Source organism: Passer domesticus, unplaced genomic scaffold (genome assembly GCF_036417665.1).
Source record: "Passer domesticus isolate bPasDom1 unplaced genomic scaffold, bPasDom1.hap1 HAP1_SCAFFOLD_54, whole genome shotgun sequence".
Classification (NCBI taxonomy): Eukaryota; Metazoa; Chordata; class Aves; order Passeriformes; family Passeridae; genus Passer; species Passer domesticus.
The window spans coordinates 700,296-771,270 of NW_026990162.1; the positions used below are offsets into that span (position 1 = coordinate 700,296).

The window sequence follows — 70,975 nt, forward strand, 5'->3', positions numbered from 1 at the left end:
ATTCCTCACCCAGAAGGTAGCTGAAAGAAGGAAACAAGGGCGTGGAGATAAACATGCATGGCTACGTTGATATTTTCTTTCCAGGTTTCTTGTTTCCAAGTGCCTTTGTGACCAGGACAGAATCAAAGGAATAGACATTCCCTCTAGGCTGTGCATTGTTTGCAGTCTCTGCAGTCTCAAGGAGCAAGGCACAGCTGTGAAAAAGGAGATGGCTTAGATGGCCTGCAAGCAAAAAGTGCACTTTAGTAACAGCCCAGATAAAAAACCTGTCAGGCATGGTGCTTCTGGAAATAAGCACCTAGTCTTCCTGGCATACATAGCAATGGCAAAGAGGGGAAAGGATCTAAGGGAAATCCACTTTAGGATGGATCAGCATTGAAGAAACTTTAAAAAATCAATCCTGAAAAACTGTGGAGGTAGTGAACTTCAAGGGTATTGACTTAGTAAGATACAGCCGATCCAGCTGATCCAGATTTTGAATAATTTTTAAACTATGTGTGCCTAGGAAGACTCATGCAAACATGATGCCATCTCTTCTCATCCATTGGAGATGAGTAGAGAAATATTCATAAATAATAATTAACAGCTCTACTTTCTGACACTGACCAAAGTGAGTTTTTAACCTCTCATGTTTGCCGTGTGTAAATGCACATTCGTGGAATAAGACCATGACCTGTCACATGTCTAAAGAATTCACAACACCATCCTCACCCTTTCTATCATTTCATCATTTCAGGGTACATGGGATAGAAGAGGAAAAGAAATGAAATGTGACCATGGCAGTGAGTTAATGGGGGGAGTTCTGGGGCACTGATGTGCAAGGAACTCCAGATGAAATCAGCACCTTGGCCAAGAGTCCTCCTCAAGCATGAAATGCATCTCCTGGACTATCTGTGGCCTTAGTTTCCCCAGGAAAAGGACAATATCTTGGTACTCTGAAATTCCAGCTGCTGCCTGTATATATTTAGACTGGTACAAGTCCAATTCCAAATAAAATTGAATATAACTGCACAGTTTAAGAGGCACTTCCTCAAGCAAGGAAAAACATCCCTCCCAATAAAAAGAAAAATTCCTGATGAACAAACATCCATCTTTTTCCATGTGGACTGTAAAGCACCAAAGCATGTCAGTGGACACCCTCCATGTGCACAGGTTTGAAGAGAGATCTCTGCCCCCTGAGGCAGACCCACGTGGTGGTTGCACGCAGCATCCTTGCCTCACACCAGCCAAGCCTCAAACCAGGAGAAAATAGTTCCAAGTGAAGAAAGAACTGCTTGGGCTGATGACTCTCAGGGATGACAACAGCCAGAGGCAAGAGGGGATGATGGCACAGCATGGCTCACGTGGTGATGGGTCCTGGGCTCTCCAGAGTCATGACAGGGTTCCTCTGGCCCTCGTACCCCACTCTGCAGGGACAGCAACTCCAGCTCCTTCCTGAGATCACTGCCACCAGGGGCCAAAGCCACCCCCAGCTGTGCCGGTGTCCCCAGAGCAGGACCAGCCCCAGGAGGAGGCAGGTCCCTCTGTCCAGGGCACCAGCCCCAGACCCTCTGCTCCCACCCACGGCGGGCGCTGCTCACCTGGGCGGCCCCGGCGGTCCCTAAAGAGAAAGGCCCCAGACCCTGAGGAGTCTCCCCAACCCTGCCAGAGGCCCCCCTGCCAGTAGCACCAGCAAGGCTCCTTCAGCCCCTTATTTTAGAGCAAAGAAAGAAATTGTTGTTGTTTCCCCCACAGAGTCTCTGGGCTCTGCTTCCTCAGCCTTCCCCTTGTGCCCCACCACGGGTGGCACCCATGTCCTGTGGGGCACAGCCTTAGGCCCAGGGCCATGGGGGCAGCACCTTTTCCCACAGGAAATCCAAGGCTCCAGTCTCTCTGCATCTCTCTGCATCGCATCTTGTTGTTGTGGTGTGTTTTCATTTTCTTTATTTGCTATATTTTATTGCTTGATTTGTGGTTTTTTAATCCCTCTGTGTTTTTCTCCCCGCCTTTGGAGTAGCACAGGTTCCCCATTTTGTATCTTATGTTGCTAAATTTAGACTCGCTCCCTCATTGTTATTCAGCTTGGTTAACTGTCTTCTTGTTTGTTGCCTGGCCACTCCCTGCCAAATCCTCAATCCCTCTTGTCCCTACTCTTTTTCCCCCAACACCTTCCCTGCTCCTTCCCTCCTCAGATGTCAATCCTTCCCCTAAGCCTGCCTTTTTCTCCAGAACCTTCCTTGTCAGTTCTCTATCCTTTGAAACCCCATTGGTTTACTTAAGCCTTTCCCCTCCCTTCAGATCCTCTATTGGTTTACAGATTGTATTTCCCCACCTTGTGTTCCACCCTCAGTCCTCTCGATTGGTTAACAATTGTATTCTCCCCCAAGACCATCCCTGTTTATGTTATTGCCTGCCCTTGGGTCAGGGTCTTGGGACCTTGGACTTGGGGAGTTTACCATCAAATAAAGCTACGCCTGTTCCGACTCCAGGACTCGTGCTGCTTTGTTCATCTGTGCCAAACCTCTGCTGGCAGCTGGAATTCTGCGGGGTCTGCCAGGGGGATCTGTCACACCCCTGTTTTCTCTGTCACTGGGCTGGGGACACATAGCCTCTACACCGCAACATCTTGTCCCTCAAGAGAGTCAACAGCCCCTCCCAGTTTGAGATCAGCAGCAGCCTTGAATTGGGGCATCCAAATCTTTGAAAAATCCCAACCTTTTCCTCCAGCCGAGCTTCCAGCTGTCCCTCACTTGGTCAGTTCCCATGAGGTGTCCCACAACAACACAGGGAGGCCCACAAGACCCTGCTGGCAGCCTGGCTACCCTGATTCAGACACATTTTCCTTTCTTACCACAGTTCGGCAGCTTGAACAATGGGAAGGGGCCCTTGTTTGGTCAGCAGTGAAGTGTCAGACTGCACCTTGCTGGCACAGTGCCCTTCCCAGGCTTCAGAATTCAGGTGGGGAGGACAACTCAGCACAGGCAGGAGGAGAAAAGTTGAGCTGCACCCCTGGGGCACCCTTTGTGTATTTGCAGATTCCCTTTGTTCAGGGGCCTACATGCTGTCCTTGTCACCTCAGGGGTGACAGCTGCCAGCATGGAGGCCTGGCCTTGTCATTGTGCAGATGAAAGAACTGCTGCCAAAACTAAAGGCAGAGAGAATTCCTTCCTGGGTTTGGAGCCCCCTGGACAGGACCCATTCTACTGAGCAAGCAAGGCTGAACAGCCTCACAGCCCTAAACACAGCTGCAAAGTGTCCTTGTGCCCATCACCCTCGATCCAGCAGGGCTGCAGAGAGGACAAACTCTGACCTTTAAACCAAAAGGGACAAAACCTTTTACAGGGCCTGGCCTGGAAGGCCTGGATGTGATGGCCTCTCCCAGGGAGAGAGACCAGAGGCCCTGTCAGTAGAGACCAGGACTGTTCCCAGGAAGCCATGGCAAGGTGTCAGGAGCAGGCATTAGAGACAGGGCCAGGGAGATGTGATGCAGGTGGCTGAGGAAGAGCATCATGGAAATGTAGAAATTGACACTAGGAAACAGGATTTCCTTTGTTCTCTGACAACATGGGCCTGCACGGATGGAAGGCCTGCTGTGTCATCACAGTGTTAGAAATGAACTTTTAGATACACTTAAATGGAGAGACAAAGAAGTGGAGGCAAAAGAAATCAGTTTATTAGTAACAATTCACCTGAGTTGCAGGTATGCCTTCTTTCCCTCAAGAGCCAAACACACACACCCTCCAAAAAAGGACTACATTTTATCCCCTTTCTTGGCCAGGGGCAATCCCTGTCCCCTTTCCCATTGCCTGGGTACTTGGGAATTTCTATTCTCTCCTCACCACCTACTTTTCTGTCCGCATTCCTCTGATCCTACTTCCTTTTTGGTCAGGTCTTTAACCTGGCTGCTTTCCCAGCTCACACCAACACCCAACAAATTAACTGGAGCAAATCCAACCCAGAAGTAACAACACACAGAACCAACAACTTTCATTGTTTTACCTAATAACCTTTTGGGTTCAGCAAAATATTACCTCATCGCTGACAACAGGGTAGAGGACTCTGATGTCACCAAGCTGTGGATGGTGACATCAGGCATTGCTGGATTGTGACCTCACCTTCTCTCCCTGCTTATCTTGGGGTTCCAAGGAGTTTCAATGCCTTTTGTGCTGTCACAGGGGTTGGAGGCTGGTGTCAGAGAGCAGTGGGCTGTGACATCACAGGGGGATGCATTGTGACATTGTGCCCCTCAATTCCAAGGAATACTTTTGAAAACTACCTCCCAAAGTGAATCTTTCTCCAAGCAGATGGACTGGCAAAACCCCTCATGTGATAAGACAGATTTGTACTCTCACAAATTTGTTTTTCCTCCTAAGACCTCTGAAAACCTCTATTTTTTCGGATTTTCTTTCTTCTTTAGAATCTGTGAGCAGAAGACAGGAATATTTTTGCCGGTTGGAAAAATGCCATAGTAATGTGCTGTTGATTAGGCATGCTCTTGTCCTTACCACAAAAAAAAGACACTGAACAAACTGAAGCACCAGGGATTTTGTGAGAGCAGATGGGAGAGACAAAATCTGTTTCATTCTTTAAGTTGTCTGGAATAATTCTGCAAGTTTGCAAAGTGCACAGAGATGCAGTCACTACAATGAGGCCATTACTCTCATCTGGCATCCCTAAGCCTTTGCCTCAGTTTTCAGACAGTTCCTAAGTGAGGGATACATGCAAGATTTGTCTAATTAGTAAAGGCAAAGAGTCACTTAGAGTTTGATGTGTGGGGATCTCTGCCATCCCAGAAGGCATGCTGAGACCAATTTCTTTGGTTTCATTCCCTCACAGAAAAAAATAAAAAAATAAAAAAAAAAAAAGATGAGGCTCTTTCTGTGCCACGCTGTGGCAGCTCTGCCCTCTCAGCCTTTGCCTTGAGCCCTTTGGTTCTTTTCCCTGAGCCTTGATCCCCATCCTCAGCCAAGGGCCCCTGGAGCCCTTTCCAGGGCTGCAGGAAAAGCTCCCTCAGCCATGACCACGGAAGAGCTTCTGGAAGAGTTTATCGTCTCTTGCTGTCTCTTAGTCAGAACTGGTATGGATCAACTTGAAGTTGTAGAGGAACAAATTTTCAGGGACTATTCCTCTTCAAATTTGTTTTGTTCTAACCCAGAAGGAAGACAAAGAGGAGGTTCTCTGCTGGTGCTAAGTTATGCTTGCAATTAGTGTAATAGTAGTCATTAAGTTGGGGGAAGCAACAAGAGCAGTGCAGCGAGCATTTAACAAAATACAAGTTAGGACCGAGCCCAAAAGATCCCGGAGTTGATGCAGTTTCACAGGTTGGTTTTGCCCAGGAAGTTTGTCTTGTTTGCTGTTTCTAGGAACACCTCTACTTCCCTGCTGAAGATCAGCAGAACCAGTCTGGGAGCAGCACAGCTGCCAGCAGTTTTAAATTGAGATGTGATGATCGTTTTTCACTTAGGCTCTGTCACCTTTGGCTTAGATACAAGAGGCTTTCCTTCCTTTTCATAATGGGTATGTAGTGGGCCAAATTTTCTCTTTCCTTTTTATGGAAATCCTCCTAGAGTTGAGATGGAGCTGGGCGAGAGCCAATGAAATTTTGAATTGCCACCATAGTTGCTTCTATTGACAATTTACTAATGGTGGTGCCTTGTCTGCATTCTCATCACAAGTGACATGTTGAGAGACCAAATATGAGTTAAAGAACTATATTTTATTTTTTTAATGCAAAAAAAAACCCAAACAAGTGGTGTAGGAAAACTCCTATGGATGTCTAATTTTTCTCAACATAAACTTCTACGTATTTGAAATCATGTTAACCTTCCCAGCTTTGCCTTGGGAAGTTTTAGAAGTATTATGATCTGGCTACATTTTTCAGATTTCATAATAAGGAACTAAAGAATCCTAAGAGAAAACAAAAAATGTCCCATGAGGAATGGTTCCCTTCACCTTCCCCAACTCCTTTTTGCCTGCAATGCTGTCACCTCAGCAGCAGTGCCATCGCGGCAGTGAGTCTGAGAGGTGGCAGCTCTCTGGCCCACACGGCGCTGCTGGCAGAGCCGGCTGCTGCCTACTCAAGGCTCAGGCGGGCCCCTGAGCTGCTGAGCTGCACGGCCAGAGCCATCTCGATGCTGCAGTGCAGGCCAGAGGCGCCGCTCAGCCGGAAGCTGCAGGACTTGCCGGAGGGCAGCGCCGTGAGCTGGCAGTGCCGCGACTGCGGCAGAAGCGGCCAGGCCGCCAGCACCAACATCTGCATCCAGCGGGTGACTTTCTGCAGGTCCAAGTAGGAGCCCGTGCAGAGGGTGTCCAGCAGGTACCACTCCTGATCAGTGGGCAGCTGGCCACCAGCGGCGTGCAGGAAGCACGTGTGCCCCAGCAGCTGCTCCCCGGAGCACAGGCACTCCAGTGCCACACGGATGCACCTGGCTGGCGGCCACTTGGTGCTCTCCGGGCTGAAGGAGTGGCCGGGGGGTGGCCGCAGGATGACCAGCGTGCGGTAGGTGCTGCTGCTCTCCTGGATGCTGCAGGCTGCAGGGCTGGTGTCCGTCCCGGCAGCTGGGTGCAGCTCCGGCATGAAGCTCCTCTTGGAGAGCACTCGGCACACACCGAGGAGCTCGTCCACCAGCTCCTGCAACCCCTTTGTGCTGGGCAGGCCCTGCTGCAGAATCACAGAACAGCTGGGCTTGGCAGTGACCTTTAGGGACTGCCCAGTGTGATCCCACAGCAATGAGCAGGGCCATTCCAATGAGATCGGGTTGCTCACAGCCCCCTCCAGCCTTATCCCAGATGTGCCCATTGGTGATGGGCTGGGCACAGCCAAAATGCTGCCACCCCTGTCTGCACCCTTGTCCTTCTCACGCTCACTCACCTTCTCCTTGCTGCTGAACTTCACCCTGACAATCTTCGTCTTGCTGCTGGATTCCTCCTGTGTGCTGTGTCTGGCAGAGCCACACTTCCATCTCATGACCAGCCAGAAGGCCAGAGAGAGCAGAGGCAGCCACAGCAGATGCCATAGAGAATGGAACGGATTTTCCACGATGGAATTGTTGCCATCAATTTCCTGCAGGAGCCGAGTAATTTCCTGCAGCAGATACTCCTCGCGCTCCTGCATGCATTTAGCTTCATTTTTTTCAATTGCTGGATTCCCCTTCTGCCCAGCTATGGTCAGCCAAGGCAGCCACAGCAGCTGCCGTACAGAAAGGAGCAGGCTTTCCATGATGGAATTGTCATCCACCTCCTGCAGGAGCCGAGTCATCTCCCGATGCAGAAATTCCTCGCGCTCCCGGATCCGCCTGATTGCATCCTTATCGATTTTCATGTCCGCTTTCAACCCACTGGGGGTGAATAACAGGGCCAGGATGAAGGCCAGTGTTGGAGACATGGCCTGGTGGGAGAAAGGGGGCTCAGCATGTCTGGCTGGGAGGGACCAGGGGGCTGGTGACACCTGCAATGTCCCCAGAGCCTCTCTGGGCACCTGCCACATTGAGAGCCACAAGCCCCACTTCCCTCAGCTCTGGGGTCAAGTGCCCCCTGCCCTGAGGGTCCCAGCTCTCACTCTGGCTTTAAATCCCCAGGTCACCTTTCCCAGCCCCCATCCAGCCCAGCATTTTCCCTGCATGTGCACTCACTGGCTGCCAGAATCCAACTGCCCAGAGCTGCTCCTGACACAGAGGTCAGCGTGACCTCTCCTCTGTGATGTCACAGCCAGCAGAACCATGTCACTCGGCTGCCAAGCTGGCCTTGCCCCTGCTCACAGCTCCCACTGTGACCCAAGCCCTGGCATGTCCCAGCCCCCAGAGCCACACCTGCCAGGCCACGAGCCCCAGCCTTGGTCCCCACTGCCGGCCTCAGTGGCTCCTGGCCATCCTCACCCTGAGTGCAAAGCCAGCCCCAGGAGCCCCCCAGGGCACTCTGGATCCAGGCTGAGACACCCTCAAGCCATCACTGAAAGGGACATGGATGGGGACTGCAGCTGGATCTTCCGGTGCTCACCACCCCTGACTGTGCTCCAGGTGAACCCAAACCTCACCTGCAGCATCTTCAGAAGTGTATAAGACTTTTTCTTCTATATGTGTGAATTTCATGCAAAGATATATACCAATGTGCAACTGCGCAAACACACGCGAGTCATCTGATAAAATAAAGATTTTTTTTTCAAAGAAGGCATAGCTTCTTTTATAGCTATTTCTTGTGAGCTTTTAAGAATGCTTTCTGTTTTCAAAATTCTGTTATATTCTAACAGCACAACTGTGTCTCCTTTTTATAAGGGTAGTTTGAAGACCCCAATAAATTTGTCTTAAGAATAACTAGTCTTTAAAACCATTGGAAAGCAGAGAGGTAAAACCCTCTAACAGCCTTACTAAAAGGATGTGTAACTAAATACAGTTTTGTCTCTCTGTGTACTCTGGACGTAACAAATCTGTGAATTGAAATTTTCAAATACTCAGTGCTTACTAACTCTTTCAGCCTACCACAATTTAATTTTTTCTTGCCAATGTATTCTATTTACAGGTTGTTCTCTGAGAAATTACCTCTGAGGGAGCCCTGCTCACCCATGAAGCCTCTTGGAAACCTTACTCCCCACCAGCAAATAAATGGTGCCATGGTCAAAACACCCTGTGACTTGGGGAAGCCTGCTCTGCTAGCACCTAGCATTACTGTAATTCGTGATGAAAAAAATTAAGCACAACAGATTTGTCCATCAGTTTAAATCTGGCTGCAGAAACAATATTGATTTTTGAGGCAGAGAAAAGAAAATAGAAGCCTCAATATTGGTCCCTGGGGTTAATGCTGCAAAAACTTAAAACAAATGCTAAGAGAATTGAAAGTGCTCGCTCAGTAAGCAAACCAGTGCTCCCTCCTAAGCACCGAGTGAGCTGCTACCAAATGCTAATAACACCAAGCATGTAACACTCTAAAACCAGCAGCAACACACTTTTCACTGCTCGCCCATGGACACAGCTGCCACAACTTTGAAAGGATGTACTGCTTCAAATTTCTTCACACCCAACATCCATCCACATAAACATCCAGAACTGAGGGAGCAAGTAAAGGACTTAAAAGTTGAGAAGAACCCAGATGCCATCAATGAACTTTTCAGACAATGGGGGTTGACAGGATAGGTTTCATCGTTTGTTAGAGGAATTTTTTGGGTTGCAATCATTGTTTTTACTCATGTTTTCCTGTTTAGTTAAGTGTCTGCAGAGATCCACTGGGGAAGTCTTCATAGTAAGAAAAAACAGGGGAGTTGTGGAATCCTCTGACTCCTCCCCCTCAAGGAAGATTAGATCACAGAGTTTTCCCCACCTAGGCTGATAGAGAAGACTTAACCCCTGATGCTCTGCAGCACTTCTGCCAATCCACATCAGATTGCCTCCCCCACTGGCCAGCTGACACCGCCCACCCCAATTATTCATCCCTCATCCCCCCTACAGGTTGCTGCCCTTGGCCCTGCCCTGTGCCCGCCCCTGTGCCCTCAGGTCATCGGTCACTGACCCCACACTGAAGTCCTGCAGACCACATGGTTTGGTCTTTTGTCTCTGGTCCCTCTGGCGTGCTGGATGCAGTAAAACCCTTGCTGGACTATGTCATGCAAAGACCCTTCCTGACTTTCCTGTGCTGAGCTGTCTGTGGCGTGTGCGTGTGCATGGACTGGAAATGGCTGTTCTCGTGGCCTTCCGCTGAGTGGCTTCTGAAGGAGACGCCTCCAAGAAGATTGCAGCACTGCAACACTAAATAAATACACAAAAATCAACTTAGTTTAAAAAAATGAAAATTTTTGTAAATTGTTACACTGGCGATGTCAACATACAAATATCAATTTAAGGTTGCAAAACAAATTTTTTTTCCTACTCTCATGCAATGTAAATATTTACAAATATCAAATACAGTTAAAAAAACCTAATGTACTGAAACCCTCTACAAACACTAATTAGAAACAAATATCAATCAAAGTTTAACAATTAAATTGATTACAAACTACTACAACTGAACAGCCCATATACAAACACAGGAATATCAATATTCCTCTCTAAATAACCCTAGGCCTAGAACTAAATGAACACAATTTCAGAACTGTACAAATCCATACACATTTCAATAGAAGTAACTACACCACAACAATGTGCACTGTAAATATATATTAAGTGTTACATATGACATATAGTAAGACATATGTAAACATATTCTTAAGAATCCTATCTATAAATACAAATATCAGTGTACCAATAGAAAAATCCATCTAACTGTAACAGTGGAACTATAGAGCTGTACAACTGTACACATATGTGAATATAACAAAGCAGGGATGTAAAATGAACATAGGTACGCATATATATAACTGCATACATATCTATGTTTTTATATATCTTTACACACACACACACTCACATATATATACGTACATAACATACATCCATAAATGCAACTAGATACACGTTCATAATATCTACACAAATATCAGTCACTGTATGTAAATATCCCTACACTTGTAACTATCCAAGTCTAACTCTACCCATCCATAAACAGAACCAGATCAGGAGGGATTGCAGCCCCCCATGTTCCCAGGCTCTCCCTCGGTCTCCTCCTCCCATGCAGAGCAGCTCTCCTGGACAGGGAGAGCAGATGGGACATGTGGCAAGCAAAGGGAACACTGAGTCAGTACGGGGACGTTTCCCTTGGCAGCAGCTGCACTTCCATCAGGGAAGAGGAAATCTCAGAGCCTCCCCAGGAGGGTCAGAAGGAAAAGCAGCCGAGGGGCCAGGCTGTGGTGAGCTGTTCACTTCTTTCAGGCATCCCAGTTGCTCTGGGGGAACTCCCTCATGTCACGTTATTGAACCACCTCTGCACTTACCAGGACTGTGGCCCCCAGATCAAGCAGTATTTCTGTCTCCAGCTGCTTGCACCAATGACAGGGAACGTCCTCTGGCAGCGCTGGGGCACAAAGTTACCTTCCACAGCTCATCTGACAGGTCCTTGTTCTTCCTCTGCTTCCTGTCTTTCTCCTTATCTTCCATTCGAATTTTTGCAGCATTTCTTTTTCTTTCCCCTTGATCAGTGCTAAAATGAATGTTTCTCTTCCAAGCTTGAGTTTGTTCAGTGATCCTGTGGAGTGTTTTCTCAGAACCCTTTGTCATGGAATTAAGTGTTAATTTCAGCAATTTTGGTGATGTTCTGTGTGATTTATGCAAGTCTCCAGTTCATTAGGGCACCAGTTAGGAAGGTACAAAGATAAGAAGGATGTTTCTACATGTCAGTTCACTAGTGGAATATCCATGGAGAGAGTGATTAGCTGCATTTTACATGTACTCCTAACCTGAAAGTGCAACAGGTAACTTGGGGAGAAATCAAAGCCAGATCTCTCTTTCTACCAGCTTGTATTCAAATGTAAAGTAAATAGAGCAGGGTGAGAATGTTAGTGTTCAGTTCCTAATGTGCCTTATTAAGGTGTTCTTAAAGTAACGAAGATAAAATCTGGGTTGGCATTCCTAATCTCCAGATACTCCTGGTCAGTTTCAGTGACTCTGAAAACAGCAGAGATGTGCCCACCATACCTTATTAATCGATTTGGGGAGGTTTTAGGTTCAGATTCTCTGAGGCTTTAGCTTTTTAGATCTCTAGACAATGCTTCCAGGAATCTAAATGGCTTTCAGAATTTAAACTTCGATCCTTTTTCCCTCAGTCTTTGCACTCGTGCACCAGATAATTTCAGTGAATGGATTCCACTCTATTACAGCTCCAAGCTGAATCTCTCAGCTCTGTTTACACTGGTGGTTTACTCTTCTGCACAATGCAATTTCAAAACCTTCATTCCTTTTTATCTCTGCCTTTCTTTTTTCTGTTTTAGCTTGCAAATGCATGCAGATGTACCAGAAGCCATTCATTTCATTTCTGATACATCACTTCCTGTCTAGTAATTACACTTTATCCTGTTCTGATGTTATGCTAGCCTTGTATCTTTTATTCTGAGTGCACTCATGTTTTCTTGAATGTGGAAGTTTTATACTGCAATGCTCTCATACACCTCCTTTCAGAAAACCCTTCACTAACATCAGCAGAAGTAACTCTGTGGTTCCTTTCTGCTTTGTAGAAGATTTTGGGAAACTCAAGTCCTGTTCAACTCCAAAACACATTTATGATGATAGGTAATTCTCCTAAGAACTGAAGTTAATGTTAAGCAACAGCATCTGCTTGTTCACTTGTCAGAAATTGGGAGAAAACACACTGCAGACACTGAGGAATGCAGTGCAAGGAAGATGAGCATCCCTCAGTTATCCTGGCAGATTGATATCACTGGCAAAATTCCCTCTTTTCCAAAGGGTTTTCATTTGCTTTGGCTGTACTTTGTATGGCTGCAGGTCACATTTCCCTTGATTTCAGGAAGTATCTTGGCAGTAACTCTTGGTAATATACCTTGCTAATTCCCCCTTTGGAGGAATTACTCAGTTCTGCACTCCTCATTATATGCCCTGTTTTAAAAGACTTTTATGTTATTTTCCTTCTCTTGGTGTCTTCACACTTGTTCAACAAGGTTCTCTTTCTAAGAATATTAATCACAATAACCCAAAGGATTAAAAAATGCTTGGGTATTTATTCGCTAAGTGCTTACAAAAGAAAAATTAAAAAAAAAAAATCTGTATAAATGCTGGATGTAAAATGCAAATAAAAATAAACCTGAAAGTTCTCCCAAAAATATTGTTATATTTGCCCAATTATAAAAGAAAAAAAAAAAAAAGGCAAAATTAAATGTAACAGCAATTTTAATTAAGTAGCTTATTTTATATAAAATTGAATACACTTGAAATATTGACAACACACTTTGGTAAAATAAGGAATAATTTGGTTCTGATAATAGTGTATAAGCAAAAAGAACCGTGCGGGGTATGGAGGGCAGGGCTTGACCCCCGTCACCTCACATACAAGCTTTTCAAGCCTGAATTCCCCTTTTTATGCTGTATGCCATTACCATTTCCTCCCATTTTCGATTCATCACACTTGTATCACCACCCTCATCATCACCTTTACCACGCATGCTCCACCATCCTTTTAGGGTGTTGCGCCACTCTTTGGGGTCTTTTTTGAGGAAGGCCTCTCCTCTTCCTCGGTGTCCTTTAGTTCACCTTTTGGGTTACACATGTGCACCAGGCTGGTATAGTGTAGCCAATCTTATGTTCTAACATTAAAGCATCAAATCTCATGTAATTAACATTTTCCTGGTGTCCAACCAAATTTTCCTCTTCAAACTAAATTTAGTAATAGTTATCTCTTGCATCTTCCTGTTCTGAACATCTGCAGGAGAAGGGCGCGGGGGGAGCTCTCATCTCCCTTTCTTTCTTGGCATTGCACCTTCAACTCTTTTATTATTTCCAAACATTAATTACAGTATCAATATTGATTACTGTTTCAATTTTATCAGCATGAATCATACCTATTTATTACATTTCCTTTCTAAGTATACGAATCACAATATCCCTAAGAACTGAAAAATTATTGTTCCCTAATATTCACAACAGAAGAATAAAAAGAAATCTCTATGAATACTATTTGTAGTATGGAAACAAAAATAAACTTGAGAGTTCTCCCAAAAACCTTAAGAAAAAATCCCAATGCATTTTTGTCTTGGTTTGAAAAGACAGGAGCCTGTGAAGGAAGGCAAAAGCCTCCTGTGAAATGGAGAAGGTAAACCCCCTCCCTCCGAATTATCACAACTTCAGAATTAAAAAGGGGCTCTCAGGCAAAGATATGGGAACGGGAATAACAGTTCTTTACTGGAAAAAAACTAAATAACAATGTAATTTAACACAAGCAAAACAACCACTGGCAGAGTGAGAAAAACCTGGCACCCTGAGAAGTCAGGGTGCTGATAGCAGTCCAGCCAAATGGTGGCTGCTCCTCCTGGAGCGGCGATCAGCAGAAGGGTGTAGATTCCTTCCGAAAATGCGGCGAAGGAGCAGCTGGGCCTCGGTTCCTGAAAGAGATAAGAAAAAACTGCCTAACCCCCAACAGATGGCAAAATAGAATACATGCTTATTTTACAAGCCAGGACATTATCCACCCCTTATTCTATTTCCATCTGTGTCACAATGAAATCTTATACTCAGTTTTCACTTAAGACCAGGTTTCCCTGTTGTACACAACAGGTTTCCCCATCTTTCTGCATTACCCACCAAGTGTAACCAGGTCCTTTAGCAAAAACAATCCCACGGATGGGTTTGTCTCTGCCTGAGGTGGGATTAATCCAGACAACTTTCCCTAAAATACCCTTCATATGTACCACAGGGACTTTATCTCCATCTATTGTGTGCAAGGGTTCAGACTGGGCAGGGCCAGCTCGATTGATGGACCCTCGGGTGTTAACCTCCAGGTTGCTTTTGCTAGGTTATTTTCCCAGTTTCTAAATGTTCCCCCACCAAGTGCCTTCAGGGTAGTCTTAAGGAGTCCGTTGCACCGTTCAACTTTGCCAGCAGCTGGAGCATGATAGGGGATATGATATATCCATTCGATACCATGTTCTCTGGCCGAGGTGTTGATAAGGCCGTTCTTGAAATGGGTGCCGTTGTCAGATTCAATCCTTTCAGGTGTGCCATGTCTCCATAGGACTTGCTTTTCCAGGCCTAAGATGGTGTTCCGGGCAGTGGCATGAGGTACAGGGTAGGTCTCTAGCCATCCAGTGGTGGCTTCCACCATGGTCAGCACGTAGCGCTTGCCTTGGCGTGTCTGGGGCAGTGTGATGTAGTCAATCTGCCAGGCCTCCCCATACTTGTACTTGGACCACTGCCCCCCATACCACAGGGGCTTCACCCGCTTGGCCTGTTTGATGGCAGCACATGTCTCACAGTCATGGATAACCTGAGAAATACTGTCCATGGTTAGATCCACCCCTCGGTCTCGTGCCCACTTGTAGGTGGCATCTCTGCCCTAATGACCCGAGGCATCGTGAGCCCATCGAGCCAGGAACAACTCCCCCTTATGGTGCCAATCTAAGTCTATCTTTGACACTTCTATTCTCGCTGCCTGATCTACCTGCTCGTTGTTTCGGTGTTCCTCATTAGCCCGACTTTTGGGGACATGGGCATCTACATGACGGACTTTCACCGTTAGTTTCTCCACCCGAGAGGCAATGTCTTTCCATATATCAGCAGCCCAGATTGGTTTTCCTTTACGTTGCCAGTTGGCTTTTCTCCACCTTCCCAGCCAGCCCCATAGAGCATTGGCTACCATCCATGAATCAGTATAAAGGTAGAGCTTTGGCCACCTCTCCCTTTCAGCAATGTCCAGGGCCAGCTGAACGGCCTTGAGTTCAGCAAGTTGGCTCGATCCACCTTCTCCTTCGGTAGCTTGTGCAACCTGTCGTGTGGGGCTCCATACGGCTGCTTTCCACTTCTGGTTCATCCCTACGATGCGACAAGAACCGTCAGTGAAAAGAGCGTAACGTGTTTCCTCTGCTGGTAGTTGCTTATAGGGTGGAGCTTCTTCAGCTCTTGTCGCTTGTACCTGCTCCTCATCGTCAGTGAGACTAAAGTTTTCACCTTCTGGCCAGTTTGTAATTATCTCTAAAGTCCCAGGGCGATTCAGGTTTCCAATACGGGCGCGCTGGGTGATGAGGGCAATCCATTTGCTCCATGTGGCGTCGGTGGCGTGGTGGATAGTAGGAACCTTTCCTTTGAACATCCACCCCAGCACTGGTAGTCGGGGTGCCAGGAGGAGTTGTGCTTCCGTGCCAATCACCTCCGAGGCGGCTTGAACTCCTTCATAGGCAGCCAAGATTTCCTTCTCTGTTGGGGTGTAGTTGGCTTCGGACCCTTTGAAACTTCAGCTCCAGAATCCCAATGGTCGACCTCGAGTCTCACCAGGCACCTTCTGCCAAAGGCTCCAGGACAAACCATTGTTCCCGGCTGCAGAGTAGAGCACATTTTTGACTTCTGGTCCCGTTCTCACTGGGCCAAGGGCTACAGCATGAGCGATCTCCTGCTTGATCTGGGTGAAGGCTTGTTGCTGCTCAGGGCCCCAGTGGAAATCGTTCTTTTTGCGGGTAACCAGGTAAAGAGGGCTCACAATCTGGCTATACTCAGGAATGTGCATCCTCCAAAAACCTATGGCACCTAGGAAAGCTTGTGTTTCCTTCTTGCTGGTTGGTGGGGACATAGCGGTGATCTTGTTGATGACCTCAGTGGGAATCTGGCGCCGTCCGTCTTGCCATTTCACTCCCAGGAACTGGATTTCTCGGGCAGGTCCCTTGACTTTGCTCTTCTTGATGGCGAAGGCAGATTCTAGCAGTATCTGGATGATCCTCTTACCTTTCTCAAACACTTCTGCCGCTGTGTTCCCCCACACAATGATGTCATCGATGTACTGCAGGTGTTCTGGAGCCTCACCCTTTTCTAGTGCAGTCTGGATCAGTCCATGGCAGATAGTGGGACTGTGCTTCCACCCCTGGGGCAGTCGGTTCCAGGTGTACTGCACGCCCCTCCAGGTGAAAGCAAACTGAGGCCTGCATTCTGCTGCCAGAGGAATGGAGAAAAACGCATTAGCAATGTCAATAGGGGCATACCATTTCGCTGTCTTGGACTCCAGCTCGTACTGGAGTTCCAGCATATCCGGTACAGCGGCGCTCAGCGGTGGAGTCACTTCATTCAAGGCACGATAGTCCACAGTCAATCTCCATTCTCCGTCAGATTTGCGCACAGGCCAGATGGGGCTGTTGAAGGGTGAGTGGGTTTTGCTGACCACCCCTTGGCTCTCCAGCTCACGAATCATTCTGTGGATGGGGATCACGGCATCTCGATCCGTCCGATACTGCCGGCGGTGCACTGTCGAGGTCGCAATTGGCACGAGTTGCTCTTCCACCCTCAGGAGTCCTACTGCAGACGGGTTTTCTGACAGTCCAGGCAAGGTGTTCAATTGCTTAATGTCCCCTGCCTCTACAGCAGCTATGCCAAAAGCCCACCTGAGTCCCTTTGGGTCTTTGTAATAGCCGTTCCGGAGGAAGTCTATGCCCAGAATACACGGGGCCTCTGGGCCAGTCACTATAGGATGTTTCTGCCACTCCTTCCCAGTCAGGCTCACCTCGGCTTCCACCAGGGTCAATTGCTGTGATCCCCCTGTCACACCAGCAATAGAAACAGGCTCTGCCCCCACATGTCCCGATGGTATCAGGGTACACGGCGCACCAGTATCAACTAGGGCATCGTATTTTTGTGGCTCTGATGTGCCAGGCCATCGGATCCACACCGTCCAGAAGATCCGGTTTTCCCGTGCCTCTCCCTGGCTAGAGGCAGGGCCCCTCTAACACTGGTTATTATTCCTCTCCTGGGTATACATACTAGAGGTCCCTTCAAGGGGATCTGACAGATCGTACCCAAAAGCTTGGTCATGGGAGGTTGAGGCTACCTTCACCTTGGTGGAACTCCCCCGGTTAGAGTTTCCCTCCTTGAGTTGACGGACCCGTGCTGCCAGGACAGAAGTGGGTTTCCCATCCCACCTCCCCATGTCTTCCCCGTGGTCACGCAGGAAGAACCACAGATTAGTCCTTGGGGTGTACCCTCTCTCTCTAGCTGGGGAATGTTGGGCTCTGACTTTGGGGCCTGTGACTCGTACGGGTGCTGCATGAACTTTCCTCATTTCTTCCCTCATCTCTTCTTTGAACTCCTTAATCACAGCTGAGATATGAGCCTGCATTGGGCCATTAATCATACTCTCATAATTCCTAAGTTTGTTGGCAACAGAGCCCACTGTCTCTCGGTTAGTGTCAGCATCAATTGTTGCAATGAAAGTGGTGTACTGAGATGGCCCCAGATTTGCCAGACTCCACAGCATTTGCCCTGTGCACCTGACCTTGTCGGGGTCATTATTATGTTGTCCATCCCTCCCAAAGAGTACCTCTAATACTGCCACTTCCCTTAACTGTTGGATCCCTTCCTCCAGGGTCTTCCAACGCATTCTATGGTGGTGCTCCTGCATTCTCTCCCTGTGGACAAACCTCTCTCTGACACTCATTAAAAGCCGCTCCCAGAGAGAAAGGGATCCTGGCTCCCTTACAAAAATCTGATTCATACCTGAGTCCTGGGTTAAGGGTCCCAAGTTCCTTGCCTCACCACCGTCCAGCTGCACGCCTGTACCCATAAGGTCCCAGACCCGGAGTAGCCAGGTAGTATAAGGCTCACGCCCTCGTCGCACAATGTCTTTGTGCAGATTACGGAGACTTTCGTACGTCAGGGACTCGGTGATGATCGCAACTTCTGGCTCCCCTGTGGGTTGTGAGGTTCCTCCATTCCTATCTCTATCTGGGTGCTCTGCTTTCATCTTAGACCTCCTTGTTTCTACCGGGGCAACTGCTGCTGGCTGTGACTGCCTTTGTGGTTCAGTTGGAACCTGGACAGTTGTAACATTTGTGGGTTCCACAGCTGTACTATTAGACTGTCCCTCTTCAAGGCAAAAGGCGGGCTTCTCACCAGCTGGTGAAATGCACTCCTTCAGCATCTCTTGCATCTCCTGCATCTCCTTAACCAGCACCCTCACCCAATCTGGGTGGTTCGTTTCTGAGGTAGGCTGTGGGGCAGGGGCAGGCTCTGGAGCAGCAGCATCTCCAGTCTCTGGGGTAGTGTCAGGCTCTGCAGCAGTACCCCTAGTCTCTGGTGTAGGTGTCAGGGTAGTTATCCAGGTTAATCTTCTCTTATCTCTGAGTGCTAAACATAACAGGCATATTAGCAACACCACCCATTGTATGATATCATTAGCACTTAAAGTGGATCTTAACCCTTCGAAAACTGGTGGAGCAGACCCAAAAAGATGGTTAAAAGGTTGGGAGAAAGTTTCCCCCCGTGTCATTTCCTCACAGTAGGTACCATTATTAAAGTAACTCCAAAAACATGCAGTTAGTGTGTGATAGCTCTGAATCCATGTACCTGCCATCCAGAGGAAATTAAAGATCCATGAATCCTTCACCCAGAGGACAAACTTGATAACAGACACAGTGGCCTTAGTTATAGGACCCATATTTAGATAAGGGCCTGTAAATGGGAAGTATACACTTGCGACCACATGCCACCCAAACCAGGGAAAACTGGACCACATGGTGGTACTTACAAATTAAGCTACCTAAGAACTGTTAATCCCCTTTTTTTTCCTCAATGCCCTCGTGCTTCACGTTGGGCGCCAAAATCTGTCTTGGTTTGAAAAGACAGGAGCCTGTGAAGGAAGGCAAAAGCCTCCTGTGAAATGGAGAAGGTAAACCCCCTCCCTCCGAATTATCACAACTTCAGAATTAAAAAGGGGCTCTCAGGCAAAGATATGGGAACGGGAATAACAGTTCTTTACTGGAAAAAAACTAAATAACAATGTAATTTAACACAAGCAAAACAACCACTGGCAGAGTGAGAAAAACCTGGCACCCTGAGAAGTCAGGGTGCTGATAGCAGTCCAGCCAAATGGTGGCTGCTCCTCCTGGAGCGGCGATCTGCAGAAGGGTGTAGATTCCTTCCGAAAATGCGGCGAAGGAGCAGCTGGGCCTCGGTTCCTGAAAGAGATAAGAAAAAACTGCCTAACCCCCAACAGATGGCAAAATAGAATACATGATTATTTTACAAGCCAGGACAATTTTATAAATCCTGATAATTCGTCTACAGAATACAAAAAGGGACATGTTCTAGAAGAGAAAATTTGTACCACAGTGCTGCACAGAATTCTATGCTTTCAAGCTTTTTGCACTTCAGGGGCAGTATCATTCTCTGCACTGCAGTGCTCTCAGCATGTTCTGCTCACCGTGCCAGCTTTCTGCTCTCCCCTGGTACAGATCATCCTCCCAGCCAAGGCTGAGTGCAGCCTGTTGCTTAGGCTGAGACCCCTGGTGCGAGGACACAAGGCTTGACTCCATGTTGATCAGAAGGCTGATTTATTATGATATATATTATACTAAAATGCTACATTATAACTATACTAAAAAGCACAGAGAGAAGAAGATCAGAAGGCTACAAAGACAAGAATAGAATAGGAATGAATAACAAAAATCCTGTGACTGCTCACAGCCTTGGCACAGGTGGCTGTGATTGGTCACTGATTGAAAACAATCCACATGGACCAATGGAAGATTCACCTGTGGCACTCCACAGCAGCAGATAGTTATTGTTTACATTTCTTTCCTGAGGCCCTCAGCTCCTCAGGACAGGAAAAATCCTAGCAGAGGCTTTTTCACTAAAAATCCTGGCAACATCTCACCCTTTTAAATTATTAAATTAAATAGAAAAAGAAATGTTTGCAATCTCTTCTACTAGGGCTTTGCCAAAGAGAGAACAACACCTCTTGAGGTTCATCTGTTGCCAATCAAAATCTCAATCATCTGCTGATGTGGAATGGTCAGGGAAACTCTTCCCCTGTAGAACATTCAGGGAAATTCTTCACTTATCAAACATCAAATTCTATCATATCACTAAAACAATCTTAAAAATATAAGAAAATGCAAAAACACATGCCGAGAAAGTTCATTGTTTCAAGTCCAAACAGCTGAGTTTCAGGACAGAGTCCATGGACTGAAGATGTTCCTCTTTGACATCTCTGGAAGTCCCCTTTGGTCCTGAAACAGGCTTGCAGAATTCTGAAACAAAGAACTGCTAAAGAAAACAAGAATTATGAAAAATTTATTGACAATCACAAAACAATTCAGAGAAAATTTCTAGAATGCCCTGGCCACAGCCCTTCATTGAACCACTTGGGCTGAGGCTAATTTTTGGCTTTTCAATGCTTTTGAGCTGCTAGCTCTTTCCACTTTTCTTTATAAATTTTTATTTTTTTTTATTATTTTTTTTTTTTTTTTAGGAAGAAGAGTAGCAGCAGCAGAGGGTCTCTAGGACCCTTGGGTGGCCCTGGTCCTGGTGGACGGACCAGAGAACCCAGACCTGGCTCACAGAATGGTGGCCCAGGTCCCTGTGAGGAAAGCAAAGTCCCCAAACCCAGCACTGGGCGGGGCAGTGGCCCCGGCCCAGGGAAATGAGCCAAACGGCCCAGAACCAGCCTGCAAGGCGGGCTCTGCATGCTCAGAACCTGGCAGGACCATGCTGCCAGCATCTTGAGAGCAGAAATGACCCAATGCTTCTTCCCCCCAGCAGCACCGGTGCACACCGACAGCTCGGGAAGAGAAGCATTCTCAGGAATTGTCATCCCAGATCTGAGGGTTTCTTGTCCCCAGAGCAAGCGAGCAATGCTTGCTTTGCTCTGTTTCTCTTGCTCCTGCAAGGCAAATGGCACTTCTCCTGCATTCTGCTCCGCAGCACCACCCCCATCCCCACTGGGCTGGGAACCAGAGGCAGATGCCACAGGAGCCAACTCCCCCACGCCGCTGGGGCGCTCGGGGGAAGGCAGGCACCCCAACCCCCAGGGAGAAGCCCCCGACCACACACGAAATGACCCAGAAACCATACTGATTTTGAACACAGCCAGCCGAACTGCTCCTGCAGTTAGCTGGAGGGCCACGCCTCCTCCACGGAAGGACAGGCTCTTCGCAGGGTCTGATGCGAACGATGGAGTTTCGGAAACCTGCGAGACAACTGGCGTGGGTGGTGCGGGCAGCACGGGCGCTGGTGTCGACTCTTGAGACGATCCCGTGGGCTCAGCACCATTCTCGGCAAGCTCTTGCACTGCAATTGGATCGGCAGGGAGCGGCGGGACAGGCGGGGGCGGCGGGCTCGGAGCGGGGTCGGCTCTCGCCGGCGCCGCCTGCACCGTTGCGAATTCAGTTGCCGGCTGGGATGCAGAGAAAGAAGACACGGAGGCAGCTCCTGCAGCTCCCGGGAACAGCAGCACAGCCGGGGAATCACTGTTGTTGATCGCGCTGCCTGGCAACACGGGCGGATCGGCGGGAGGCGGTTCCGGGTCCTCCCCCTCCCGGGGTGGAGAAAGCGGAGAGTTCCGCGGTGGAGCGGGCGGGGCCGGCCCGGCTCCCCATCCCCCCCCAGAGAAGGATCTGGGGGGAAAGGCAGCTCTGTCTGCTCCGAAGGAAGAGAGAAAAACTTTTGCTCAGCTGTGGGCAGTGCGGGGGGGCTGGGAACCCGCGGTTCGTCTTTTTGGAGAGGCTTCTCTCGTGCCGAACCTGGCGGGTACGGAGCGCGACCAAACCAGGCCACGACGTCCCCCGCAGCCTTCCTTTTTTCCAAAATACAGAAAAAAAGCCATAGGTGCACTCCATATATTGTTGGGAGTGTAACACCCTGGTCCATTGTCCAGTCAAAAGCAGCGTCCATGAACTCCCAAAGATATAAATCGAGGGAGTATGCTACATTTGTAAAAAATCCATGAAATTTTGCCCATCTGAAAAACTCAACACACAGTCTCTCCCACAGACTATTAACTCCGTCCTCGCGTCCCCATCTGTGCCAGAGTTTAATAACTTTCTCCTCTGACGCAGTAAACGGAACCTGAGCTTCTTAAGGTACATTTTTCCAAATTTCCTCCCACCTTTTGCGAATGGCAGGATCTTCAGGAAGGGAAAAAATAACAGTACCTTTAGACAGTGTCCTTGTGGATCCAGCTGTGCAGCTCTGCTGCTCTGCGGTCTCAGGACACAATCTCCAGGAAAGTCCAACAGGTTCTCCTGTTCGCCTTGGCTGTGAACTCTGCCCATCTTCAGGGTCTCGTTTCTTCAGCTCCAGGCTAGATTCCATGGTCACTCTTGGGGTGACCATCAGTTTCACACGTCCAGGGGTCACCAATTGTTGCTTTGACTTGGACCCCTGGTGCGAGGACACGAGGCTTGACTCCATGTTGATCAGAAGGCTGATTTATTATGATATATATTATACTAAAATGCTACATTATAACTATACTAAAAAGAACAGAGAGAAGAGATCAGAAGGCTACAAAGACAAGAATAGAACAGGAATGAATAACAAAAATCCTGTGACTGCTCACAGCCTTGGCACAGGTGGCTGTGATCGGTCACTTATTGAAAACAATCCACATGGACCAATGGAAGAGTCACCTGTGGCACTCCACAGCAGCAGATAGTTATTGTTTACATTTCTTTCCTGGGGCCCTCAGCTCCTCAGGACAGGAAAATCCTAGCAGAGGCTTTTTCACTAAAAATCCTGGCAACAGGCATGAGCTGTCTTTCTTTATGTTATTATGTGTGCGTGAAATACTGTCACTACGCCTCTATAAAACACACAGTGCAATGGGAATCTCTATTTAATCTCCTCATCAGTACAACTTATGCTGGATTCTGAGAGACCTATTTAATTACTTTAATGCTTCGACCATTCCTGTGAATGTTCAAAAGCCATTAACCATGGCACTCAGACTCTGGCAGATATTTGGTCTTGAAGGAAAACTTTTTACTGATTTTTTTCTTATGTTTTTTAAAACACACTGTGATCAGTTAATATCATGAGTTAGAAAGCCATAGCATGTCGAAAAGCACTATTGTAGCAAACATCTATGTAGTCAGAAAATGTCCTTTAGATAAAATCAGAATGTCCAATAACTCTATCCTCTCCCTCTCTCTTTCCCTTGCCTCTTTTTTCTACCTTTCCCTTCCCTTTTCCCATTCCCTCTTCACTCCTACAGTCTCTTATATTCACAGAGAGAGGTTTCTATAACCTGTCCCCTTTAAAGGAATTTACCACCCCTTCATTAACTCTGCCAGATGCTGTTTGAAGGTGTTCTCTCCGTTCTCTGAGAGGCATCTCTACACCATCCTGCCCCTGCAGACACTCTGCCTTGGTGGCAGAGGCTGTCACAGCACTGCCAACAGCAACTGTGCAGCCAGAGCTGCAGAATCTGTCACTGCTGGCCTGAAAGTGCCAGCCCTGGATGGAAATATCAGCAGGAGCTCATGCTCGTCCTCCCCATGCTGACAAATCCCTGGAATCCCTCCTGTTGTGCTCTGTGGCAGCACTGGCAGAGGAGGCAGAGGATGTGACACATCCTCAGGGACACCTCGGGCTGGCTCTGGGCAGCAGGACCTTCCCTTGGCCCATGCTCACTTCTGCAGACAGCTATGGCCATGAGCCTCACACACTCCTTGCTTTTTGGGGCAAATCCCTTCAGCTTTGCTCATTTAAGGCTCTGCAATGGGCCAAAGACTCAACCCTCTTTTTCTGAAAAAGCAGATGGTGGGCAGTTCTTCAGCCCATGCAATTAAAAATAAATTCTCTTGACCCAAGTAGCCTCCAAGCACATATTTTGGGAAGGAATTACTTTCCCACACATAGTGCACTTTCCCTCTTTTCCTGCTAACAAAATCCCAGTGTTTGATGCAAACAGCCCCAGGATATGTTCATGAATAGCTCATCAAATAGCTCACAACCAGCCCCTTGAGAAAAGCAAAGTGTGCTTTCTAATGTAACCAGTTAGTCTGAGTTTTGAATGTTTTGCATTTGCAACTGAGGCCCTGTAAGCAATTCCAATTGTTGTCAGTAGGTGAGATACTTCTGAACAAAGAAATCAGTTTTACCTGGCATTTACCTGGTCATACAAAAGAATGGATGTTTGGAGAGTGTGCTTTTATAATGTCATATGTTTAAGGTGGGACACACACAGTGTACAACATCTCTCCTTTATACTTTCTTTTATAAATACATAGTTCTAAGAATTTATAACTTTTATTTGGCTTAAAAGGTCAAGGACTCAGTAGTAAACACCTGTCAAGCCTCCTGGACCTCCGTTCTGGCCACCCAGGGCCATAGGGTGCTACTGCAAAAGTTATTTTTCAGGCAACAGTAGCAAACATAGGCACCAAGGCACCAACCTGCCCCCTTTCTGTATCATCAGCAATAGAAATTGGTTTTAAATTATCAGAATTTCCAACTCCCAAATGTCAAAAAATATGTATTTTCACATGCAAACTATGATGGCTTTTGCTGATGTTTATAACATTTCACAGGGCCAAAGATGACTCAGATTTCTGAAGTTTTACAAAATAGAGATGCAAATGTCACAGGAAGCACAGCAAGGATGAAGGTTTAATCACCCTGAAAAAACCTCTCTTGCTGGAGTGTCCATAGAATCACAGCTTGATGCAGAGGGCACCGATAGCACCTTACCCTGTCCATGAGCCATCCTGGAAATGCAGAGCATGCCAGCCCCAAGTCTGGTTCTAGTGCCCGTTCTTATGCACAATTGTCTCCAAAATCGGCAGCAGCACAAGCCAAGGTGAGGGCAAAGCCCATTCTGAGGCTGCCTTGGGGACCCTCCACGCCTGTTCCGAGAGCAGGGGACAGCAGGTTCTGCCACAGCAGCAGAAATTACATTACGTGTTAGTAAATGCAGCATTTAGAGTAGCAACTAAATAGTCCTATCTCAGAGTTAAATGTTCAATTCTTCATAAATGCAGTACCTAAACCAGTTAAATCCCACCTACACGCCAGACATCCACCTATACCTGCTTGTGTAAATAGTATTTTCCACTCCACTCCCTGGCCCTTCTCTCACCACAGTCCTCAAGCCCTCAACCAGGCACAAGCCAACTTCTCACCATGCTGTTAGTAATCACCTGCCCCACCCACAGCAGCTGTGCAGGTCCCTGACTGCTGGGAGAACAGGCTTGAAATGCAGACCCCAACCTCCACCAAAAAAAAAAAACAAAAACAAAAACAAAAACAACAAAACAAAAAAAAAATCAAATTTTTCTAAATCATTTCAGACTAGGGAAAGATCAGGACATTGAGAGACTTGTTTATTCCCTTCAGGCCAATCAAGATAAAGTTTATGTCCTTCTGTGTCAAGGGAAGTCATGGCTTCATTTTGAAGCCCAGTTTTATGTTTTATGAGCCCACTTTCCTTCCTCGTTTGTCCCTGCTCCCCAGGAGGCCACTCACTAGGCATATATAGAAATAGCTGTGTCTGAAAACACATCTACATGAGTGCATGACTTGCACTGCAGCAGTTGAAGGCATTGTTTTCATTGCACCAAGATCACAAACCTCTTCTAGAAGAACTGTAGAGTTCTTACTAAGGAGCTGTAAGAACCCTGCCAGCACATCTGCTGCTAAAGCAACAATTCCAGCTTTGCAGTGGCTTAAGCGGGCTGAGACAGAAGTGTTGCTCCATCAATGCATAAACCACAACAAAGCAGTGGGGACAAGCCTTTGTTCCAAGTGTGACTGTAGCTTTGGGAAGCAGCTTTGCCTGCAGAGGGCACACAGAAGCATGACACCTTTGCCTGCTGTGCACCTACAATTTCTACACCATCATTATCACTGCTCGGGTGACTGAGCAAGCTGACAGTGTGTGACAGATTGTCTGTCGTGTACAGAAAGTCACAGACAGAAGAAGGGAGGGAGAAAACAGGGAAGATGACAATGCAAAAGATGTTGAAGGAGTGTGGCAAGGATTGAGGATTAAGAACAGAAATAAGAAGAGACCATACCCCTTAGCTGTCAAGTGCTGAGGGGAAACTGCAAGTACTTGCATATTTGAGCTCACCACCTGGACTTGCATGCCTTGTCCACATTACCATTATTTCAATAATTTTTCTTCCTGGAGAAGCTGCCAGGTCCCCAGTACCAGTCCTACCTCCCTTCCAGCAGTCTCTGTCTGGGCAGAGTTGAAAATAGATCAGGGATTATCTTTTACTCCATAAGCATTCAAGACAGCCAGAGAGGTTCCAGGAAAAGGCCATAGTGAGTGCCCAGGACAAAGAGATTTTAAGCAAGTGGAAGAAGGGAGTATTAATTGAGGATCACAGTTATATGTTGGGGTATAACCTTTCAAATATTTGTTGCTTTTGAAATAGAGATTTTTGGAGTTCACTTGAGTTAGCAATATGAATTAAGCATTTAAATTTTAGCTTGTAGAATTAAGTGTTGATTTTTTTCCTTTTACTTAAGAAATCATGGATGTAATTATCATGCCAGGCAAGAACAGGCGGGGCCAGGGGTTGGATATGCATGAAAAGGTTGAGCAATGCAATCTATATGGAGCACCTTTGTGAATAAAAGATTGGGCTCAGACCAGGGCTCAGGGCACAAGTTTTCAGGAGAGCTATCTCGCTTGTGTTGGGTGCTGACAATACAGACCCACTTCATAACTACATCAGGTTGTGGAGTCTATTTATTCCACCTATGGCTTCACTTTTCTACTGAAAACTGCAGGTGAGAAAGCCCAGGCAGAAAAGGGAAGGAGAAGCCATGTAAACAAACCCATAGCTCTATACAAGGACAGAAGCAGATTCCATCTTCACCAAACTGAAAAGAGTGGTTTTATTAGAAAAAAAAACAAAAGCAAAAATACCCTAACATCATATATATTCTCCCACCACATTCAGACATTACAACAATAAAAATGCACTCTAAAACCACTGCAGTAAATTGGTGAGTTAGGAAAAATAAACAGGGCACAGGTTAATCTATATAGATCTTTGGAAAGATGAGCAATTACAATCTGCACCCCAGCTCATGCTCAGTATTTACTATAATCTTAAATAACAATAAAGTCAAACACAACAGAAGACTGATGTTCCTACCTTCTGCTTCCAAACACAGCCAAGGGTGGCAGCAGCTACAGCTCCATTCTCCTGAGCTCACAGCGCAGCGCAGCTGTTCCAGCCGCACCAGCACGGGACTGGCCGCAGGTTGTACAGCCCGTGCCTGAGCCAGGATCAGAGCGCGTTTCCTCTCAGGTAAGGGGAGCCCCGTGCTCTTCCACAGCTTCTCCACCTTCTCCAGGAGCAAAGCAAACCCCACCACAGCTACAAAAGCCGACGCTTATCAAAGTTTTCCCTTAGCAGCTTGGAAGAGCCAACTCCCGCAGACTCCGCAGAGCGTCCGTCCCGGAGAGCCAGCCGCAGCTGCCCTGCTCTCCTTTCATCAGATCCGGGTGACATCCACCCACAGCCATTGAAAAGGGTCATTCCCAGCCTGGGAGCCAGGCGGGTCTAAGCAGTGAACAGTGATGATCATTAGAACCCCCTGAGTAACAGCTGAGGTGACTTAGCTCCCTGCTTTGGACAGGCCCCTTTGGTGTCCTTGTGCAGTGGGGCAGTCCCTGCCCCGGCACTGGCAGGGCTGGAGGGCAGCTGGGAGCCTTTCCCAGCGCCTGGCAGCTTCTGCAGCTTTGGCAGCTGGGGCATGTCTTGTGTCTTCTGGAAACCTGGCAGCCCAGGCGGGATTCTCAGATAGCCTCGGGCTGGCATCTCTGGTTTTTTTTTGCAGTTCTTTTGTTTGTCTTAGGTCTGAGATCAACAAAAGGGCTTTTCCCACAACTTCCAAGCAGCTAAGTGAAAAAATCTCGTTAATTCACCAAACACAATATTGCTGCCCCAAAGCAAGAACACACAGGCCAGAAATATGTCCATGCATGTGAAAAACACATGTGAAAACTGATAAAGTTTAATAAAGGACAACAGGAGACAAGGACCATAGCGCAAAGGTTATTATGGCTGGATGCATCTGGGCACTCAGCCAAGCCCACGCTGTGTGTTGCACAAAGATTGCTGCATATGCATAGACCCTTATGCATAGCAAACTTTAGTTTACATGTTCCAAGAATTGTTTTGCATGGCTCCTCCTGTGTCTTCGAGCATGCATATTCCTTGGCTGTGGTTTTAGTCCATTCTTACCACCTCCAATTTTTGGACCTTGGTCCGCACCATCTTCAGACAGTGAGTGCTGACAGTGGGCACATCTGTAGCAGGTGTCTTCTTTCTATGTTCATTGGATGTTATCCCATTTAAGTAGGCATTTGAACACAAGCATACTTCTATCAGCTATTTCACTACTATGTCTAAGCCTAATTAAGAACTGAAATAAAAACTATATCTTTATAAGAAAGTTACTTTAACATCACACATATAAAATCCATTTTAATATTTGCAAAAAGCCAATATTAGAATATTATAATATGTATCTATAACAATCTATTGATAATATTGCTGAAAGAAGGAAAACTTTTCTAAATACCTAGTGCCTTTGGTAATCGCTAAAGGTAATGTAGCTTGGACTCTACTACTGTTTACTCATCTCTCTGTTGCACAGAAATCTTGGATACTTTAGTGTGTAGATCTGTATTTATGACACTCTCTGAAATGAAAGTGAGAGGAGAAATGGGCTAAATTCAGATATCTGAAGTTCTGTCTGAACATTTGCTGAGGTAAATCAAAGACTAAAGGACAGCTACTCTTTGTGAAGAATGCCAGAGCAAGTTAAAATATGTATTAACAGGCATAATCAACACACTAGAATTAAAAGAGCATCTCCACCAGAAGAGAGAGTCTATAAAATCACACTCTGCATCAAGAAAACATAATGTCTATCACTACATGGATTTGTCGCTTTGCACGCCCCTCTGCCAAGTGCAAGGGGCCTCAAGGACTGAAAGCACAGGGAGCCAAAGGGAGACAGCTGCACCTATGTCACTGAGGGCTCCTGGGGAAGCAGTTTCCTTGAGAATCAAGCTCCTCTCCTCCAAAGGCACTTCCCCAAATGTCTGCATTTCCCGGGAAACACCAACACACACTTCAGAAACCCTGGCAAGGCCAAATTCCTTGTGCTCCTTGCAGCACAGGCACTCCAACTGGAGCTCATCTTCCTTCCTCCAGCTCTGTGTCGCTTCCTTCCCCACACCCACGTGTCACTTTGGGCGCGCAGCCCCAGCCCCTACAAACACGAGCTGCTTGCTGCTTCTGCACATGCCTGAACTCCTGCCTGCGCTCATGGCAGCAAAACCAGGCTGTTCCCAGCCAGGGAGTGGAGCCCTGTTCCCACAGGAGGCTCTGGTCAGCCCCTTCCCCACTGTGCACGCAGCACTTCTCCTGCCTGCCCAGAACGCTCCTGGCAGAGCAGAGCACAAGCTGGCTGGCTCTGGGCTCAGCACTCCCCAAACACAGGCACAGGAAGACGCAGTGGCTGCTTTGCAGCCATGCCCAAGACAGCTGGGAAGAGTCCCCTGCCTCTGGTCTCACTTGGTTGGCTTTCTGAGTGGGCCTGAGGCAGGGGCTGCGATTCCTCACTTGTGGGGAGAGCAGAGCTGCCAGAAGCGCACCCAGCCTGCAGGCACTGCCTGACAGCGCTGCGGCCACTGGGATGCTCGCGCCTCTGAGTCACAGCCACTGCACTGCTGCTGCTGCTGCTGCTTCATTTGCTTTGAGGCACAGCCAGAGCTCACTGTTAGGCCATGGTGGTCTCTGGTTCTGCCCTCTTCCTGTCCTTGTGTAGGGCTGGAGCATTGCTGTGCTTTCAGCAAGCTCTTGGTGAGAACTTCCAGCACCACAAGCTCCCCTGCCCTCGGTGGATGCTCGCCATGGAAGAGCATACTCAAGCTGGCTCTTCAAAAACCCAGGGTCCTTGTTCCCTTCAGCGTGCTCAGCACGACCTTCAACTCCACGGTGCTGTGCAACTGGAGCAGCAGGATAGGGACCTTTGCAGCCTGAGCTGCCCTTGTTCCTCTCTGCCCGTGCACAGACGACAGCGTGGAAGAGAACGGCAGCAGGGCCCTGCGTGTCCCCGGGCTCAGGATTTGTGCTGCTTCAGCTCCACAGACAGAGCCACGGCTTAAGTGAAATAGCCAAAATGTTTATTAAGGGAAGGCAAAGTGAAGGGGTGAATTGGGAGGGAAAACGGGAGATTGGCAGGGTCAGGGGGCTGGAGGGAGGGAGCTGCAAACAGGGAGCAAGAAGGCAGGAGCTCCTGGAGCTTGCCAGAGGCTCAGCTGTGAGCAGCAAGAGCTGGGCCTGGAGCTGCAGCTGGTCCCCTCTGCTCTGCAGGTGCTCCCATCTTCAGTGGGAACTGGGGGTGGCCAAAGGACGCTGGTTCTTCCCATCCTGCAGGCGCAGTTCGGCAGATCATGTGTCGAAGGTCAGCTTGACAAACTGGTTTATGAAGGAGGGGCACTCGTATTCACTCAGGGCTTGAAGGGCTGGAAAAGAAAGGAACAGAGCCATGGTCAGAGGCCCCACTGATGGAATCCAAGCAAAGCCTCCTGCCAGGGCCATCCCAGCCGGCTGTTGCCATGGCCAGGAGGGAGCGGCAGACACGGGCTTGGGCCGGAAGGTGCTGGCCACGGATCCCCCACGTGCCCCTGAAAGCCCTCCGGGCTCTGCCCCCGCCGCCCCTGGTCCGCACAGGGAGCAGAGCCCTGGGCAGCCCGGGCACGGACTGTAGCTGCGGGGCCGGCATGTGCAGCTGCCCCCGGCGGTCCCCGCTGGCCCGCGGCTGCCCTCACTCACCCTCAGCGAGGACCTGGAGCTCCTCCTTCTGCCCCGTCATCAGCGCTCCGGCCACCCCTGGCAACACAGAGGCACAGGTGGCGGCCCCAGGCAGCACAGCTGCCCGACACGGGCGCTGCCAGCCCCGGGGGCGCACGCCCTCCTCCCCGGGCAGGGCTCGTGCCGGGCCCCTGCCACACGCTGCCGCCCCGGGGAGGGCTCGGCTGCGGGAGGGCGGCGGCAGCGGCCAGGGCTTGGCTCCGGCTGCCGGGGCAGCAGCCGGGCCGGGAGGCGGGGAGGGACGCCGGGCTCATGGCTCACCCATGATGCTGACGGCCGTCTCTCACAGGGGGCTCTGCGGGCTCTGCAGGCGCGGCAGGGCGCAGCGCAGGTGCTCGGCCGCTGGGCTCAGGTCCTGAAACAGCTGTGGGGAGCGCTGGCAGGGAAGGCCCGGCGCGGGCTCTGCCCCTCGGCCGGGCGCTGCCCGAGCCCGGCACCGGCCGAGCCGGCCCGCACGGCCCAGGGCAGGGAGCAGCGTGCGGGGCGCAGGCTGGCGGCCCCGGGTGCGGCGCTGGGGAGGGGCACAGCTGCCAGCCCCCCACGCCCAGTACCGGGGCCAGGGGGCTTCTCCAGCCTGCGGCTGGCGCTGCCGGGCTGTCCTTACCAGGCTCTGGGCGAACTTTATCCGCAGCTCCTCCAGGTCCGTCCTCCTCAGTCAGCATGCCGCACAAAGCAGGGCTTCGCCAGAGGCCTGGAGAGCAGCAGAGAGCCGCAGGTGGCACCCGAGCCCAGGACACAGGACCTGTGTCCCTGTCCAAGGCCAGGGGGAGGCTGGAGCCCGCCAGGCGCCAGGGCAGGAGGGGGCCTAGACCTCTCCCATGGATACAGCAGCATCCCACAAAACCTCACCTTGGCCACGTGCCAAGCCCAGGAATAGAGGGAGCAGGCTCTGGCTCAGGATTCTCGTGAGAGGCTCTTCCCCCTCTTCCACTCCCAGCTCCATCACCTGGCTGAAGAGCTGAATGGAGAGCAGCTGCAGCTGGCTCTTGTCCTGGAAGGAAAGGAAAAGTCCTAAGCACCAAATGCTCCCCACCCATTGGAGCAAAGGCCTAAAACTGCAGAGAGCACAGAGTTTCCAGGCAGGGGCCAGTGCTCTTGGCTGGGGGCACAGAGCCTTACGTTGTCAAAGTGTGGCATCTGGGGCTCAGCCAGCTTCAGGGTGCTGATGCTGGGTATCTTGAAATCTTTGTCCTGCAGCAGACGCGTCAGCATGGAGAGGCTGGTCCAGAGCATCTCTGCATTGGGATCACGCAGCTGCTGCAGCAGGTGTTGATAGAGGCCGTGTATTCCTCTGCCCTGTGTGCAAGACGAGGCTGTGCTGTGAAGCCGTGAACGGCTGCAGCAGCAGCAGCTGCTGGTGGCACTGGGGCAGCTGAAGCGGGAGGCAGGAGAGCTGGGAGCAGCTGCCTCTGCTGGCAGAGGCCAGCCAAGGCCAAAGGTATGTGTTCCCCCGCCCCACGCTGCCAGCGCGGCTTCAGCCACTGCCCCCTTCTCACCAGCGAGGGCTCCTTGCTGAGCAGCATGAGGCCTCTGAGCTGCAGGCGCAGCCTGTCCCTGCACTGGCTGGGCAGGTGCCTGGATAGGAGCCAGAGGGCACTGGGACCGTGTCGGCTCAAGTCCAGACAGTCCAGGAGCTGAAAGGCACAGGGCAGTGACGGGGGAGCCGGCCGGCAGGAGCCCGGAGCCGCACAGGGCCGGGCCCCTGCAGCAGGGGCAGCGGGCGCGGGCAGCGTCCCAGGCGGCTGCGGCTAGCAGAGGCCCGAGAGCTGGGAGGCAGCTCAGGCAGGCAGCGCTGGCCGTCAGGCTCACCTCCACAAAGAACGCCAGAGCAGGCAGATCCCGGCGTGGCTGCTTGCGGATGAGCAGGCTGAGCAGGTGCGAGGCCATGTGGGGACACAGGGGGCTCAAGCCACGGCGCATCTCCCTGGCAGGGGAAAAAGGCACCAAGGCCCTGAGCCGGCAGGCAAACCTCTCCCAGGAGTGACTGACAGAGGTCTGATCATTCCCCAGCACTCTGCAAGGGGACATGGGCCCCTTGGCAGGCGGCTGCTCCTGGGCATCCTCCTCTGCCAGGCTTGTGCAGTCTGCTCGGCCGTGCCTCGGTGGCAAGGCCCTCTCGCTTACGGCCGCGGGGACTGTGTGGGGCACTCCGGGCACGGGGCACAAATGCTGGCAGTGGCGGAGGGGAGAAGGGGGTCTCACCTGGCCAGCAGGCCCGCTGCCTCGTGCTGGGTGTTGGCACAGAGCAGGGCGTCCCAGACCTGTGTGTGCTCCAGAGCCACCAGCTTCTTGTGGAAGCCCAGTCGGGAGAGCAGAGCCTTCATGGTCTGCGCTGCAAACCTGTGTGCCCAGCAAGGGCCAGGTCACGCTGGGAGCACTGGCCCTGGCCACAGGGGGCATGGGAAGGACAGGGCGACTGGGACCTGTTGGGGTCGCTGGGAAGGCCGTGTTCCTCCCGGCACACTCTCCAGAAGCTCCTGGTCTCAACGTCCTCTGGCATCTGCTCTGTGGTAGAAAACATTTGCAAGAGCAGATCCACGAGCAGCTGGGGAGAATAAATGTGCATCCCGTAGTGCCACTCAGACGTGGGGACAATCCTCCGCAGCACCAGAGTTGCCTGCAAGAGACAAAGCACCCCGAGGCAGAGCTCAGTGCCGAGGTGCCCATGAGGCAGGGCCCGAGGGGAGAGGCAGGGCGGGCACCCGGCCTGCTGCCCCTGAGCCTGCCCTGAGCCCAGCTTTCAGCCCAGGCCGGGAGCTGCAGCGTGGGGAGAGCATGGAGAGCTGCTGGAGAGGGTGACCTGGAGGGCGAGCAAAGGCCAGCTCCAGAAACTCACAGCCAGGGCAAAGGCGGCCTCATTCCCGCTGCAGAAGATCGGGCCGTGCGGTGGCTGCTGCTCTAGCACGGAGAGCAGCGCCGGAAGGACCTCCTCCATGGCGACTTCTGAGGTGCCCATGGCCCTCCACATCAGTGTGGCAGCTCTGTGGGACCAGAGCTGTGTGTCAGCACCCTGCCCCGTGCAGCTGCGTGGGGCCGGGTGACAGAGCCCCGGTGCCCTGAGGGGCCGGGAGGGAGCATGGCAGCAGGCTTGGGAAACAGAGAGGCCCGAGGGACCCTACGGGCCGGTGAGCACCGAGCTCTTGAGGCAGTGGTGCCCCGTACCTGTCACATAGTGGGGCGCAGTGCAGGAGGCTCATGACCACGTGAGCGGGATGTTCTTCGGTCAGGCTCACAATGGCCATTTGCAGCCCGGTGTCCACGGTGTCGCGGGACGCCAGTCTCTCCAGGATGGCCCTGACCATGGCTAGCACCTGGAGGGAACGGCATGAGGGAGACTTGGTGTGCTATCCAAGGCAGCATCCAAGGCAGCAACTTGCCCAGCTTCGCCCAGGAAGTGCTTGCCTTCCCACCCCACTGTGATGGCCCCAAAGGCTGAGCTGGACCAGCAGACATGGCTTGAGGGGCCACGTGATCCTGGGAGGCCTTCAGCCCCGGCCCCAGGCTGATTGCCTGCTGCGGTGAAGAAACACCCTTCTGGCAAAACCCCAGATTGGGTGCAGGACTCACAGTCAGGGCAGTCACAGCGTCCGCCTCCGGGATGGCCTGATTGCGGGTGTTTGAGGTGGCCATCCCCTCCGTCAGGGCCATGTCAGCCTCCGCCCGGCCCTCGGCCGCTGCCCGCTCACAGCTTGCAGCCAGCTCAGCGGGCGCAGTGCTGGCAGCAGGCTCTGCCCGCAGCTCGCTGGACACGGAGTCGGGCTGGGCCGTGCCTCCGGTCACGTTGGCCCTGTTCTTTCTGCGCCGGAGACGCAGGAACCTCCGCAGTGCCTGCAGCAGAAGGAAGGGCGGGAAGAGAGGGACGTTGCATGGTCTGCTGCAAGGACGGGGCTGGGCCGAGCAGGGCCAGCAGGCCCGGCCCAGCTGGGGATGGCCGCAGGTACCTGCGCCGCTCTACGGAAGCAGCCGCGGGTGGTCTCCTGCTCTTGAGTGGCGTCCTTGGCTGCATCTGGCAAAGAGGGAGAGCAGCCAGAGCTGAGGGGCTGTGGGAGAGGCCGGAGAACACAGGCCAGCCCTGCGCTCCCCAGGCAGGGACAGCCCCCTGCGTGCCCGAGGGACGGAGCACGACTGCCATCGGGGGGGCAGTCCCTGCCCCTGTCCCATCCTGTCCGTGGGCATGTCCATAGGGATGGGATGGGATGGGATGGGATGGGATGGGATGGGATGGGATGGGATGGGATGGGATGGGATGGGATGGGATGGGATGGGATGGGGCGGGATGGGGCCTAGGCTGGCTGCAGGCACCAGGCCTGTGGCCCAGCTGCACCACTCACCGTCCTGCAGCGGCTGCAACTGCTCCGGCTCTGGAGGCTGCTGCACTGGGGCAGCTGCAGGGCCGTTCTTTTTCTTCCCCCGAAGGCTCCTGAACAGGCTGAGCACTTTGCTCGCCATCCCGCTGCCCAACCTCGAGGGACAGATGCCTCGGCAGAGGTCCGAGTCAGCGGTGCCGCAGTCGTGCCTTGCAGGCACCTGCGACAGGGAGGCCTCAGGAGGATGACAGGACAGCAAGTCCTGCCCTGTGTTCTCGAGGGCTCCTGCCACAATGACAGGAGACTCCTCGTGAATGATGGCGTTCACCAACTCCCACGGCCTGGCCACAGGGGCACCGGCCGCAGGGATGGGAGATGCCTCGGAAAGACTCCGAGTCAACGTGTCCCGAGGTCTGGCCGTGAGGCCAGCCGCAGGAGTAGCGCTTCGGAAAAGCTTCGGGTGGGCAATGAACGAGCTGGCTGTGCGGGGGATCCACACAGCACCACTCTGTCACGTCCTGTCCCGTCGCGTGCACCGAGCACTCTGGCGTGGCCGTGACGCTGCCAGCACCTATGTCAGCGCGTGTCACAAAGGGCTGCTGCCACAGCCTGTTCCACTGCGCCGCACGGTGACCCTGCAGCACCGTGTCAGGTGCAAAGAGGGAGAGCAGCCTATGTCAGCGTGTGTCACAAAGGGCTGCTGCCACACCCTGTTCCACCGCGCCGCACGGTGACCCTGCTGCACCGTGTCAGGTGCAAAGAGGGAGAGCAGCCTATGTCAGCGCATGTCACAAAGGGCTGCTGCCACACGGTGACCGTGCTGCACCATGTCACAAGGGGCCCTTGGTGACGCTGCCACGTGCCCCGGGGCCACCCCCTCCCCAGGCAAGGCGCCCCTGGTTGGAAGGAATCCGTTGCCCCGAGTGTCTAACACAGCCCTGGACACACCAAGGCCGGCCAAGTGCTCTCCAGGTCTGTGCCCGGCCCGCACAGCCCAGCTCGGTGCTGGCCCTGGAGCAGAGCGGCTTCCAGCAAGCAAGAAGCAAACGCATCTTGCCAAGAGCTAAAACACACCAGCTAGGGAAGATGGCATTAATAAAGGCCTTGGAATTCACAGCTCTCTGAGAGACATTTGGGGTTCTCAGCTGGACAGAGATGATCCGGCTCTGTCCTGTGCTCAAAGCGGGGAACACACCCTACCACAGGTGCTTGGTTTGGTCTCCGCAGGCCCAGGCAGGTGCCAAAGCTGCTCTTGACAGCCTTCTCCCTTCCCACGCCCCACTGCCAAGTGCAAGGGGCCTCAGGGACAGAAAGGAGCGCAGGGAAGCAAAGGGAGACAGCTGCACCTACCTCATTGGGGGCTCCTGCGGAAGCACTTTGCTTGAGAAGCAAGCCCCTCTCTTCCAAAGGCATTTCCCCAAATGCGCACATTTCCCAGGGAGCACCAACACACACTTCAGAAACTCTGGCAAGGCTGAATTCCTTCTGCTCCTTGCAGCCGTGGCACTCCAGCTCCAGCTCCTCTTCCTTCCCCCGAGTCTGTTTCCACAGGTCCCTTCTGGCACGCAGCCCCGGGCCCCCTATAAACAGGAGCTGCCCGCTGCCTCTTCACATGCCTGAACTCCTGCCTGCGCTCAGGGCAGCAAAAGCAGGCTGTTGCCAGCCAGGGAGCGGAGCCCTGTTCCCGCAGGAGGCTCTGGTCAGCCCCTTCCCACTGTGCACGCAGCACTTCTCCTGCCCTCCCAGAACGCTCCTGGCAGAGCAGAGCACAAGCTGGCCGGCTCTGGGCTCAGCACAGCCCAAACACAGGCGCACCCCAAACACAAAGCAGCAGCTGTTTTGCATCCATGCCCCAGAGAGATGGGAAGGATCCCCTGGCCCTGGTCTCACTTGTTTGGGTTTCTGACTGGCTCTGAGGCAGGGGCAGCGCTTCCTCGCTTGTGGGGAGAGCAGAGGCGCCGGAACCACACACAGCGTGCAGGCACTGCCTGACAGCGCTGCGGCCACTGGGACGCCTCTGAGCCTCTGCCACTCCGCTGCTGCAGGACAGGGAGCTTTGCAGCCTGAGCTGGCCTTGTTCCTCTCTGTCCGTGCAGAGAATGCAGCGCAGAAGAGAAGGGCAGCAGGGTTCCGCGTGTCCCCGGGCTCAGGGTTTGCACCGCTTCAGCTCCACGGAGACACGGGTAACGTGCAAAAGCTAAACTGTTTATTAAAGGAAAGCGAAGGGAAGGGGTGAGCTGGTAGGTAAAAAAGGGGATGAGCAGGGCCTGAGGGCTGCAGGGAGGGAGATGCCACCAGGGAGAGGGATGGCAGGAGCTCCTGGAGCTTCCCACAGGCTCAGCTGTGAGCAGCTAGAGCTGTGCCTGGAGCTCCAGCTGGTCTCTTCTGTTCTGCAGGTGCTCCCATCTCCAGTGGGAGCTGGAAATTGCCAGACTCCGGTCCATCTGATTCAGCTGACAAACGAAGTCGCAGAGATCTGGTTTTGAATGCCAGCTGCATCAGTGTGCTCCTGCAGGATGGGCTCTGATCTTCCCCGATGGCTTGAAGAGCTGGAAGAGAGAGGAGCAGAGTCACGGCCAGAGGCCAGATTGAGGGAATGCAAGGAAAGCCTCCTGCCAGGGCCATCCCAGCCGGCTGTTGCCATGGCCAGGAGGGAGCGGCAGACACGGGCTTGGGCCGGAGGGTGCTGGCCACGGATCCCCCACGTGTCCCTGAAAGCCCTCCGGGCTCTGCCCCCGCCGCCCCTCGTCCGCACAGGGAGCAGAGCCCTGGGCAGCCCGGGCATGGAGTGTAGCTGCGGGGCCAGCATGTGCAGCTGCCCCCGGCGGTCCCCGCTGGCCCGCGGCTGCCCTCACTCACCCTAAGTGAGGACCTGGAGCTCCTCCTTCTGCCCCGTCATCAGCGCTCCGGCCACCCCTGGCAAGACAGAGGCACAGGTGGCGGCCCCGGGCGGCACAGCTGCCCAACACGGGCGCTGCCAGCCCCGGGGCCGCACGCCCTCCTCCCCGGGCAGGGCTCGGGCCGGGCCCCTGCCGCACACTGCCGCCCCGGGGAGGGCTCGGCTCCGGCTGCCGGGGCAGCAGCTGGGCCGGGAGGCGGGGAGGGACGCCGGGCTTGTGGCTCACCGATGATGCTGACGGCCGTCTCTCGCAGGGGGCCTCTGCGGGCTCTGCAGGCGCGGCAGGGCGCAGCGCAGGTGCTCGGCCGCTGGGCCCAGGTCCTGCAACAGCTGCGGGGAGCGCTGGGAGGGAAGGCCCGGCGTGGGCTCTGCCCCTCGGCCGGGCGCTGCCCGAGCCCGGTACCGGCCGAGCCGGCCCGCACGTCCCAGGGCGGGGAGTGGTGTGCGGGGCGCAGGCTGGCGGCCCCGGGTGCGGTGCTGGGCAGGGGCACAGCTGCCAGCCCCCCACGCTGAGCACTGGGGCCAGGGGGCTTCTCCAGCCTGCGGCTGGGGCTGCCGGTCTGTCCTTACCAGGCTCTGGGCGAACTTTATCCGCAGCTCCTCCAGGTCCGTCCTCCTCAGTCAGCATGCCGCACAAAGCAGGGCTTCGCGAGAGTCCTGGAGAGCAGCAGAGAGCCGCAGGTGGCACCAGAGCCCAGGGCACAGGACCCGTGTCCCTGTGCTAAGGCCAGGGGGAGGCTGGAGCCCGCCAGGCGCCAGGGCAGGAGGGGGCCGAGCCCCCTGCCATGGATGGGGCAGCATCCCACAGAACCTCACCTTGGCCACGTGCCAAGCACAGGAATAGAGGCAGCAGGCACTGGCTCAGGATTCTCGTGAGAGGCTCTTCCCCCTCTTCCACTCCCAGCTCCATCACCTGGCTGAAGAGCTGAATGGAGAGCAGCTGCAGCTGGCTGTTGTCCTGGAAGGAAAGGAAAAGTCCTAAGCACCAAATGCTCCAGGCCCACTGGGGCAACGGCCGAAAACTGCAGAGAGCACAGAGTTTCCAGGCAGGGGCCAGTGCCATGGGCAGGGGGCACAGAGCCTTACGTTGTCAAAGTGTGGCAGCAGGGGCTCAGCTAGCTTCAGGGCGGTGATGCTGGGTATCTTGAGGTGTTTGTCCTGCAGCACGTGCGTGAGCACGGAGAGGCTCGTCCAGAGCATCTCCGCATTGGGATCACGCAGCTGCTCCAGCAGGTGTTGATAGAGGCTGCGTATTCCTCTGCCCTGTGTGCAAGACGGGGCTGTGCTGTGAAGCCGTGAACGGCTGCAGCACCAGCAGCTGCTGGTGGCACTGGGGCAGCTGAAGCGGGAGGCAGGAGAGCTGGGAGCAGCTGCCTCTGCTGGCAGAGGCCAGCCAAGGCCAAAGGTGTGTGTTCCCCCGCCCCACGCTGCCAGCGCCGCTTCAGCCACTGCCCCCTTCTCACCAGCGAGGGCTCCTTGCTGAGCAGCACCAGGCCTCTGAGCTGCAGGCGCAGCCTGTCCCTGCACTGGCTGGGCAGGTGCCTGGATAGGAGCCAGAGGGCACTGGGACCGTGTCGGCTCAAGTCCAGACAGTCCAGGAGCTGAAAGGCACAGGGCAGTGACGGGGGAGCCGGCCGGCAGGAGCCCGGAGCCGCACAGGGCCGGGCCCCTGCAGCAGCGGCAGCGGGCGCGGGCAGCGTCCCAGGCGGCTGCGGCTAGCAGAGGCCCCAGAGCTGGGAGGCAGCTCAGGCAGGCAGCGCTGGCCGTCAGGCTCACCTCCACAAAGAAGGCCAGAGCAGGCAGATCCCGGCGTGGCTGCTTGCGGATGAGCAGGCTGAGCAGGTGCGAGGCCATGTGGGGACACAGGGGCCTCAAGCCACGGCGCATCTCCCTGGCAGGGGAAAAAGGCACCAAGGCCCTGAGCCGGCAGGCAAACCTCTCCCAGGAGTGACTGACAGAGGTCTGATCTTTCCCCAGCACTCTGCAAGGGGACACGGGCCCCTTGGCAGGCGGCTGCTCCTGGGCATCCTCCTCTGCCAGGCTTGTGCAGTCTGCTCGGCCGTGCCTCGGTGGCAAGGCCCTCTCGCTTACGGCCGCGGGGACTGCGTGGGGCACTCCGGGCACGGGGCACAAATGCTGGCAGTGGCGGAGGGGAGAAGGGGGTCTCACCTGGCCAGCAGGCCCGCTGCCTCGTGCTGGGTGTTGGCACAGAGCAGGGCGTCCCAGACCTGTGTGTGCTCCAGAGCCACCAGCTTCTTGTCGAAGCCCAGTCGGGAGAGCAGAGCCTTCATGGTGTGCGCTGCCAACCTGTGTGCCGAGCAAAGGCCGGGTCACGCTCGGAGCACTGGCCCTGGCCACAGGGGGCATGGGAAGGACAGGGCGAGTGGCACCTGTTGGGTTCGCTGGGAAGGCCGTGTTCCTCCCGGCACACTCTCCAGAAGCTCCTGGTCTCAACGTCCTCTGGCATCTGCTCTGTGGTAGAGAAAATTTGCAAGAGCAGATCCACGAGCAGCTGGGGAGAATAAATGTGCATCCCGTAGTGCCACTCAGACGTGGGGACAATCCTCCGCAGCACCAGAGTTGCCTGCAAGAGACAAAGCACCCCGAGGCAGCGCTCAGTGCCGAGGTGCCCATGAGGCAGGGCCCGAGGGGAGACGCAGGGCGGGCACCCGGCCTGCTGTCCCTGAGCCTGCCCTGAGCCCAGCTTTCAGCCCAGGCCGGGAGCTGCAGCGTGGGGAGAGCATGGAGAGCTGCTGGAGAGGGTGACCTGGAGGGCGAGCAAAGGCCAGCTCCAGAAACTCACAGCCAGGGCAAAGGCGGCCTCATTCCCGCTGCAGAAGATCCTGCTGTGCGGTGGCTGCTGCTCTAACACGGAGAGCAGCGCCGGAAGGACCTCCTCCACGGCGACTTCGGAGGTGCCCATGGCCCTCCACATCAGTGTGGCAGCTCTGTGGGACCAGAGCTGTGTGTCAGCACCCTGCCCCGTGCAGCTGCGTGGGGCCGGGTGACAGAGCCCCGGTGCCCTGAGGGGCCGGGAGGGAGCATGGCAGCAGGCTTGGGAAACAGAGAGGCCCGAGGGGCCCTACGGGCCGGTGAGCACCGAGCTCTTGAGGCAGTGGTGCCCCGTACCTGTCACATAGTGGGGCGCAGTGCAGGAGGCTCATGACCACGTGAGCGGGATGTTCTTCGGTCAGGCTCACAATGGCCATTTGCAGCCCGGCGTCCACGGTGTCGCAGGACGCCAGTCTCTCCAGGATGGCCCTGACCGTGGCTAGCACCTGGAGGGAACGGCATGAGGGAGACTTGGTGTGCTATCCAAGGCAGCAACTTGCCCAGCTTCGCCCAGGAAGTGCTTGCCTTCCCACCCCACTGTGATGGCCCCAAAGGCTGAGCTGGACCAGCAGACATGGCTTGAGGGGCCACGTGATCCTGGGAGGCCTTCAGCCCCGGCCCCAGGCTGATTGCCTGCTGCGGTGAAGAAACACCCTTCTGGCAAAACCCCAGACTGGGTGCAGGACTCACAGTCAGGGCAGTCACAGTGTCCACCTCCGGGATGGCCTGATTGAGGGTGTTTGTGGTGGCCATCCCCTCCGTCAGGGCCATGTCAGCCTCCGCCCGGCCCTCGGCCGCTGCCCGCTCACAGCTTGCAGCGAGCTCAGCGGGCGCAGTGCTGGCACCAGGCTCTGCCTGCAGCTGGCTGGGCACGGAGTCGGGCTGGGCCGTGCCTCCGGTCACGGTGGCCCTGTTCTTTCTGCGCCGAAGGCGCAGGAACCTCCGCAGTGCCTGCAGCAGAAGGAAGGGCGGGAAGAGAGGGACGTTCCATGGTCTGCTGCAAGGACGGGGCTGGGCCGAGCAGGGCCAGCAGGCCCGGCCCAGCTGGGGATGGCCGCAGGTACCTGCGCCGCTCTACGGAAGCAGCCGCGGGTGGTCTCCTGCTCTTGAGTGGCGTCCTTGGCTGCATCGGGCAAAGAGGGAGAGCAGCCAGAGCTGAGGGGCTGTGGGAGAGGCCGGAGAACACAGGCCAGCCCTGCGCTCCCCAGGCAGGGAAAGGCCCCTGCGTGCCCGAGGGATGGAGCACGACTGCCATCGGGGGGGCAGTCCCTGCCCCTGTCCCATCCTGTCCGTGGGCATGTCCATAGGGATGGGATGGGATGGGATGGGATGGGATGGGATGGGATGGGATGGGATGGGATGGGATGGGATGGGATGGGATGGGGCGGGATGGGGCCTAGGCTGGCCGCAGGCACCAGGCCTGTGGCCCAGCTGCACCACTCACCGTCCTGCAGCGGCTGCAACTGCTCCCGCTCTGCAGGCTGCTGCACTGGGGCAGCTGCAGGGCCGTTCTTTTTCTTCCCCCGAAGGCTCCTGAACAGGCTGAGCACTTTGCTCGCCATCCCGCTGCCCGACCTGGAGGGACAGATGCCTCGGCAAAGGTCGGAGTCAGCGGTGCCGCAGTCGTGCCTTGCAGGCACCTGCGACAGGGAGGCCTCAGGAGGATGACAGGACAGCAAGTCCTGCCCTGTGTTCTCGAGGGCTCCTGCCACAATGACAGGAGACTCCTCGTGAAGGATGGAGGTCACAAACTCCCACGGCCCGGCCACAGGGGCACCGGCCGCAGGGATGGGAGATGCCTCGGAAAGACTCCGAGTCAACGTGTCCCGAGGTCTGGCCGTGAGGCCAGCCGCAGGAGTAGCGCTTCGGAAAAGCTTCGGGTGGGCAATGAACGAGCTGGCTGTGCGGGGGATCCACACAGCACCACTCTGTCACGTCCTGTCCCGTCGCGTGCACCGAGCACTCTGGCGTGGCCGTGACGCTGCCAGCACCTATGTCAGCGCGTGTCACAAAGGGCTGCTGCCACACCCTGTTCCACTGCGCCGCACGGTGACCCTGCTGTACCATGTCACAACGGGCCCTTGGTGACATTGCCACGTGCGCCGGGCCACCCCCTCCCCAGGCAAGGCGCCCCTGCTTGGAAGGAATCCATTGCCCCGAGTGTCTAACACAGCCCTGGACACACCAAGGCCGGCCAAGTGCTCAGGGAAGGCCTCTCCACGTCTGTGCCCGGCCCGCACAGCCCAACTTGGTGTGGCCCTGGAGCAGAGCGGCTTCCAGCAAGCAAGAAGCAAACGCATCTTGCCAAGAGCTAAAACACACCAGCTAGGGAAGATGGCATTAATAAAGGCCTTGGAATTCACAGCTCTCTGAGAGACATTTGGGGTTCTTGCTGGGCAGAGGTGATCCGCCTCTGTGCTGTGCTCAAAGGGGGGAACACACCCTACCACAGGTGCTTGGCTTGGTCTCCGCAGGTCCAGGCAGGTGCCAAAGCTGCTCTTGACAGCCTTTTCCCTTCCCATGCCCCACTGCCAAGTGCAAGGGGCCTCAGGTACAGAAAGGAGAGCAGGGAGGCAGAGGCAGACAGCTGCACCTACATCACTGGGGGCTCCTGGGGAATCACTTTGCTTGAGAAGCAAGCCCCTCTCTTCCAAAGGCATTTCCACAAATGTGCACATTTCCCGGGGAGCACCAACACACACTTCAGAAACTCTGGCAAGGCTGAATTCCTTCTGCTCCTTGCAGCCATGGCACTCCAGCTCCAGCTCCTCTTTCTTCTCCCGAGTATGTTTCCATGGGTCCTTTCTGGCACGCAGCCCCGGGCCCCCTATAAACAGGAGCTGCCCGCTGCCTCCTCATGTGCCTGAACTCCTGCCTGCGCTCAGGGCAGCAAAAGCAGGCTGTTGCCAGCCAGGGAGCGGAGCCCTGTTCCCGCAGGAGGCTCTGGTCAGCCCCTTCCCCACTGTGCACTCAGCACTTCTCCTGCCCGCCCAGAACGCTCCTGGCAGAGCAGAGCACAAGCTGGCCGGCTCTGGGCTCAGCACAGCCCAAACACAAGCGCACCCCAAACACAAAGCAGCATCTGTTTTGCATCCATGCCCCAGAGAGATGGGAAGGATCCCCTGGCCCTGGTCTCACTTGTTTGGGTTTCTGACTGGCTCTGAGGCAGGGGCAGCGCTTCCTGGCTTGTGGGGAGAGCAGAGGCGCCGCAACCACACACAGCGTGCAGGCACTGCCTGACAGCGCTGCGGCCACTGGGACGCTCGCGCCTCTGAGCCTCTGCCACTCCGCTGCTGCTGCTGCTGCTGGTGCAGCATCATTTGCTTTTTGGCACAGCCAGAGCTCACTGCTAGGCCACGCTGGTCTCTGGTTCTGCCCTCTTCCTGTCCCTGTGTAGGGCTGGAGCATTGCTGTGCTTTCAGGAAGCTTTCTGTGAAGACTTCCAGCATTGCAAGCTCCTTTGCCCTCGCTGGATGCCTGCCATGGAATCCCTGACGGCTGGCTTCAGAGCACACCCCAAGCCGGCTCTTCTAAAACCCAGGGTCACTGTCCCGCTCAGCGTGCTCAGCACGACCTTCAACTCCACGGTGCTGTGCAACTGGAGCAGCAGGACAGGGACCTCTGCAGCCTGAGCTGCCCTTGTTCCTCTCTGCCCGTGCACAGACGACAGCGTGAAAGAGAACGGCAGCAGGGCCCTGCGTGTCCCTGGGCTCAGGATTTGTGCTGCTTCAGCTCCACAGACAGAGCCATGGCTTAAGTGAAAAGGCCAAAATGTTTATTAAGGGAAGGCAAAGTGAAGGGGTGAACTGGGAGGGAAAACAGGGGATTGGCAGGGCCAGGGGGCTGGAGGGAGGGAGCTGCAAACAGGGAGCAAGAAGGCAGGAGCTCCTGGAGCTTGCCACAGGCTCAGCTGTGAGCAGCAAGAGCTGGGCCTGGAGCTGCAGCTGGTCCCCTCTGCTCTGCAGGTGCTCCCATCTTCAGTGGGAACTGGGGGTGGCCAAAGGACGCTGGTTCTTCCCATCCTGCAGGCGCAGTTCGGCAGATCTTGCGTCGAAGGTCAGATTGACAGGGGGAGGCTGGAGCCCGCCAGGCGCCAGGGCAGGAGGGGGCCGAGCCCTCTCCCATGGATACAGCAGCATCCCACAAAACCTCACCTTGGCCACGTGCCAAGCACAGGAATAGAGGGAGCAGGCTCTGGCTCAGGATTCTCGTGAGAGCCTCTTCCCCCTCTTCCACTCCCAGCTCCATCACCTGGCTGAAGAGCTGAATGGAGAGCAGCTGCAGCTGGCTCTTGTCCTGCAAGGAAAGGAAAAGTCCTAAGCACCAAATGCTCCCGACCCATTGAAGCAAAGGCCCAAAAATGCAGAGAGCACAGAGTTTGCAGGCAGGGGCCAGTGCTCTTGGCTGGGGGCACAGAGCCTTACGTTGTCAAAGTGTGGCATCTGGGGCTCAGCCAGCTTCAGGCTGGTGATGCTGGGTATCTTGAAATCTTTGTCCTGCAGCACACGTGTAAGCACGGAGAGGCTGGTCCAGAGCATCTCTGCATTGGGATCACGCAGCTGCTGCAGCAGGTGTTGATAGAGGCCGTGTATTCCTCCGCCCTGTGTGCAAGACGAGGCTGTGCTGTGAAGCCGTGAACGGCTGCAGCAGCAGCAGCTGCTGGTGGCACTGGGGCAGCTGAAGCAGGAGGCAGGAGAGCTGGGAGCAGCTGCCTCTGCTGGCAGAGGCCAGCCAAGGCCAAAGGTGTGTGTTCCCCCGCCCCACGCTGCCAGCGCGGCTTCAGCCACTGCCCCCTTCTCACCAGCGAGGGCTCCTTGCTGAGCAGCACGAGGCCTCTGAGCTGCAGGCGCAGCCTGTCCCTGCACTGGCTGGGCAGGTGCCTGGATAGGAGCCAGAGGGCACTGGGACCGTGTCGGCTCAAGTCCAGACAGTCCAGGAGCTGAAAGGCACAGGGCAGTGACGGGGGAGCCGGCCGGCAGGAGCCCGGAGCCGCACAGGGCCGGGCCCCTGCAGCAGGGGCAGCGGGCGCGGGCAGCGTCCCAGGCGGCTGCGGCTAGCAGAGGCCCCAGAGCTGGGAGGCAGCTCAGGCAGGCAGCGCTGGCCGTCAGGCTCACCTCCACAAAGAAGGCCAGGGCAGGCAGATCCCGGCGTGGCTGCTTGCGGATGAGCAGGCTGAGCAGGTGCCAGGCCATGTGGGGACACAGGGGGCTCAAGCCACGGCGCATCTCCCTGGCAGGGGAAAAAGGCACCAAGGCCCTGAGGCGGCGGGCAAACCTCTCCCAGGAGTGAGTGACAGAGGTCTGATCTTTCCCCAGCACTCTGCAAGGGGACACGGGCCCCTTGGCAGGCGGCTGCTCCTGGGCATCCTCCTCTGCCAGGCTTGTGCAGTCTGCTCGGCCGTGCCTCGGTGGCAAGGCCCTCTGGCTTACGGCCGCAGGGACTGCATGGGGCACTCCGGGCACGGGTCACAAATGCTGGCGGTGGCGGAGGGGAGAAGGGGGTCTCACCTGGCCAGCAGGCCCGCTGCCTCGTGCTGGGTGTCGGCACAGAGCAGGGCGTCCCAGACCTGTGTGTGCTCCAGAGCCACCAGCTTCTTGTCGAAGCCCAGTCGGGAGAGCAGAGCCTTCATGGTCTGCGCTGCAAACCTGTGTGCCCAGCAAGGGCCAGGTCACGCTGGGAGCACTGGCCCTGGCCACAGGGGGCATGGGAAGGACAGGGTGACTGGCACCTGTTGGGGTCGCTGGGAAGGCCGTGTTCCTCCCGGCACACTCTCCAGAAGCTGCGGGTCTCAACGTCCTCTGGCATCTGCTCTGTGGCAGAGAAAATTTCCAAGAGCAGATCCACGAGGAGCTGGGGAGAATAAATGAGCATCCCGTAGTGCCACTCGGACGTGGGGACAATCCTCCGCAGCACCAGAGTTGCCTGCAAGAGACAAAGCACCCCGAGGCAGCGCTCAGTGCTGAGGTGCCCATGAGGCAGGGCCCGAGGGGAGAGGCAGGGCGGGCACCCGGCCTGCTGCCCCTGAGCCTGCCCTGAGCCCAGCTTTCAGCCCAGGCCGGGAGCTGCAGCGTGGGGAGAGCATGGAGAGCTGCTGGAGAGGTGACCTGGAGGGCGAGCAAAGGCCAGCTCCAGAAACTCACAGCAAGGGCAAAGGCGGCCTCATTCCCGCTGCAGAAGATCGGGCCGTGCGGTGGCTGCTGCTCTAGCACGGAGAGCAGCGCCGGAAGGACCTCCTCCATGGCGACTTCTGAGGTGGCCATGGCCCTCCACATCAGTGTGGCAGCTCTGTGGGACCAGAGCTGTGTGTCAGCACCCTGCCCCATGCAGCTGCGTGGGGCCGGGTGACAGAGCCCCGGTGCCCTGAGGGGCCGGGAGGGAGCATGGCAGCAGCCTTGGGAAACAGAGGTGCCCGAGGGGCCCTACGGGCCGGTGAGCACCGAGCTCTGGAGGCACTTGTGCCCCGTACCTGTCACATAATGGGGCACATTGCAGGAGGCTCATGACCACGTGAGCAGGATGTTCTTCTGTCAGGCTCACGATGGCCATTTGCAGCCCGGCGTCCACGGTGTCGCAGGACGCCAGGCTCTGCAGGATGGCCCTGACCGTGGCTAGCACCTGGAGGGAACGGCATGGGGGAGACTTGGTGTGCTGTCCAAGGCAGCAACTTGCCCAGCTTCCTTCCCCCAGGAAGTGCTTGCCTTCCCACCCCACTGTGATGGCCCCAAGGTCTGAGCGGGACCAGCGGACATGGCTTGAGGGGCCACGTGATCCTGGGAGGCCTTCAGCCCTGGCCCCAGGCTGCTTGCCTGCTGCGCAGAAGAAACACCCTTCTGGCAAAACTCCAGACTGGGTGCAGGACTCACAGTCAGGGCAGTCACGGCGTCCGTCTCTTGGATGGCCTGATTGAGGGTGTTTGTGGTGGCCATCCCCTCAGTCAGGGCCATGTCAGCCTCCGCCCTGCCCTCGGCCGCTGCCCGCTCACAGCTTGCAGCGAGCTCAGCGGGCGCAGTGCTGGCAGCAGGCTCTGCCCGCAGCTGGCTGGGCATGGAGTCAGGCTGGGCCGTGCCTCCGGTCACGGTGGCGCTGGTCTTTCTGCGCCGGAGACGCAGGAACCTCCGCAGTGCCTGCAGCAGAAGGAAGGGCGGGAAGAGAGGGACGTTCCATGGTCTGCTGCAAGGACGGGGCTGGGCCGAGCAGGGCCAGCAGGCCCGGCCCAGGTGGGGATGGCCGCAGGTACCTGCGCCGCTCTATGGAAGCGGCTGCGGGTGGTCTCCTGCTCTTGAGACCGGTACTTGGCTGCATCTGGCAAAGAGGGAGAGCAGCCGGAGCTGAGGGGCTGTGGGAGAGGCCGGAGAACACAGGCCAGCCCTGCGCTCCCCAGGCAGAGACAGGCCCCTGCGTGCCCGGCGGACGGAGCACGACTGCCATCGGGGGGGCAGTCCCTGCCCCTGTCCCATCCTGTCCGTGGGCATGTCCATAGGGATGGGATGGGATGGGATGGGATGGGATGGGATGGGATGGGATGGGATGGGATGGGATGGGATGGGATGGGGTGGGATGGGATGGGATGGGGCAGGATGGGGCCTAGGCTGGCTGCAGGCACCAGGCCTGTGGCCCAGCTGCACCACTCACCGTCCTGCAGCGGCTGCAACTGCTCCGGCTCTGCAGGCTGCTGCGCTGGGGCAGCTGCAGGGCCGTTCTTTTTCTTCCCCCGAAGCCTCCGGAATAGGCTGAGCACTTTGCTCGCCATCCCGCTGCCCGACCTGGAGGGACAGATGCCTCGGCAAAGGTCCGAGTCAGCGGTGCCGCAGTCGTGCCTTGCAGGCACCTGCGACAGGGAGGCCTCAGGAGGATGACAGGACAGCAAGTCCTGCCCTGTGTTCTCGAGGGCTCCTGCCACAATAATAGGAGACTCCTCGTGAATGATGGAGTTCACCAACTCCCACGGCCTGGCCACAGGGGCACCGGCCGCAGGGATGGGAGATGCCTCGGAAAGACTCCGAGTCAATGAGTCCTTAGGTCTGGCCGTGAGGCCAGCCGCAGGAGTAGCGCGTTGGGAAAGCTCCGGGTGGGCAATGAACGAGCTGGCTGTGCGGGGGATCCACACAGCACCACTCTGTCACGTCCTGTCCCGTCGCGTGCACCGAGCACTCTGGCGTGGCCGTGACGCTGCCAGCACCTATGTCAGCGCGTGTCACAAAGGGCTGCTGCCACACCCTGTTCCACTGCGCCGCACGGTGACCCTGCTGCACCGTGTCACAAGGGGCCCTTGGTGACGCTGCCACGTACCCCGGGCCACCCCCTCCCCAGGCAAGGCGCCCCTGGTTGGAAGGAATCCGTTGCCCCGAGTGTCTAACACAGCCCTGGACACACCAAGGCCGGCCAAGAGCTCAGGGAAGGCCACTCCACGTCTGTGCCCGGCCCGCACAGCCCAACTCGGTGTGGCCCTGCAGCAGAGCGGCTTCCAGCAAGCAAGAAGCAAACGCATCTTGCCAAGAGCTAAAACACACCAGCTAGGGAAGATGGCATTAATAAAGGCCTTGGAATTCACAGCTCTCTGAGAGACATTTGGGGTTCTTGCTGGGCAGAGGTGATCCGCCTCTGTCCTGTGCTCAAAGGGGGGAACACACCCTACCACAGGTGCTTGGCTTGGTCTCCGCAGGCCCAGGCAGGTGCCAAAGCTGCTCTTGACAGCCTTCTCCCTTCCCACGCCCCACTGCCAAGTGCAAGGGGCCTCAGGGACAGAAAGGAGAGCAGGGAGGCAGAGGCAGACAGCTGCACCTACATCATTGGGGGGGCTCCTGGGGAAGCACTTTGCTTGAGAAGCAAACCCCTCTCTTCCAAAGGCATTTCCACAAATGTCCACATTTCCCGGGGAGCACCAACACACACTTCAGAAACTCTGGCAAGGCTGAATTCCTTCTGCTCCTTGCAGCCATGGCACTCCAGCTCCAGCTCCTCTTTCTTCTCCCGAGTATGTTTCCACGGGTCCTTTCTGGCACGCAGCCCCGGGCCCCCTATAAACAGGAGCTGCCCGCTGCCTCCTCATGTGCCTGAACTCCTGCCTGCGCTCAGGGCAGCAAAAGCAGGCTGTTGCCAGCCAGGGAGCGGAGCCCTGTTCCCGCAGGAGGCTCTGGTCAGCCCCTTCCCCACTGTGCACGCAGCACTTCTCCTGCCTGCCCAGAACGCTCCTGGCAGAGCAGAGCACAAGCTGGCCGGCTCTGGGCTCAGCACAGCCCAAACACAGGCGCACCCCAAACACAAAGCAGCAGCTGTTTTGCAGCCATGCCCCAGAGAGATGGCAAGGATCCCCTGCCCCTGGGCTCACTTGCTTGCCTTTCTGACTGGCTCTGAGGCAGGGGCAGCGCTTCCTGGCTTGTGGGGAGAGCAGAGGCGCCGCAACCACACGCAGCGTGCAGGCACTGCCTGACAGCGCTGCGGCCACTGGGACGCTCGCACCTCTGAGCCTCTGCCACTCCGCTGCTGCTGCTGCTGCTGGTGCAGCTTCATTTGCTTTTTGGCACAGCCAGAGCTCACTGCTAGGCCACGGTGGTCTCTGGTTCTGCCCTCTTCCTGTCCCTGTGTAGGGCTGGAGCATTGCTGTGCTTTCAGGAAGCTTTCTGTGAAGACTTCCAGCATTGCAAGCTCCTTTGCCCTCGCTGGATGCCTGCCATGGAATCCCTGACGGCTGGCTTCAGAGCACACCCCAAGCCGGCTCTTCTAAAACCCAGGGTCACTGTCCCCCTCAGCGTGCTCAGCACCACCTTGAACTCCACGGCGCTGTGCAACTGGAGCAGCAGGATAGGGAGCTTTGCAGCCTGAGCTGCCCTTCTTCCTCTCTGTCCGTGCACAGAAGGCAGCAGGGAAGAGAAGGGCAGCAGGGTTCCGCGTGTCCCCGGGCTCAGGTTTTGGGCTGCTTCAGCTCCAGGGAGACGCGGGTAACGTGGAAAAGGCAAACTCTTTATTAAGCAAAAGCCAAGGGAAGGGGTGAGCTGGGAGGTAAAAAGCGGGAATGGGCAGGGCCTGAGGGCTGCAGGGAGGGAGATGGCACCAGGGAGAGGGATGGCAGGAGCTACTGGAGCTTTCCACAGGCTCAGCTGTGAGCAGCTAGAGCTGTGCCTGGAGCTCCAGCTGGTTCCTTCTGCCGTGCAGCTGGTTCCATCTCCAAGGGGAACTGAAAATGGCTGAAGGAGGCCGCTCCATCCGATCCAGCTGACAAAGGAAGTGGCGAAGATCTGCTTTGGAATGTCAGCTGGATCCCTATGCTGGTGCAGGATGGGCTCTCCCCTGAGGGCGTGAAGAGCTGAAAGAGAGAGGAGCAGAGTCACGGCCAGAGGCCAGATTGTGGGAATGCAAGGAAAGCCTCCTGCCAGGGCCATCCCAGCCGGCTGTTGCCATGGCCAGGAGGGAGCGGCAGACACGGGCTTGGGCCGGAAGGTGCTGGCCACGGATCCCCCACGTGCCCCTGAAAGCTCTCCGGGCTCTGCCCCCGCCGCCCCTCGTCCGCACAGGGAGCAGAGCCCTGGGCAGCCCGGGCACGGACTGTAGCTGCGGGGCCGGCATGTGCAGCTGCCCCCGGCGGTCCCCGCTGGCCCGCGGCTGCCCTCACTCACCCTCAGTGAGGACCTGGAGCTCCTCCTTCTGCCCCGTCATCAGCGCTCCGGCCACCCCTGGCAAGACAGAGGCACAGGTGGCGGCCCCGGGCGGCACAGCTGCCCGACACGGGCGCTGCCAGCCCCGGGGCCGCACGCCCTCCTCCCCGGGCAGGGCTCGGGCCGGGCCCCTGCCGCACGCTGCCGCCCCGGGGAGGGCTCGGCTGCGGGAGGGCGGCGGCAGCGGCCAGGGCTCGGCTCCGGCTGCCGGGGCAGCAGCCGGGCCGGGAGGCGGGGAGGGACGCCGGGCTCGTGGCTCACCCATGATGCTGACGGCCGTCTCTGGCAGGGACCTCTGCGGGCTCTGCAGGCGCGGCAGGGCGCAGCGCAGGTGCTCGGCCGCTGGGCTCTGGTCCTGAAACAGCTGCGGGGAGCGCTGGCAGGGAAGGCCCGGCGCGGGCTCTGCCCCTCGGCCGGGCGCTGCCCGAGCCGGGCACCGGCCCAGCCGGCCCGCACGTCCCAGGGCAGGGAGCGGCGTGCGGGGCGCAGGCTGGCGGCCCCGGGTGCGGCGCTGGGCAAGGCCACAGCTGCCAGCCCCCCACGCCCAGTACCGGGGCCAGGGGGCTTCTCCAGCCTGCGGCTGGCGCTGCCGGTCTCCGTCACATGGGCAATCCATGCAGGGTTCTCCAGCTAGGTCGGGTTTGTTGCAGTGATGCTATGCACTTATCCTCAGTTTCCAAAACAGAAAAGCAAAGGTGAGAAGAATAATAACTGGGATGATTTGATGCCCTGCTGCTATTTCTTCTGCCATATTGCTTTGAAAAGTTGGAGCAGTGAAATGGAGAGTTGGGAAACACTGCAGTGGCTCTCAGGGCAGTTGAGAGAATAAAAGAAGGGCGGACTACTCTGTAAATATAATGTCTCAAAGCTTATTAGGCAGGAATCCTGCATAGGAGTTCTTGTGGGGTTTTTTTGGGGTTTTTTTTTTGTTGTTTTGGTTTTTGTTTTTTTCTTTTTTACCCTATGTTTTTATAACTAAAAGGTACAGTGTATTTTTTTTTTTTTCATTTGTTTGTTTTGGTGTCCTGTTTTTGTGATCTATAGAAATCTAGAATCTCTCCTCTGGTTTTTTTTGTTTTGTTTTTTCTTGTGTAATCGACATTATGACTGACTGTGTAACTTCCTTGCCAGGCAACAAAAATTCCTATGCACTTTTTGTTGCAGTGCTGGTACCTGTGCCAGCTGTCTCATGCTTGTTATGTGCCCATAAGATGTTACAGGGAGAAGCTGTAGCCAGTGTCAAGGGATTGCAAGGAGGGGTGGAGGAATCAATCCTTCATTCCTTAGGAAGAAAGGAAACAGAAGTACTGAGATGAGTTGACACTACTTCTGCTGCTATGGGTTTATGGCACATTGTAATACAGTTATTTACAAGCAGGAACTCAGCAGGCTGTTAAAAAATGGCAGCAGAGGGCTGAATAAGTTAGCCCTCTTCATGAAAGACAACGCATTTAGTTTGTCCCCAAGTTGGTAGGGATCTCATTCTGTGATAAGGTAAAGAAACAAATTGTGGGTAGAATAATTATACACACATCCACGTTGAGACAGTCTGACTGGCGAGGTATCTGGCTGTTGTGTAAGAATCTCTAACCAAATCCTGAATTCTAATTGACTTTCACAAGTCAATTCATACTGGCTTTCACAAAGGCAGTTGTCAATGCTCTGTGGTTGAACAGCTTCTTGAATTAGGTGAAAGTCACTCACCATTCTGAGCAGACTGCATTCTGAAAGTACACATGAAACAGCTAAAAAATCCCATCAAATATAATTTAGCAGGGAAAGGATTTATAAAGATTTCATTGTAAATAAAAGCATGTTGTTCTGATTTTACTTTCATTGTTCTGTAAAATTAGGATGACTTATAAATAATGAATAAATGAATTTTTTTTATTGAACATAAATTATTTTTTTCTTTACAAATGGCTGCATAGATAAAATACTATTTCTATATTTCGGAAAGCTGTGGGAGAGCTGTGGAGAGTTCTGTTTAAATCACCCCAAGTGATTTATAAATCACTTCTAAATTGTTTAAATCATCTCCAGCTCATAAGATAGGAAACTCTTTTTGTTAGAGAAGCAGCTAACCCATGTCTCTTCATACTTGAAATATCTGATGCTTTGAATAATACATGACATTGGAATGCTTATTTTGCACTTGGGACCCAGATCATCTACTCATCTTTAGGGATATCGGGACTTGACACCCAGCTCAGCAGCTTGCTTTATGCAGTAGCCAGCTCCAAGCAACTTAAAGAACATCAGCTGTGAGAATCACTTCTAAAACTTCCTGTCTCCAAAGTTAAATTATTTAAACAAATACTATAGGTTTTTAATAAGATGTAAAATGTATAAGGAAGCTTTCAGAATGGCTTAGTGAGATATAAATGGACTGTGATTGACTGGAAATACACCTAGGTGCTGTGATGGTACCTTTTTGCTATGGAAGTGTGAGCCTGTTGTTACTCAGGAATGACAGACTTCATGGTCAGGAAAACAAGAGGTTCCATAGAGCAAGGAGTTTCCAACAGTGCAAACCAGCACCAATCATTTTGCAAGTCAGGACAGCCTTCAGTCACGTTTTTTCTGAGTTTCATATTGGATGCTCTCATTACTGTTTTCTGTTCACAGACTCATCTGGAAAATGTGGAGATCCTGAGCTGTTTACACCGACTAATCCCTCAGGCTAGGAAATAGAGCAGAAAACAATGCATGTGACAGACTCCTTAATCCTTTTATGATATCCATCTTTAATAGGCATCCTGATGGCACACAAGAAACCTGACTGCAGAGTGGTCATGCATACAGAGCACATGTCACTAGTTGCTCAAAAGTGGGCCTGTGGCTATTTCAGGCTGAGTGGGTGGGTGTTTTCTATATCACATGCATGTGACAGCTCTCTTCATGTAGTAGCTGAATGCAGTAACTGATGTTCCACCACTAACATTTGTTTAATGAAATCAAAGAAAAGGGTTTTTTCTTTACATTATTGGTTTCTATATATCCAACTCTGTATCATAATGGATTCTGAAAGCCATAGTGACTTTTTCATCTGCTGGGTTTTTGTTGTTTTTTTTTTTTAAGAGGTCTAATAGCACAGTTAACACAGTTGAATTATTTCTCCATGTAAGAAATTTCGCTCCATTTTCCGCTTTCCACATTTATTCAGTTTATTTTCATCAGGTGCCAGCTTGCTGTCTGGCAAACCAATCTCATTCCATATTGGTTTGTGATGAGGTCACAGGGCAAAACAAAGCAAAAAGAATAGGAAAAAAGTAGCCAAGAAAAGAGAAGCCCTTGACCTCCTTCCTTTATGTGGCAGCGTCCTTTGGCTGAAAGATAAGTGTTGTAGTATAGATGAAAGTAATTCCTCTAATACGAGAAGTATAAATTTATTTCTAGCTCCTCTCAGTGTGGAATTTGTGTGCTAGATTTGGATAGTTAACACTTTGTGACGGGAGTCATGATTCAACAGAAAATATTTTCTAGTTGAAAAACGCGCATGACCGATAGCTGGTGAAAACCCAACACAAGCAGAAAGTTTGTTTGGCCACCCTGTCTGAAGAGCCTCACTGCTGAGTGAAATTGGCAAAATGAAGCCAAGATCTTTCCAAAGGCTCGGGCCTGTTTATTGAAAGTCAAGACAAGCGCAGAGGAGAGCCCAGGGTGAGCCTGGGACCTGGGCGGCAAGTCCGAGTTCCAAGCTAACAATGCTGCGTGCTGCACAGGGTGTTTCCTTGGACACGGGCTGGACAGAAGGACCCAGGTGCTCAGCACCCGGGGCTTTTAAAGTCTCTTAAAGCCACAGGAGTGATGCACTCTCAATCCACCTGTTGCTTGCTCCTTGTCTTGGTTGTTGGTTGCTCCATAAGATGGTGCATCTCTGGCCAATCATTCCAGAGTTCCGAGGCTTCATTGGCTGGCTGCTCTTGCAATCATGTTTCATATTAATGTCATCATCTCCTGAGGCAGTTTTCTAGCAAATTCCCTCACCCAGATCTCACCACCCTCCCTCTACTGGGCATGCATTCCTATTTCAGCACATTTAATTCCGTAACTTATTACTCTATAACTTATTACCTAAATTAAGTATAACAATTGATTGCATTAAGTAACAATTCATGTCCCCGCCTACAAAAGCTAACTCATTTATAACCCTACTGCCAAGAACTTGGAGCTCTGCTCCTGTGCCTTTCTTGGCAGGGCTCCTGGGGCAGCTGGTTACTGTGACAACACTGCCTGTTCTTTTGTATCAGATACAGCAGTGATGAGAGAAAAAAAGAAAACACAGTGTAAAGCAGAGCTCCTGAAGAAGGGACAGCCACAGTGTGTCCTTTTGTTGTTCAGAAGCTTCTCACCATCAGGGAAGGGAGCAAACCACATCAAAACCTACCACTTTAAACCTGAACTGGAAATCCAATCATCCTCTGGTGGTATTCACATATTCTGTGGACAGAAAGAGACTTCATTCTCTGCCAGGATTTTCCTGAGAAGCTGTGAGAAAGCTCAGAGAAAACAATTCTTCTCTCAATCTCTGCACCTGTTGTTGTGCACATGTGGAATGTGTTCTGGAGGTTTTTTACCAAAAGGTAGTTTTCTAATTGGACTCTGGTGCTGGTGTTGGATTCCTTGCCCAATTGGATCCAGTGTGTTGGACTGCCTGGCAATGGAGATGGGTTTTTCCTAGTAGTATAGTGTAGTAGTGTAATATAATATAGCATAGCTCAATAAAGCAATTGTTCAGTCTGTACTATACTATAATATAGTATAGCTCGATAAAGCAATTGCTCAGCCTTCTGCAATCATGGAGTCAAAGCACATTATTTCACCCGTTCGAGGGCCCCCTGCCACACAATAATCCTATAAGGATTGATCAATGGCCTTTAACAGAGAAAAAATTAAATATCCCTAAGAGACTGGTAAGGGAGCAATTACAGGTCCAAGATCACATCACACCCATGAATAGTCCCGGGAATTCACCAATATTCCTCATCCACAAGAAGACATCGGGCTCCTGGAGGTTGCTTCATGACCTGAGGAAGATGAATGGAATGACTGAAGACATGGGACCTCTTCAGCCTGCACTTCTTTCTTTAAAAATGTCACATTAAAAATGTGACTTTATGGTCTCATTTTTCAATGGGACCCTTCTGAGAGATATCCTTTGTTGAGAACAGAATGGGTTTTTCTTCCCTACAGAAGAAAAAAAGAAAAAAACCTTCCCTACAGGTTTCCAAAGACTAGTTTTACAGTGTTAGGGATGATAGCACAAATTGTCATTAAGGCCAGAACAAGACTGTTCAGTTTAGCAAGTCAAAATTTGCAGTTATCTATTTAGCACTGAAAAAAAGATTCTCTTGATTGGGCAATGCAAAATTCTGATGATTTACAATACGCATTGTTAAATTTTCCAGGTATTTGTTCTGTTCCTTACGTGGCTCACAAATTATTGCAAGCAAAATTGAGTTTTAGAGAGGAACCTATGTTAAGTGAGGAACCTTTAAATGCAATAACTTTCTTCCCTGATGGATCTGGGAAAAGTCATAAATCAGTTGTAATTTGGTTGAACCAAACATCTAAAACCTGGGAATCAGATTTTCAAATAACAGAAGGATCTCTTCAGATTGCTGAGCTTGCTGCTGTGATTCAGGCTTTTCAGCTCTTCCCAAAACCTTTTAATTTAATCAGAGATTCTGTTGCTAATGTGGTTAAACGATTAGAAGGATCAGTTCTAATGGATGTTAGTAATGACACTTTATATTGTTGGCTTTCCTGTCTTTATACATCGTTGCAATATAGAACTAATCCATATTTTGTTTCTCACATTGGGGCTCATTCTTCACTTCCTGGATTTTTAGTGGAAGAAAATGTGAGAGCAGACAAACTGGGAATGGTTATTTCAAACACTTTGCAAACATTTTTGAACAAGCAAAACTGAGTCATGTCTTTTTTCACTTGTGCAAATGTTTCAAATTTCTAAAAGTCAGGCTAAAGCTATCATCAGTACTTGCCCTGACTGCCAGCTTGTGAGCCTTCTGTTTCTACAGGAGCGGTCAACATGCGGTGTTTGCAGAGCCTGCAGTTGTGGCTATCACTAAATAGCCTTCCTTTGGTAAATTTAAAAATACTCATGTTTCAGTGGGCACATTCTCTGGTGCAGTTTTTGCTTCTCTTCACACAGGTGAAACAGGTAATCGTGCTTGTCAACATTTTTTGCAAGCTTTTGCTTCATTGGGTGTGCCCCAAAAAGTAAAAGTCTGCAACGGTCCCGCATATATATCTCAAAAATTTGCCACATTTTTAAAGGATTGGACTGTTTGTCACCATTCTCTCACAAGTCAAGCAGTTGTTGAGAGGACACATCAGACATTAGAACACATTCTTGATCAAGAATGGGGGGTGGGGTAGAGATCACACCACAGATGAGATTGAACAAAGCTTTATATATTTTTAATTTCTTGAACTGCTCTGTTGCAGAACCTGATCCACCAATTTTTAGGCATTTTTCAAATAACACACACGCAAAATGAAAAGAAAATCCCCCTGTTTTAATTAGAAACCCTGGGACAGGACAAATTGAAGATCCTTTCTGATTAACCACTTGGGGCAAAGGGTATGCTTCTGTCTCTACAGGTGCAGGAATTAAGTGGGTCCCAGTGAAAAACATCAAACCATATCACACCCCAGAAGGTGTTGATGAGTCCAAGACCATAGAAGCAAGTACGCAGACGTGAGCTGAACAGAGGGATCACGGGTCACACCTGACGTTCCTTGTTCATTGCTGGGACCTGCAAACTCTGATTTTATGCTGTTTATAAATGTGTCAGTTGTTGGTTTTGTAGAGCTCTTTTGACAAAATTGTGGGTTTTGTTTTGTGATGTAATAGATCTCCTGTTTTCAAAGGTTTTCAAAGGTGAAATTTTTATTGAAGGTCAAATGCAAAGTTTTTAAATTGAGGAGGATGTGGGAGGATCTTTTGCCAAAAATTAGCTCACAAAAAGAATGGAGCAAAATTGAATGATACACTGATGTTGGTTGTTTTTAATTGTTTAACAATTTAACAAACTAATGCCACATCCAGTGCAATCAGTGATATGCTAACAGATGATAACAGTGTTGGGCATGCTACCCTTTGAAATAGAGCAGCTGTTGATTTTTTTTTTTCCTGGCACATGGACGTGGTTGTGAGGAATTTGTGGACTGTGTTGCACGAACCTGTCTGATCATTCTGAATCCATCCACAAAAGTATACAAAAGCTGATATATTTGACATCTCCAATTAAAGAAGATGGTGAGTCCTGGTTAGATGATTTGTTCCAAGGATGGATCTTTGCACCTTGACAAAGGGAACTTTGTTAAATAAGTCTGTATGTGTTGGGTGTTTTGGTAGTGATACTCTGGTAATACCTTGCATACTTCAGTGTGTGCCACAAATGACAAAAAACTATCAAAGTGTTTAGCATATAAGAGACATAGGTAGGAAATGGATTCACAGAGAGTTCTTGAAATCTCACAGAGATGGTGGCTGAAGGTATAGACATGGAGGAAGGTTTTGAATTAAAACCTTGGGACAGGTGTGACTTCTGACAATGACTCGTAATTGCTATCAGACATGACTTATGTCCTTTGAACTGACTGGACTTTCACAGCATTAAAATTGCTGTGTTGTAAAATAGCAAGGCTTAAGGTGTGCAAAAAGGATGTTTTAAGCAAGTAATAAGCAGATATACTATAGTAAAGCTATGATACACAAGGTAGTTAATAAACAACACAGGTATGAAGGGGTTTTTTAGTCAAACCAAGAGGGAAAATTGTGGGAATCATTAAAATCAGAAGGTTTTGGGAAAGCTGCAAAAGGCAAGGCTCAAAGACATCAGAACTGTGATTAGCGCTAAACAGCAGCCACAAGATAAGTCAGCAGCAAAATTACATAAGACATAAAAAAGTAAGGACAAATAGAACAATGGTCTTTGTATTAACACTTGGCTAGAATAATTCCCTAAGCTACAGAAAAGTATATCTAGTGAGATATTAGGAACTTCGAAGCTTAATAATGGAGCTCAGTCCATTCTACCTTAAGGCTTGCAAACAGGTATTGTATTCCAAATAAGCAAGCATTGTTTTAAATAAAGGTACCTGTGCTTCTAGGGGTTGGATAGAACTACTGTCAATATGCTTTTGCTTTGTGGGATTGGTCAAAAACATGTTACCTTTTTAAGGTAAGGTAACATTAAACTCTTTGTGTGCTGCCGGGGATGTGAGCTGCTGGCATCTTCCCATTGTCATAACCATGTAATGAGAGTGGAAACCAAACAGCTGGAAAACAAACAGCTCGAGGCGCGTTCCTCAGCATTCCCGTCCCGTTCATGGATTGACACAGACCCCTGGCCAGCAATGCTCTCCTCTCAGGAAATGCGGAGGGACATGGAGTTATTCAGCTTTGTGAAGAACAGGCCCCAGGAAGACTTTAGCTCCACTTCCCAAAACATCAGGGTGGCTTTGAGGAAAGTGGGAAACAGCTTTTTTAACAGGACCAGTTACAATAGGATGTGGTCGAATATTTTAAGGAATAGATTGTAAACAAATCAAGTTCTTATATGAACTGTCCATGAGGTAGGTAGACTTCAGGATGCTTGTCTGTGGTTTCCAGTGTCCACTGAAGTGTATTTTAGGCAGCTGAATATCATAGGGTTATTATACTGTTATATTATTTACTTAAGAGTCAAAGATGCACCTCCACAACAACCCCCTTTCCTCCCTTTTTCTTTGTATAATAAATAAAAATAAGGACAAAACATGGGTTTTGAGCTCTGCCTGGGTCTTTTTTTCATGATGAGAACTTGAAAAAAACCTCTTCTGGATGAGGCTTTTTTCATTTCTCTCAATGGAAAAAGAGAATCTAGGTTTAATAATATCTTTTTCTTTACCAGCCAAGTTCATGGCTTGATCAGGATCATGAGCTCGGTAGTGGGAGGTTTTTTGTATTTATACTTTAAAAACAAACTTTTACTAATATCTAGTGTACAAAAACTTCAGACATGAATAACAGTGCAAGCAATCCACCCTTCTCCCCTTGTTAAAAGTTATACAATTTGTTAGTGATTTAGTAGATGACTTTTAATTTTTAAAATGTGTCTTGGTTTGAAAAGACAGGTGTCTGCTGAGAAAGGCAGAAACCTCCCCTGAAATGGAAAATGTAAAACCCCTCCTTACAAATTGTTATAGTTTTGAAATTAAGGGGGCCTCTCAGGCAAAGATATGGGAGCAGGAATAACAGTTCTTTATTAGGGAAGAAAATAAAAGTCAAATAAACAATGCAGTAATACAAAAAAACACTGCCAGAGTCAGAATACAACCTGACACCTGTCAGCGATGGAGAGAGACGGGGAAGAAAGACTGACTCGGTGATCAGAATCCAATTTTATTGTGGGATACAAACACTTATATATTATATATTATTTCAGGGAGGCTAGTAATGTGTACTACAATGATTAGGTTAAAGGTTAAAATCACATACACAAACTTATGCATGTAACAACATCTCCCGCTTGCAGAGTTTAATGGGATTTTCTTTTTCTGGTAAACCTCTTTGATTTAATCTTCTTGCAATCTAAGTCTAACTTTCAAAGTTCCATTTGCTTTTGCCAAGGCATCCTGTTATCAAATCTCTTATGCTAACCCGGTCCAAAGTCATCATCTGCCTTGTGTCCTCCAACACTCCAACAGACACCTGTTGGTCAGGGGGTTGGTAGCAGTTTAATTGGAATGGTGGCTGCCGTCCTCCTGGAGTGTCAGGTGTGGTTCTGTTGAAGCAGTGATCCTGTAGAAAGGTGTAGTCATCCTCTGAAGATCCAGTGGTGGTGTACATGGGTCTGGTCTTCCTCTGGGAATCCAGTGGAAAAGGCAGCTGCTCCTCTGGGAATCCAGTGGAAAAGGCTGTCCTGGTGTCCAAAATCTCAGATGATATCCAGTTAGGAATGCTTGGCTCCTCCCTCTGGGCAGAGCTTCTCACAATGTGGGATGATGTAGTTTTATCAGTCATGCTGTGGCACTCAATGGCCCATTAACACAGATGTGTCCCCAGAGGGAGGATTGGTCGTGGAAGAGATAAAGAAAACTGCCCAATTAAGAGAAGATAACAGAGCCACACCTCTAACAGATGGCAAATAGAATACACACATTACTTTGCAATCTAGGACAAAATGATGACAAGTGGTAGAACTTCAGTGAAAGAACTTTGCAACAGTAATTTGGTTATGACAAATTGATTTTTTTTTTTAAATGACTATTTTAGTGGATATCCCTTGGAGCTTAACCATCCTTCTTGAAACAAGGCAATAATAATTAGTAGGAGTACTAGGAAAAAACATATTAATAGACACACTAAGGCTTCCTTGATGCACAGCCTGAAGAAGAAATAGCACATTTTCCCAATCATAGGCCTATTGATTTTGGTCCTAACAATCGCAAACAGTCATAATGAGTATTGTACTATGAACTCTAAGGCATATTTTACAAACAGTTGTACATTTTTCTAACTTTTGTGTGATAACCCTTCAGTGTGTTTATTAGAGTTTTTGAAACATGACAGCCTTGATTTGAAAAGCTTTGTAGGGCAATGTTGGCTTTCTGTTGGACTTGGTGAGAAAGTGGCCCTCTCTCAGCTGCTGTGAAATGGCCGTGGCATGTGGCCAGCAGCATCTTTTCAGGACGGCTTGCTTGCTATTGCTGACACGGCCACACACCCTCACACGCTTCTTTCCACTGTATTTTGTTGGTTGGGCCCCCACAGGGGCTTTTCCCACACTCTGCTTCTGGTTTTGGTATCTGCAGCTCTTCTCAGATCCGACCTTGGAGGCAGGCTCGGGGGCAGGGCCACTCCCGATGCAGACACGCTGGGCTCCAGGGAGGGGTGACTTTGGAGCCAGCCCACTCGGTTTCTGTGGTGATGGGAATTGCGGCGGCCCCGGTGCGAATGGTGGGGGGCGATCTCAGCGGCCACGTGGCACGGTGTAATGGCTGTGGAATTCCCCTGTAACCCGGGAGGGCTCGGAGCGGCTGCATGGCATGGTGTCCCCGGGGAGGAGCAGAAGCGTTCCCCACATGGTCTGCTCCCCCAGGGCAGGGCGGCGTGGTGTGCCCGCCCGGGTCGGCTGCCGGGGCTGTGGCGGCCGCCATCTCTCCACGTGTCTGGATTGTGCAATCGGCGCCACCGGCCCTCTGGACAACATCGGTGTCCTTGGCTCGGGCAGCCCCCGGATGGTCTCCGTTTTCCGGGATTCCCCCACTCCCTGAGGCTGTGCTGGTTCCCACACATGCTCCACATTGGTCAGCCACAGTTCCAGTAGCAGAGCACGTTTTCACAGCAGCCGGGGCCTGCCGGCTCCCGCGGCAATGCCAGCTCGCACACAGGGTGGAAGGAAGAGGCGGCTGCGCTGCTGCCCTTCCCCCTTTGCCTTTCATAATCCAGTTCTTTAATAAGTCCAGAACAAATGTCCATGGTTTTATAATACTGGTGGCTGCATCATTGCCAAATGAGACTGCCTCAAATATATTTTGTCCAGCCCTCTCCCAAAAGGGCAAATCTAAAGCATCCCCTTTTGATACGTGCACCTCATGGTTTTCGCACCATGTGAATAAAGCTTGTAGAGCTCGCTCATCGTGGTTTATTTCTCTTCTTTGAAAGAAGAAAATCAGTACCTTCATTACAGAATTTTCTCATCCTGACATCCAAGCTCCCATGGTCTCCTAAGAGATTCCAGTCCACAAAAACAGGGCTAGAAACCTCGCAGCACTTTATGCTACTTAGCAAAGTCCCAGGTTTTCACCATATCAGTTCTGTCACCATTCCCAGCTCCCAGGCTGTATTTCTCCAGTTCCAAACACCAATTTGGGCCTGTTGCTCTTGTAATCTGGTTCCCACACCATTTACCAGCTCTTACGCTGCTTGTAATCCGGTTGTACACCGATTTCCAGCTCTAACGCCATGTGTCTCCTTTGCTCTGTGCTTCTGAGTTCTTATCACTCTGGGGTTCACCACGTGTTAGGTCACTTCTGGGGGTTGTGGGTGCAGGAGACAGAGATCACTCAGCCCCGAGGTTTGTGTGGCACAGAGAGGGTTTATTTCCCAGCCTACCCCTCATACAGAGCATTTGAAAGACCCGGTCTGCATATTCTCATGGGTCTGAACTCCACACCCCCTCGGCATCTGGCCGCTGAAATGCTTGCAGCTTCCTAAGAGATCTGACTGGGGGAAGCCCCTGGCAGTCAATCCCTGGGCTTGGCAGCAAGCTCATCTCTGACATTTGGAAGCACCAGCCAATGGGTGCCTTCTTTCTCTTCAGTTCTGTTAGGTCTCGGTTTGGTTTCAGTTATGTCAGGTTGAGACTAAAGGCATAAAAAGGGTGCCATGTTTACAATAAAGAGATCTCCTTTGGATGCATGAGGGGGTCTGTGTCACTTTGTTCCCCACTGCTGCATCCAAATCTGCCTTTTGGGAGTGCTAATTCACTAAACAGTCACTATACACAAACAAGGCATGGGCTATAATTCTCAAAAAACTTAGAATTGTCTCAAGGCGTTTTGTTTTGTTTTGTTTGTTTGACAGAAAACCTACTTTATGTGTGAGGTAGAGAGTTCTATCTTACAGACTGCCTTAAAAGAAGAGATACTGGAACCCCACCAAATCAGATCAACCAAAGCACTCCTAATCTATTAGTAAGAATTAACAAGGTCTGAACTTATATTTTCTGTCTCAAGACTTTGTATGTACATCCATCCACACAATACCACTGTGATTAACTACACTGACACACAGGTCTGCATAAAGATTATTTTCCCAAATACATTGGAGTATGGTAGAGCAAAAGAAAACCTTGATTGCAGTGTCTAAAGACATTGCACGTGGTTAAACATTCCCTTTCTCTTCACAGCTTTAAATTAAAATTTACACCTTTATAAATAAAGGTACTATAAATAAAGGTCCTAGAGGTTCCCATGAACTCCACAGATCTTCCAGAGGTGTTTGAAGGCTAGGTCTATAGACACAAAAGTGCTTCATTAGCAGGTTTCAGCTGCAGAGTTTTCTGGCTATTTGCCACCTGTCACTTCTGTTTACAGTGTCTATAAAATCATTTTCATGCTGAAAATCACTAACAACTACCTTCCATATTTATTCATGGTTAAGCACTCATGCCAGCTCCTGTTGAAGTCAAGAGCAGGTTTCTGAAAATAGCACGAATAGGATTAAACCTAAAATGTCTGCCACTGCTATCATTGAAATATGAATTTGCATGTTTTCTTAATTTTCAACCAAAATACAACCATGGCTTTCAATGTTGGGTTTTTGCAGATAGTATGCAGATGTAATAATCACAGAACTGAGGTCATTTGAGATTACAGAAAGGTTAAAAACTAGGCATGGGAAGGTCATCACGAGAACTTCTAACTGACAAAAAATTGTTTGTCCTGCAACCTTGAACTCATGTCCTTATACCCTTCCCAAAAGAAAACCTATTCATTGAAGATGCATCATCATCCCAAAAACATGTTGAAATTAGGCTCGTGATTCCCTCAGGGAGATAGGAGGTCATATTTTGCTGCAGCCAAAAGGTTATTAGAAAAAAGTACGAAAGTTTTTGGTGCTAGGTGGTGTTAGTTCTGGTTTGCATTTGTTCCAGTTAATTTCTTGGGTGTTGCTGAAGATGGAAAAGGGGCAGGGGTGAACACCAGAACAAAAGAGAAGTAGGAGAAGAGGAGAGGGGACAGAAAAGTAGGCTGTCAGGAGAGAATAGAAGTTGCCTAGCACCCAGCCAAAGGGGAAGGGGACAGGGATCACCCAAGGCTGTGAAAAGCAATCAAAAACAGCATTGTGTTGGTGTGTGTGTATGTTCAGCTCTCAGGAGACAGAGATACACAGCCGGCTCAGTTGAATCCTTACTAAGAAGAAGGTTCTCTTTTACTTTAATGACTTTGTCTCCATTTAATGGTAACTAAGAGTTTGTTTATTTCTAACACCTCTCTCCCAGCAGCTCAGAGCAACATTGCACATCGCTTGCTGTGCTCCAGAGAGCACAAAGCAGGCTGGCCTGGTGGCCCTGAATATTTCTGCAAAGCACTCTGCATTTCACACCTTTGCTGTGGCTCAGGGCAGAACTGCAGGCCTGCAGGCACTTCCTGGCAGAGCTGTGGGAGGCACTGGCTCCTGCAGATGGGAGCTGCCAAGCTGTCAGTGCCTCAGGCTGGCCTGGCTTGCCCTGGCAGAAGTGCCGTGCCTGAAGGACGCTGCCCTGTGCTCCAGCCTGCCCAGCAGCCCGGCTCCCTGCGCCGCTGCCCAGAGTGCTGCACACACTGCTGCCCTTTGCCAGGAGTCACAGGGCAGCCAGCACAAGAGTAGGAATCCTCAGCCAGGCCAGCGGCCCTGGGCTGCCCCTGGCCTTCCTCTGCTCCTGGGCAGACTCCAGACGGCCAATGCCTCCAGTCTGGGCTGTGCCCAGCACGGCTACGCTTCCCCTCGGGAGCAGCCAGCTGCCAGCTGGGCTCTGAGAGCGGAGGATTCGCCCGCTGCCAGGAAGAGGCACCCAGGGCCCAGCTGCTGCCTCCTGCAGCTCCAAGGGCCTCCTTCCAGCCTGCCTCTGCCCAGGCTCAGGCTGCTCCGGGCTCTGCCAGGCCTCTGCTGGGGCTGCACCCCAGCCAAGGCCGGGCCCGCTCTCACCTCACAGGCACTGCCAGCTCTGCACCAGAGGAGACCTTTCAGAGCCCCCTCTCTGATCCTTCTGCTTTCTCACTTGTGCAAGGCTCTCCTTCCGCCAAAGACATTGCACTTGGGGATACAAATCCAAGTGGCAGGAACAAAATGTTCTCGAGTCACAGCTGCAGGCCTGAATCTGCACAGGATGTCTTGGCTGCCCCACTCCCTTGGTTTTCCTGCAAATGCCATTGCCCTTTCTGCCTGCACTAGAAATACCACAGCTGGGCAAAAACGGGCCAGTGAGTCATATTGCAAAGGCATTGTGGTCTGGAGAGGATGAATGAAGAAGATCCTTCCCCACTTACAAACCATACAAAAGAAGCCAGAAGCGTGACTCAGCACCAATAAAAAACAAGGAAATGTTGTGTTTTCTGAAGAGATCAGAAGGAGAGGAGTCTTCTAAATGAGTTGATGTTCCAGAAACTTTATTTAAATCCAATCCAATCTACAATGCTATTCTACAAAACTCTTCAACAATCCTACTCTACAATCCTACTCTACATTTCTAATCTAAATTTCTTATGAAGATAACATCTTCAAATTATTGTTAAATTCTTGTCTTCTAATACTTCTTTTTCTTCTTCTTCGATGAAATGATGAGTGGTGCCAGGATGGGGGTTGGTTTGGAGGATGTTACAAATGGATGCTGTACACAGGAAAAAGAAAAAGAAACAACAAAGAAGAGTGGTGAACCATGACTTTCCAAGCTCAGAGCTTCACTGGCTCCATGAGGATTCCTCTAGTTCCTACAAAGACCCAGAAAGTAGAACAATGGGACCATCTGCACCTCCATCTTCATGTGCAGGACCTTGCCATCACCGGCAAACCTGGCCCAGAATCCCACTCATCTGTTTATTGTGATGTCTTTGTCTTGCTGGGATTTTTGCACTGACAGTGCTCTAGAAATGCTGCTTTCAATCCTTGGAGTTTCTTCTTTTCAGGAAACTCCAAAGCCTCACATTGGTCCTTGTCTTTGAACAACAGGCACTGGGCTGATTCCCACAGGGAGACAGAGCAGTGTCTACCTTTCCATGCCCTGCCCTGCCCCTCCTGTGCTGGATGGCACCTTCCTTCCCAGCAGGGACAGCCCAGTGGCACTGGCTGCTGCACTTCCCTCTCTGCCACACAACCTGGCAGTAACCCTGGGGCAGTTCCTGTCTGCTTGAGCGTGCCAGGCAGCAGATGGGGTTGGGACAAGTCCCTCTCAGCTCTCCCTGTTTGCGTGTCAGAAACCTCGAAGGGTGGGCTGGGGGCACAAACCAGGGCCCCTCAGAGGCTGACAGTGAGCCCCCCACAGCCCCTCCTGCCCACCGCTAAATCTCCGACCACTCAGCCAGCCTGGCTTCCTTAGGTTCCTGCACCACCTTTGCATGTCTCTGTACCCTGCATTGCTCTACTTCAATTCTTTTGCCATTGGATAAAATGGAGCACACCACCAAATTACAAAACAGGGGAACAGAAGCAGTCAGAGGACAGAGCATCTCTCCTCTCAGAAAATGTGGAGATTGGTGGAGTTATTCAGATGTGTGAAAAACAGGCCCCAGAGAGCCACTTGTTGCCACCTTTCAAGACTTTGGATTGTCAGAGTAGGTCGAAGGAAGAAATTGTTTACTCATGGCATGGTGCCACCCTGGCACAGGTTGCCCCAAGAGCTTGTAGTTGCCCCATCCCTGAAACCATTCCAGCTCAGGTGGCAAAGGACTCTGAGCAATCTGATCTCTTTAAAGATGTCCCTGCTCATTACAGGACACTTGCACCAGATGACCTTTACAGGGCCCTGCCAGCCCAACCCAGTCTAGGACTCCTCACCGTTTTCATTTGAAGAGCACCAAGAGTGGAGGTGAGCAGGAAGGGGGCTCATCTGATGCCTTGGACTTCCATGGAGGAGGAGCCCATCCCTCACACCCTGTTTCACCTGCAGCCCCTTTGCATTTTACCTGCAGGAGCTCCTTGGCAGACCAGCGCTGCTCCTCGTCTGTCTGCGGGCAGCAGCTCAGGAAGTCACGCAGCCAAGCTGAGAGGAGCTTGGGATGCAGCAGCTGCGGGGTCCCTATTGAGGCTATCATGAATTTAGCCTGGAGAAAACGGAAACACGAGGCTCCACCTGCTGCTTTCACATCTGTAACTGCTCTCCCAGGTCCCACTGTTTAACCCCTGTTCTTCAGTGGCAGTTTCTGCCCTGGCGGAGACCCAGAGATGCCTTTCCTTCATCTACAAAAAACCCAAACCCCAACGCAGCCACAGCTTTTCCAACATCCCTCAGATCTTGCCATGGCTGCTGATTTCATTGACCTACACAGTGGGAAGTACATCAACAAAAGCACATCTGCTTCTCTGAGGATTCACACCTGCTTGACAGGCTTTTTGGAAGAGGGACTTTGCTATACTAATTCCAAGGATTAGTATATGAAAGGCATCACTGCAGTGCTTGTTGGTCCCTTAAGCACAGCTGCCATAGAACAAAACCCATCAAGATTTTTCTCCTGTTCTTGAAAACAATTGTAATTGGAAGGAAAGAAAGGAAATTCATCAGTCAATCCCCAGGTAAGGCAACTAACACCTACAATCTCATATTCCACACAGACACATTAAGATGCCTGCAGAAATGTGTTGGGATGAAAATGCCTGCTTGGGCGCACAGGAAACACCTGCAGCTCTGTGTCTCAGCAGTCTGAAAATTTCAGCTTCTCTTATGTGGAAAAGAAAAGCTTTTCATGGTCAGAAGAAGGAGAGGTGCCACCCCTATGGTCACTCTCTGCTCATTTGGATACTCAAGTCAATGCATTAATGGTAGGCCCATCCCAGAAAGGGCCAAAAACACTGGGAGGTTTTGGCAGGCTCTCCACATCACCAGCTGCTGGCTTGGTGACATGGAGAATGTGGCTTGAACTGTGAGAGAAACATGGTCACTGAGTGTTTCAGCAGCACTGCACAAGAAGCAGAAGAGACTCTGTGGTCTCTACACCCTCCTGCCCAGGTTTCAGGCAAGCTTCCCAGCAAGAAGAAACTGCACAGGGGATGCAGTCCCTCTCTGAAAACCACAGTTTTAGAAACTCTGTTTGGTTTGGGTTTTCTTCCTTCATTTCTGGAAGGATAAGAGTAGTTCTAAGATTCTTGTTTCATGTTATTGGGGCCATCTACAGAGACAAAAGAACTGGAACCACTTATTACCCAAAGGCAAGTGTTGCCTGAGAATGGAGTTTGTTTGCATGTGGTAAGGCTTGAATTCCCCCACTCATGCAACCAAAACTACAGCAGATGCTGATGTGTTGCAGGGACATTTTTAAAAGGGCACCGTTGTGGAAGTAATGCCAGCAGATGGCAATGGGATTTTGTCCAATGGCACACAGAACATGGGACAGGTGAGAAAGACAGCGGGATCAGTGAGGATTTGCTCCTTACTGAGGTAGGACTCTGGTTCCAGTAAAAAGGTTCTTGTTCCACCATTTCAATTCCCACAATTCCAAAAGACCATATGTCCACTTTGGGGCCATGTGGTTCACGTGTCACCACTTCAGGTGCCATCCACCAAGCAGTCCCTGCTAACACGCTCCGTGTATTCTTCTAAGGGGTGAGCTGAGTAGGGAGGCCAAAATCGGCTGAGGAGAAAGCAAAACAACTGTTGTTATTTTATTCTGTGCAATTAGGAAACTAAGCAATAGAATTCCCCAGTGGAAGTTTGAGAATGTGCTGTTGAATCTCCTGGACAACTGTCCCTGCTCTGTTTTCTCAGGTCTTTAGCCAAGGATATATGGCATTGGTGACCTAAAAAATCCTCACATTTTTTTACACTACCTCCAGCAGCGGCTTTTGTTCGTTGGAAGCTTTAGACCTGTAGCTCCCTCCCTCTGGAAGGGACACACACAGAGCAACACCACTCTTGACTGCTTGTTCCTTGTCATGCCTCTGTACACATTGCAGCCATGTCACCAGCTCACAGGGAGTGTCCCTGCACTGCCACCAGCACCATTTCTGGGGAGCTGGCAGTCACTCCAAGCAGCCCCACACCCACATCCCTGGAATGCTGCACCTGACCAAGAATATACTGACCCAGCTTGACAGAGCCATCGGTTCTGAGAAGGATGTTGCTGCTCTTCACATCTCGGTGGATCACATGGTTGGAGTGAAGAAAATCCAGTCCTTGCAGGCACTGAGAGAGGAAACAGAAACAACATGGCAAAAACTAAGTGATGTGATTTTATTACAAAAGAAAGGACAGAAAGAATCAAAAAAGATTCCCTTTCCCCAGGGGAATGGGGGATAATGGCAGAACACAGCTTCCTTTGAGAGGAAGAGCTTGCTGCTGCAACACTTGCAGAGCAGGACCTTTCTAAGGAAAGGCGTGTCAGCCTTTGAAAGAGCAACAGCACC

General features: G+C 52.1%; 1 long non-coding RNA gene across 1 annotated transcript; it reads right to left on the bottom strand.

Moving 5' to 3' along the window:
• Window positions 1–31,735: 31,735 nt before the first annotated feature.
• On the bottom strand, window positions 31,736–39,536 carry LOC135292861 (uncharacterized). Its single transcript, XR_010355028.1, has 3 exons — window positions 39,461–39,536; window positions 32,018–32,159; window positions 31,736–31,859 (listed from the first exon to the last, which is right to left on the bottom strand). It is a non-coding gene; the product is annotated as an uncharacterized LOC135292861 (long non-coding RNA).
• Window positions 39,537–70,975: the final 31,439 nt, after the last annotated feature.